This window comes from Pseudophryne corroboree (assembly GCF_028390025.1).
Source record: "Pseudophryne corroboree isolate aPseCor3 chromosome 3 unlocalized genomic scaffold, aPseCor3.hap2 SUPER_3_unloc_33, whole genome shotgun sequence".
In the NCBI taxonomy this organism is placed as follows: domain Eukaryota; kingdom Metazoa; phylum Chordata; class Amphibia; order Anura; family Myobatrachidae; genus Pseudophryne; species Pseudophryne corroboree.
The window spans coordinates 1-72,089 of record NW_026967523.1 but is presented as its reverse complement, the minus strand read 5'-3'; the positions used below and the strand labels follow the sequence as shown (position 1 = coordinate 72,089).

Below are 72,089 nucleotides of genomic sequence, written 5' to 3'. Positions count from 1 at the left end.
AATGAATTTGAGAGTCTTAAGACCACTGGCATGACCCATGAAATATAAAGAATGAGCCCACGTAAGTAATTTCATGCAAAATTTTGGTGCTACAGAAGTTCTCCCAGGAGGAGGTAGAGGAACAATACGAGTTGAAGCAAATGAAGCCGGATTCAGAATAAATTGTTTCTCAGAGGAATTGAGTGAATCATCCGTTTAAAAAGAATAAGAAAGTGCATCTGCTCTTCGATTGAAGGTTCCTTGGCAGTTAAAGAGTTTGAATGAGAACTGAGAGAAGAAAATAGCCCACCTGGCTTGCTATGGGTTTAAACAACGAGTTTAAACAATGGGTTTAAGCCATCATGGAAGGACTTGGAGAAGACGGGATGGGAGAAGATTCTGAATGATCAGGACTGGGGCTCAATGTTAGTTGATTAGGAAGAAGAAAAGGTCTCAAGTCAGTTTGAGAGGTTTCCTGTTGAGGACGAGGTTTAACTTTCTTATGAGATGATTCTCCAGCTCTGCCCATTCTTCAGCATAACATTACGGAGATTAGAGAACAAGGTCAGGAGGCCAGTAGCGACATAGATGAAGTTTAGAAGTGTTGAAATAGGGAGGCATCAGTGAGCACAGACCCACAGTGGCCATCGGTTACAGAAACATTGTGAGGTCAGTTGTTTATGGGTAATCGCAAGAAGGTGCCATCCTTGAGCGGTAAAGTAATTTATAGGAGCCAGCAACTGGAGCCTGCTACTGTCCTGGACACATGGACTGTTACACCGTAGCTATACTGATGCCCCAAGAGCTCGAATTGGATCTTGCGGGGATTGAGGGGAGCAGGAGGGGAAAAAAAACCTAGCAGCAGTCAAACAGTACAGAGGATGTTGTCAGCACAGTCTGCCACCAGAGGGAGTCGACAGAGCAGGAGTGGAGGCCAGGCATCAGACGCCAGGAGAGCAGCTCCACTCCGTGTCTCCCACCACGGTCACAGCTGATCCCCAGTCAGCCTCTCCACACGACTCCAACAGCACGGCTAGGCACAAGAGTGGACAGGGCGCACAGCCCTCGGTGAGTAGCAGCGCTACCTCGCTGTGGTCCGGTCCGCGGTGGGATCACTGCACAACTTTACTCGCGGCTTTGGATCTGGGTGTAGGCCGCAACCTGCAAAAGCCAAATTAATGGCTCCCCGGCTCCGCAACCTACAAAACACACAGAGGGGCAAGAAAGGGCCCGAAATAGCCCGTAGGACAGATGTAAAAGGCAGAAAGGACCTATATAAGCAGGAGATCCTTTATCCTGCTGCCTTTCCAGTCAGGCCACACCCCCCGTGACATCATTTATTGATGTTGAAAACAAAAGTAATGTAGATTTTCGCACCAATCTAAGACCTGCGACTCTACTTTGGGAGCCACCTCCCTTCTTTTTTTTAAACAGTCCCCAGCTGGACGAGGATAACTGGAATGCCATTTCTTGGAATTCTAACTTCCTACTGGGCGTAACCCAAAATTTCCATCAGCTGTTTTGGGATGTTTTAAACACAGTTGCCTTAGTTTTTAAAACAGGCTCTACTGCCTCTTCTAAGGAGAGAATGGCTTACATAGCACTAATTAGCTCAGGTATGTCCACTGAGCGGAGACCTTCCGAAGGATGCTGAGGTCCATATTAGTACCATGGGGATGTACCAAAGCTCCCAGAACGGGCGGGAGAGCGTGGAGGTTCCTGTAGAACCGCTTGACCAAACTTGAGGTCATCAGAGGCCAAAGTATCAAACTTGTAAAACTTAGCAAACGTGTTCGACCCAGACCTAGTATCTGCTCGGCAAGTTGCAGCGCCGAGACACCCCAGGCAGCCGCCCAGGAAGAACCCACTTTACGAGTAGAGAGGGCCTGAACAGATTTTGGACACGGCAATCCTGCCGTAGAATATGCATGCTGGATGGTGAACTTGATCCAACGAGAAATCCTCTGTTTAGAAGCAGGACACACAATTTTCTTGGGATCATACAGGACAAACAGAGAGTTCGATTTTCTGTGACGAGCAGTCCTCTTCACACAGATCTTCAAAGGCCTCACAACATCCAAGGCATTTGAAGCAATTGAGGAGTCAGTAGCCACTGGCACCACAATAGGTTGGTTGATATGAAAAGCCGACACAACCTTAGGAAGGAACTGTTGACGTTCCTGAGTTCCGCCCTATCTTCATGGAAGACCAAACACGGACTTTTACAGGACAAGGCCCCCAATTCCGACACACATAGCGCAGAAACTAAGGCCAACAAAGTGACAGCCTTCATTTGAGAAACTGGACCTCAACCTCCTGTAGAGGCTCAAATCAATCTGATTCCAGGAAATGCAACACCACGTCAAAATCTCAGGGTGCCGTCGGCGCCACAAAGAGAGGCTGGATGTGCAGAACCGCTTTCAAAATGGTCTGAACCTCAGGGAGGGCAGCCAATTGTTTCTAGAAGAAAATGTATAAAGCCGAAATCTGGACTATGAGGAATCCCAATCTCGGGCCCATATCCACACCTGCTTGCAAGAATAGGAGAAAACGCCCCAGTTCAAACTCCACCACAGGAAACTTCTTGGATTCATGCCAAGACACATACTTTTGCGATGGTAATGTTCAGACGTTACACCATACCTAGGAATAACAGAGCTCGGAATACCCTTCCGAGCTAAGATCAAGTGCTCAACCATGATGCCGTCAAACGTAGCCGTGGTAAGTCCTGATAGGCGAACGGCCCCTGTAGTAGAAGATCATCCTGAAGAGGCAGAGGTCTTGGATCTTCCAATAGCAGATCCGTGTACCAAGCCCCCTTTGGCCAGTCCGGAGCAAAGAGGACTGCCAGAACCCTTGTTCTTCTTACTAGCTGTAGAATTTGTGGAATGAGAGGAAGTGGAGGGAACACATACACAGATGGGAACACCCATGGTGTCACCACTGTGTCTACCGTCACTGCCTGCGGGTATCTCGACCTAGAACAGTACCTCCGCAGCTTCTTGTTGATGCGGGAGGCCATCATGTCTATGTGAGGAACCCCCCACCAACCGGTTACCTCCTCGAACACCTCCGGGTGGAGGCCCCATTCTCCTGGATGGAGATCGTGTTTGCTGAGGAAGTCTGCTTCCCATTTGTCCACTCCCGGAATGAAGATTGCAGACAATGTCATTGCGTGTCTTTCCGCCCAAAGGAGGATCCTTGACACCTCTGACATTGCAGCTCTGCACTTGTCGGTTTATGTAGGCCACCGTGGTCACATTGTCTGACTGCACCTGGACCATCCAATCCTGTAGAAGGCGTGCTGCTTGAAGAAGGCCATTGTACACGGCTCTTAGCTCCAGGATGTTTATTGGAAGAAGGGACTCCTGATTTGATCATCTTCCTTGGAAGGTTTCCCCTTGAGTGACTGCTCCCCAACCTCTAAGACTTGCATCCGTGGTTAGAAGGATCCAGTCCTGAACTCCGAACCGTCAGCCCTCCAGAAGGTGAGGCAGTTGAAGCCACCAGAGGAGTGAAATCCTTGTGACAGACGTATCCTCTTGTGCATGTGTAGGTGAGAGCCCGACCACTGGTCCAGGAGATCCAGTTGAAAGGGTCTTGCATGAAATCTCCCGTTATGCAGGAGGAGGCAACAATCTTTCCCAGAAGGTGGATGCATTGATGAACCGATACCCGGGTAGGCTTCAAGACATCCCAGACCATAGATTGTATCACCAACACGTTCTCCTCTGGGAGAAACACCCTTTTCACTTCCGTGTCGAGGATCAGCCCCAGGAAAGACAGCCTCGTTGTCGGTTCCAGATGAGATTTGGGAAGGTTGAGGATCCAACTGTACTCCCTGAGCAGCTGCATCAGGGGAGTACAGTTGGAGGACACCTTGATCAGGAGATCGTCAAGATATGGAATTATGTTCACCCCCTGCTTGCGGAGGAGAACCATCATCACCTTGGTGAAGACCCTCTGTGCTGTGGTGAGACCGAACAGCAGTGCTTGAAACTGGTAGTGATCGTCTAGCAGTGCAAACCGGAGAAAAGCTTGATGCGGCGACCAGATCAGAATGTGGAGGTACGCATCCTTGATATCCAGGGATACCAGGAATTCCCCCTCTTCCAGACCTGATATCACCGCCCTGAGAGACTCCATCTTGAACTTGAACTCCTTTAGAAAGGGGTTCAGCGATTTTAGGTTCAGAATGGGCCTGACTGAACTATCCGGCTTCGGTACCACAAAAAGGTTCGAATAGTAGTTCACACTCAAAATTACAGGACTTTATATGGGCTTTACCGACTCTGTGGAATGCCCTCCCACGCACAATAAGACTCGCCTCTAGTCTCCAAACCTTTAAACGTTCCCTGAAAACTCAACTCTTCAGACAAGCCTATCAAATTCCAGACCCACCCACATAACCTTCACTGCTTCCCTATCTAATTACATCCTCTCTGTACAGTATACATAACATCACATATCTTGTCTTTCTTTACTCTCACACCCTCCTGACACTTGGCCAACATTACGGGGTATCATCGTACAACGCATTAAGAACCTAGCAATCTGGTGGACCATTATGCAATAGATAGCATCTATCCTTGTGTATCTATGCCCATTTCGCTATAGATTGTAAGCTTGCGAGCAGGGCCTTCCTACCTCCATGTCTGTCTGTTTTTACCCAGTTTTGATTTATTAATGTTGCTCTAATTGTAAAGCGCAATGGAACATGCTGCGCTATATAAGACACTGTTAATAAATAAATAAAATAATAGTAGCCTTTGGTTTGCATGAGAGGAGGTACCGGTACAATGACCTGTGCCTCCACTAGCTTTCGGACAGCGTCTTGTAACACAAGATAATGCTGTCTGCCAACAGAGTCGGTGAGCCTGATTTGAAGAAACGATGAGGGGGGAGGTTCTGAAATTCCAGCTTGTATCCCTGGGATAAAATATTTAACACCCAGGGATCCAGGCCGGACGCAACCCAGACGTGACTGAAGTGTCTGAGTCTCGCACCTACCGGCCCCACCTCCCGGCTACGCGGTCCACAGTCATGCGGAGGACTTTGGTGCAGCAGATACCCGATTTTTTCCTGTGAACCAATAGCGGCAGGTTTCTTGGACTTAACCCGACCTCCTTTAAAAAAGGTATTGGACTTTCTAGACTTGTGAGGCCGAAAGGACTGCATAGCAGAAGAGGAAAAATACTTTCTGCACGGGCGCTGCGGAGGGAAGAAACGGAGACTTACCCGCCGTAGCCGTGGATATCCACGCATCCAGAGCTTCTCCAAAGAGAGCCTGACCTGTATAGGGTAGGGACTCCACACTTTTTCTGGACTCCGCGTCGGCCGACCACTGGCGTAGCCACAGACCCCGAGCTGAAACAGGCATGGAAGAAATTCCCGTAGCCATGGAACCCAGGTCTTTCATGGACTCTAACATAAAACCTGCTGAATCATGTATGTTGTATAAATACAATGCCACATCATCCTTATCCATCGTATCCAAATCCACAAGTAAGGTAGCCGACCACATTACTACAGCCTTGGCAATCCATGCACTAGCAATAGTGGGACGCAAGATGGCCCCTGCAGCAATGTACATTGATTTAAGCGTGTTATCAATCTTCCTATCAGCCGGCTCCTTTAAGGCGGTAGATCCTGGAACAGGTACAACCACCTGTTCTGAGAGTCTAGACACAGATGCGTCAACAATTGGCGGGTTTTCCTATTTTTTCCTATCCGCCTCAGGGAAAGGAAACACCACCAATAACCTTTTAGGGATCTGGAATTTTTTCTCAGGGTTTTCCCATGCTCTCTCAAATATAGCATTCAATTTCTTTGACGCAGGGAAGGTTAGCGAGGTCTTTTTATTGTCAGTGAAAAAAGCCTCCTCAACCTGCTCAGGTGTGGTATCAATAACATTCAACACATCACTGATAGCCTCTATCAACAGTTGCACCCCCTTTGCAAGAGATGCGGACCCCCGCAACGTATCCCCTTCACCGTCGGAATCAGACTTGGTATCCGTGTCATCTTGTGTGATCTGTGCAAGTGCAGGTTTATGGGGGTATATAGCGGAGCGTCCCGAGGTACCAGAACCTGGCCAAACTGTCACAGACCCCTGTAACACCTGGGATGCTGATTCAGTACTAGCAACCCTGTCAGAAATCTGAGAAATCCAAGATTTGATAGAGGAAAACCACTCTGGTTACTTTACCAGAATAAGTGCTAAACCAGGGCTATCCTGATTACTTGGAATGGGATCATCCTGGGAGGATAAATCATCTACAGCATATGACACAGTGTCCCTGGACATAGTGAAATGAGACCACCAAACACACCACACACACACACACACACACACACACACACACACACACAAATACACATACACGGGTCAGACAGAGTTTCCCCCCCAAGAATGGTAAGAGAGACACAGAGATTGGAGCCAACCCACACACACGCTATTTATAAAGGGAGACCCCCTGTCAGCGCTGACTGTGCTCCTCAATAAAACACACAGTCTAATTACAGCCCCCCCCCCCCTTCTACAACCCCCTGGTACCGCATACAGATAGCTGCAGCTGCTGTGGAGGGACCTGTTCTGTTTCCCAATGCTGTGCACACAGGAAAATGACGCTGGAACGCTGCCGGGTCCGCTCTGAGAAGCTCCGCCCCTTCAATGGCGCCGTCTTCCCACTCTTCTAGGATTATACTGGCCTGAAGTGATAATCGCTGGCTGAGATCCGCAGACCCCGCCAGACTTGGTGACCAGTGTGGGGGTAAGCGCTGGACCAGGGTGCCCCTCACAGAGCCGCACCATGTGCCGCTGAGCCTATTAATACCGTGCTCCCTCCCCATGCCGCCATCGTCACACCGGCCCCCCGCTTGCTGGGGCTGGGGGGGGGGGGGGGGGGGGGGGGGTTCGGTGACTCACTCACCACTACTTCAGCTCTGTGAGGAGTTGGCGGCGGCATGCTGCTGGGGTGAGCGGTCCCCTGTGGCGGAGAACGATCCGACCCCTCTGGAGCTCAGTGTCCAGTCAGCGGATATAGTGGGTCAGACCCCGTAGGGCGGACACTGCTCCTCACCTCAGTCCCACGCTGCATGCAGGCTGTTGCCAGCAGCCTCCCTGTAAAATAATAAACTCTAGATAAACATTTTCTAAGAAAGCTCTGTAGAGCTCCCCTAGCTGTGACCGGCTCCTCCGGGCACATTTTCTAAACTGAGTCTGGTAGGAGGGGCCTGGAGGGAGGAGCCAGCCCACACTGTTAAACTCTTAAAGTGCCAATGGCTCCCAGTTTATACCCCATAGTACTAATATGGACCCCAGCATCCTCTAGGACGTAAGAGAAAACCTGTGGACCCTGCCAGAGACAGATATATATATCTAAGAGGATAGAATTTGATTGGTGTTGTTACACTGTTTTGTTGGCAGGTTACTTGATACTTTTGTCCTCATTGGTTACTATAGGTCACGTGGATGAGGTTCTCTCCGTGTCCCCGGACGTAGCGTGTGTCAGATGACGTCACTTTGATGCACCGGAGTGCGCGACAGATGGCGACATGGATGGTTCCACCGGGTATATTAACGACACGGTACGTGCACATGGGTGTAGATGGTGACACTAAAACTACTGGATGATCACTGTGAATGTCTGAGGTATTGATATAATGTATAATTTGTAATATAATGCAAATTTGTTGAGATATTGTTTCTTTTTCAGATGGAACCATGGGTCGTGCACGTGATGCGACTGGCAAAAGGGAGCCATTGGTTGTGGCCGAGACCGGCATTTGTTTGTTGGTGATCTCTTGTAGACAGTGAGTAGTATCCATCTACAGTGGAAGAAGCATGGACACCAAGAATCTCAGCGGCAGAACATTGGCCGAAAGTAGATCATGACAAATCGGGACCACAGGCATTTAGGGCGCCTAGCAACCACCAATCATTCCAAACGCATCAGGAACTGCACCAACAGTACAATGCCGGACCCAGCCAAACAGCCCCACAGTCCCAGATCTGGTGAAATGGAGGGCCATGTGAGATGTGGTGGCATGTCAGACTGGTGCTCTGAAAACCAATCCAAGCCTTTCAGCCACTGTTCCGTCGCTGAGAGCATACCTAAAGTCTAACACTAATGTGATAGCTGTTTTTATGGTAATTATTTTGAGCAATAGAGTAAGACCTGCAGTATAGTGGGGTCACTTGTCAGGGGCTGCAGGCTTAAATGCACTGAGCAATACATGAACTAATACTCCACTGTTTATTATAGAAAGTTAAAATACTGAGTGCAAGACACATTTATGTATGTAGTAAGGCTACTGGGAGACCTTAGATTGAGCAATATTGGATCTGACAATTAAATTCCCTAAAGTCATAACCTCAGAACTGCACAGAGCAGGAACTATTATTCACAAGTAATTAGGAATGTGTTCATCATGAACAAGTCCACAATTACCGTCTGAAGGTTACACAATTATTTCAGGTCTACACAACTGATATTTGAGGATAAAGTCTTTAACAGAAAACACCCCTGAAGAAGTCACTATTGATGAAACGCGTTGGATGATACGCAATTTGTATTTAGAGTAAAATTGGAGTGGATAAGGACAAGCCCGCCCATGCAAGGGTGACAACAAGTGCAAAACGCTTGTCTTATGATTATACAGATATGTACTTGTCATAAGCTTTTAATCTGTTTTACTTGAAGTTCTAGATTCAAATTTCATTTTATTTCTGAATCTTATACGAACTGTATTTGGTGAGCTCAGGTCTACTGTATAGCAGGAAATATTTCATACCTGCATCATCTAACAAAATGCATATAAATTTGGCACTCCACAAAAAACAATACTAATTATATACATACATATATACACATTTACATATAATCACTAATAATAAACTTCTAATTTGTACTTTTAATAACATTATAGTGTTGTGTGTAATAACTCTCTACATGTGATATTTGTCATGGATAGCCTTGTGTTAGAAACACCCAACTGAGAACAGGGCTGATGGCGGAGGAGGGTGTAGGATAAGAGATTGCTGTAGTGACTGAGCAAGGAGAATATGTGACTTCTGTAATAAGTGTTTATTACTCACCTGTGCTGATATCTGTAGGGATCTCCTCCTCCTTACACTGCTGATCACCCCTCACATACATCTCTTCTTCTCCCTTTATATCTTCTGCCTTTATATCAGTCACATACGTCTCTTCTTCTCCCTCTATATCTTCTGCCTTTATATCAGTCACATACGTCTCTTCTTCTCCCTCTATATCTTCTGCCTTTATACCAGTCACATACGTCTCTTCTTCTCCCTCTATATCTTCTGCCTTTATATCAGTCACATACGTCTCTTCTTCTCCCTCTATATCTTCTGCCTTTATATCAGTCACATACGTCTCTTCTTTTCCCTCTATATCTTCTGCCTTTATATCAGTCACATACGTCTCTTCTTCTCCCTCTATATCTTCTGCCTTTATATCAGTCACATACGTCTCTTCTTCTCCCTCTATATCTTCTGCCTTTATATCAGTCACATACGTCTCTTCTTCTCCCTCTGTATCTTCTGCCTTTATACCAGTCACATACGTCTCTTCTTCTCCCTCTATATCTTCTGCCTTTATATCAGTCACGTACGTCTCTTCTTCTCCCTCTATATCTTCTGCCTTCATATCAGTCACATACATCTCTCCTTCTCCCTCTATATCTTCTGCCTTTATATCAGTCACATACGTCTCTTCTACTCCCTCTATATCTTCTGCCTTTATATCAGTCATATACGTCTCTTCTTCTCCCTCTGTATCTTCTGCCTTTATATCAGTCACATACGTCTCTTCTTCTCCCTCTATATCTTCTGCCTTTATATCAGTCACATACGTCTTTTCTTTTCCCTCTATATCTTCTGCCTTTATATCAGACAGACGTTCTTCCTAAATAACCCAAAAAATAGGATTTTAATACCTACCGGTAAATCCTTTTCTCTTAGTCCGTAGAGGATGCTGGGGTCACATCAAGAATCATGGGGTATAGACGGGATCCACAGGAGACATGGGCACTTTAAGACTTTCAAAGGGGTGTGAACGGGCTCCCCTCTCTATGCCCCTCCTCCAGACTCCAGTTATAGGAACTGTGCCCAGGGAGACGGACATTTAGAGGAAAAGGATTTATAGTTAAACTAAGGTGAGATACATACCAGCACACACCTCAAGCACGCCGTGCAACATGGCATTTAGCACAACGCAAGTCAACGGCATGAACATCATCAGCAAGAGGCTGACTATAAACGTAACACAACATGTGTGTAACCACAAATAATAACTGCAGATAAAGTACGCACGGGCGCCCAGCATCCTCTATGGACTAAGAGAAAAGGATTTACCGGTAGGTATTAAAATCCTATTTTCTCATACGTCCTAGAGGATGCTGGGGTCACATCAAGAACCATGGGGTTATACCAAAGCTCTAGAATGGGCGGGAGAGTGCGGATGAATCTGCAGCACCGAATAACCAAGCATGAGGTCATCATTAGCCAGGGTATCAAACGTGTAGAACTTCGCAAAGGTGTTTGAACCTTACTAAGCAGCTGCCCAGCAAAGTTGTAATGCCGAGACCCCCCGGGCAGCCCCCCAGGACGAGCCCACCTTTCTGGTAGAATGGGCCTTCAACGATTTCGGTAACGGCAATCCGGCCATAGAATGAGCCGGCTGAATTGTATGACAGATCCAGCGCGCAATAGTTTGCTTGGAAGCAGGAGCCCCAATTTTATTGTGAGCATACAGGACAAACAGAGCCTCTGTTTTCCTAATCTGCACCGTTCTGGCGACATAGATTTTCAAATCTCTTACTACATCGACAAACATCGATTCCAGCAAGGCGTCAGTAGCCACCGGCACCACAATAGGTTGGTTCAAGTGGAACGACGAAACCACTTTCGGCAGAAACTGCTGACGAGTCCTTAATTCTGCTCTATCTTCATGGAAGATCAAATAAGGGGTCTTGTGAGACAAGGCCACCAACTGCATGACCACTTTCCAAGTAAGACATTTTAACTCTACCTTCTGCAAAGGTTCAAACCAATGAGATTGAAGGAATTGCAACACCACGTTAAGATCCCACGGTGCCACAGGGTGCACAAAGGGAGGTTGGATGTGCAACACGCCTTTCACGAAGGTCTGAACTTCTGGAAGAGAGGCCAATTGTTTTTGGAAGAAAACCGTTAAAGCTGAAATTTGAACTTTCATTGAGCCCACTTTAGGCCCGCATACACACCGGCTTGTAGAAAATGGAGAAAACGTCCTAAATGAAATTGTTCCGTAGGAGCCTTCCTGGATTCACACCAAGACACATATTTTCTCCAAATATGGTGGTAATGTTTGATCGTTACTTCCTTCCTGGCCTGAATAAGAGTGGGGATAACTTCCTCGGGAATACCCTTCCGGGTTAGGATCCGGCGTTCAACCTCCAAGCCGTCAAACGAAGTCGCGGTAAGTCTTGGAACACGCACGGCCCCTGCTGTAACAGATCCTCCCTCAGAGGAAGAGGCCAGAGATCTCCTACGAGTAATTCCAGAAGATCCGGATACCAAACCTTTCTTGGCCAGTCTCGAACAATGAGGATCGCTTGAACCTTTGTTCTTCTTATGATCTTTATCACTTTTGGAATGAGTGGAAGCAGAGGAAACACGTACACCGACTGAAACACCCACAGTGTCACTAGGACATCCACTGCTATTGCTTGAGGGTCTCTTGACCTGGAACAATATCCTGAGGTTTCTTGTTGAGGCGAGACGCCATCATGTCTATTTGAGGAATTCCCCAAAGACTTGTCACTTCTGCAAAGACCTCCTGATGAAGACCCCACCCTCCTGGATGGAGATTGTGTCTGCTGAGGAAGTCTGCTTCCCAGTTATCCACTCCTGAAATAAAGATTGCTGACAGAGCGCTTGTATGCCTTTCCGCCCAACAGAGCACCTTTGTGGCCTCTGCTATTGCCGCTCTGCTCTTTGTTTCACCCTGGCAGTTTATGTACGCTACTGCTGTTATTTTGTCCGACTGAATCAAAACGGGCCGATTACGAAGATGTTCCTCTTGCAGAAGGCCGTTGTGAATGGCCCTTAACTCCAGAACGTTTATGTGTAGACACATTTCCTGGCTTGACCATCTTCCCTGGAAGCTTTCCCCTTGCGTGACTGCTCCCCAGCCTCGGAGACTCGCATCCGTGGTCACTAAGATCCAGTCCTGGATCCCGAACCTGCATCCCTCTAGGAAGTGAGAACTGTGCAGCCACCACAGGAGTGAGATTCTGGTCTTGGAAGACAGGTTTATCCATCGGTGCATGTGCAGATGGGACCCGGACCACTTGTCCAACAGGTCCCACTGAAACACTCTGGCATGGAATCTGCCAAACTGAATGGACTCGTAGGCCGCCACTATCTTTCCCAGCAGCCGAGTGCATTGATGGATGGACACTCTTGCTGGTTTCAGCAATTGTTTGACCAGACATTGAAGTTCCAGAGCCTTTTCCACTGGAAGAAAGACTCTCTGTAATTCTGTGTCCAGAATAATTCCCAAAAACTACAGCCGTCTCGTCGGAACCAACTGTGATTTTGGCAAGTTTAGGAGCCAACCATGTTGCTACAGAATTGTCAGGGAGAGGATAATGTTCTGCATCAACTGGTCCCTGGATCTCGCCTTTATCAGGAGATCGTCCAAGTACGGGATAATCGTGACTCCTTGGTTGTGTAGGAGAAGCATCATTTGGCCATTACTTTGGTCAAAACCCTCGGAGCCATGGACAGACCAAACGGCAACGTCTGAAATTGGTAATGACAATCCCGAACTGCAAACCTCAGGTAAGACTGATGTGGGGAATAAATGGGAACATGCAAGTAGGCATCCTTTAGGTCTACCGACACAATAAAATCCCCCTCCTCCAGACTGGAGATCACTGCCCGGAGAGATTCCATCTTGAATTTGAATTTTTTTAGGTAGAAATTTAGGGATTTGAGGTTCACGGTTGGTCTGACTGAGCCGTCTGGCTTCGGGACCACAAACAGGCTTGAACAAAAGTCTTTTTTGTATTGCGGCGCATACCACCTCCCTGTCTGGAAGAGAAGCTGGTAAGGCTGATTTGAAAAATCGGTGAGGGGAGACGTCTTGAAACTCCAGTTTGTACCCTTAGGACACTATTTCTAAAACCCATGGGTCCAGGGCCGAACGAGCCCAGAACTGACTGAAGAGCCTGAGACATGACCCCACCGGTGCGGACTCCCGCAGAGGAGTCCCAGCGTGATGCGGTGGACTTGGCAGAAGCCGGGAGGACTTCTGCTCCTGGGAACCGGCCATGGCCGGTGATCGTTTACCTTTTCCCTTTCCTCTCATAGCAAGGAAGGAAGACGCTCGGACCCTTCTGTATTTATTGGGCCGAAAGGACTGCATCTGATAGTGGTGTGCTTTCTTTTGTGGTGCAGGCACATAAGGTAAAAATGATGATTTACCCGCGGTAGCCGTAGATACCAAATCAGCGAAGCCGTCACCAAACAACACCACCATTATATGGTGGAGACTCCATAGCTTTCTTAGAGTCAGCATCAGCATTCCATTGATAAATCCACAATGTTCTCCTAGCTGAGACTGCCATGGCATTGGCTCGTGATCCCAAGAGGCCAATATCTCTCGCAGCTTCTTTTAGGTAGACTGCAGCGTCCCTGATATGACCTAGTCCTAGTGTCAAAAGAATGCTATTCCTATCTAGGGTATCCAATTCAGACGACAGGTTATCTGCCCATTTTTTGAAAGCACTACTCACCCACGCAGAAGCAATGGCTGGTCTGAGTAGCGTACCCGTGGTGACATAAATGGATTTCAATGTATTTTCCTGCCTACGATCCGCGGGATCCTTTAGGGCTGCCGTGTCAGGGGACGGGAGAGCCACCTTTTTGGACAGCCGTGACAGAGCTTTGTCCACAATGGGGGGTGACTCCCATTTTTCCCTATCCCCAGAGGGAAACGGATATGCCATTACAATCCTTTTGGGAATCTGAAACTTTTTGTCAGGACTTTCCCAAACCTTTTCACAAAGCGTGTTCAGTTCATGAGAGGGAGGAAACGTTACCACAGGTTTCTTTCCTTTATACATACAGACCCTAGTATCAGGAACAGCAGGGTCCTCAGTGATATGTAACACGTCTTTTATTGCCACAATCATGTACTGAATGCTCTTTGCCAGTTTTAGATCTAATCTGGCATCACTATAGTCGACACTTGAGTCAGTGTCCGTGTCGGTATCCGTGTTTGTCAGCTGGGCAAATGAACGTTTTTGTGACCCCGAGGGCGTCTGGACTTGAAACAACACATCCTCTATGGATTTCTTCCAAGCCTGGTTCTGGGACTCAGATTTATCCAATCTTTTATTTATCATTTAAAGCACTCAAAACATTCACTCCATCAGGTGTCGGCGGTGCCAACAGGGTCACTCCCACAGCCATTTGTGTCCCTAACATAGTCTCCTCCTGGGAAGAGCACTCCGCCTCAGACATGCCGACACACGTGCACCCACCACACGCAGATACACTGGGCCTATAGGGGACAGACCCACAGTAAAGCCTGTCAGAGAGACACAGAGGGAGATATTGCTAGCTCACATCCCAGCGCCCAAACCGGTCTGAAAATACTACAGAAAATGTCCCAGACCTGCAGCGCTTTTATAAATTACATACAATGCACCAAAATCACTGTGCCCGAACCTCCCCCCCCCATTTTGCACCCTGTTACTTGTACAGCATTGTGAGGAAGGACCAGCGTCTCTGCAGCCTGTGTAGAGAAAATGGCGCCGGGCTGGGTGCTGTGAGGGCTAAGCTCCGCCCCCGTAATGGCGCGCTTCAGACCTGCTCTTTTTAAACTTTTTTATACTGGCGGGGGTCCGGACAGTGCCCTGGCACTATGTCCGCTCTTGCCAGTCAGTTATTTTGAGGTTAAAATGCTGCCCAGGGCGCCCCCCCCCCCCCTGCACCCTGTAGTGCCTCTGAGTGTGGGAGCATGGCGCGCAGCGTGGCCGCTGTGCTGTACCTCAAAGCCGTCACTGAAGTCTTCTGATCTTCTTCTACTCACCTGTCTTCTGACTTCTGGCTCTGCAAGGGGGGTGACGGCGGGCTCTGGGAACGCGCATCTAGGCGTACCTAGCGATCAGACCCTCAGGAGCTAATGGTGTCCTGTAGCCAAAGAAGCAGAGCTTTGAAACTTACAGAAGTAGGTCTGACTTCTCTCCCGTAAGTCCCACGAAGCAGGGAGACTGTTGCCAGCAGCCTCCCTGAAAATAAAAAACCTAACATAAAGTGTTTTCAGAGAAACTCAGTAGAGCTCCTCAGTGTGCATCCAGTCTCACTGGGCACAGAATCTAACTGGAGTCTGGAGGAGGGGCATAGAGGGAGGAGCCAGTTCACACCCCTTTTAAAGTCTTAAAGTGCCCATGTTTCCTGTGGATACCGTCTATACCCCATGGTTCTTGATGTGACCCCAGCATCCTCTAGGACGTATGAGAAAATAATACAATGGCATTTGCATAGTGTTAGATTAAACTGAGGTGAAACAGTATAATATCAGTGTATAAAACACACAGCTGCTCTAAAGATCATATAGTGACAGTCACTTTGGTATATTGGGGAGACCCTAAATCCCACCTACCTGATCCTCCTGTGGGATCCTGTGATTCTCCTCTGTACAATCCTGGGAATACAGAGGACGGGGACATCTCTCTGGGGTATCTCTGTTACTGGGCCCATCTGTAGGAGACACACAGTGACTGAGTACAGTGTATATATGTGATTATCAGATGATGTGTGTATATAGGGGGTCCCCATACCTGCTCTCCCCTGTACAATACATGACAGTCTCCTCTTACCCAGTGATGTGAGGGGCCGGTGATTCTCCATCATCACGTCCTTGTACAGACCCCTGTGTTCCTCTATATACTCCCCCTCCTGCATGGAGACATAGACAGTGACATCCTGACACCTTATAGACACCCAACACACACAGTGATACAGTCATTACCCAGACACATCCCCTGGTGTTACTTTATAATGCCCCATTCCCAGCAGTCACCTCTCCAGTCATCACCCAGACACATTCCCTGGTGTTACTGTATAATGCCCCATTCCCAGCAGTCACCTCTCCAGTCATCACCCAGACACATTCCCTGGTGTTACTGTATAATGTCCCATTCCCAGCAGTCACCTCTCCAGTCATCACCCAGACACGTCCCCTGGTGTTACTGTATAATGTCCCATTCCCAGAAGTCACCTCTCCAGTCATCACCCAGACACATCCCCTGGTGTTACTGTATAATGTCCCATTCCCAGCAGCCACCTCTCCAGTCATCACCTAGACACAGCCCCTGGTGTTACTGTATAATGTCCCATTCCCAGCAGCCACCTCTCCAGTCATCACCCAGACACATCCCCTGGTGTTACTGTATAATGTCCCATTCCCAGCAGTCACCTCTCCAGTCATCACCCAGACACATCCCCTGGTGTTACTGTATAATGTCCCATTCCCAGCAGTCACCTCTCCAGTCATCACCCAGACACATCCCCCGGTGTTACTGTATAATGTCCCATTCCCAGCAGTCACCTCTCCAGTCATCACCCAGACACGTCCCCTGGTGTTACTGTATAATGTCCCATTCCCAGCAGTCACCTCTCCAGTCATCACCCAGACACATCCCCTGGTGTTACTGTATAATGTCCCATTCCCAGCAGTCACCTCTCCAGTCATCACCCAGACACATCCCCTGGTGTTACTGTATAATGTCCCATTCCCAGCAGTCACATTTCCAGTCATCACCCAGACACGTCCCCTGGTGTTACTGTATAATGCCCCATTCCCAGCAGTCACCTCTCCAGTCATCACCCAGACACGTCCCCTGGTGTTACTGTATAATGTCCCATTCCCAGCAGCCACCTCTCCAGTCATCACCCAGACACATCCCCTGGTGTTACCGTATAATGCCCCATTCCCAGCAGTCACCTCTCCAGTCATCACCCATACACAGCCCCTGGTGTTACTGTATAATGTCCCATTCCCAGCAGTCACCTCTCCAGTCATCACCCAGACACATCCCCTGGTGTTACTGTATAATGTCCCATTCCCAGCAGTCACCTCTCCAGTCATCACCCAGACACATCCCCTGGTGTTACTGTATAATCCCCCATTCCCAGCAGTCACCTCTCCAGTCATCACCCAGACACGTTCCCTGGTGTTACTGTATAATGCCCCATTCCCAGCAGTCACCTCTCCAGTCATCACCCAGACACGTCCCCTGGTGTTACTGTGTAATGTCCCATTCCCGGCAGTCACCTCTCCAGTCATCACCCAGACACGTCCCCTGGTGTTACTGTATAATGCCCCATTCCCAGCAGTCACCTCTCCAGTCATCACCCAGACACATCCCCCGTGTTACTGTATAATGTCCCACTCCCAGCAGTCACCTCTGCAGTCATCACCCGGACACAACCCCTTGTGTTACTATATTGCCCCATTCCCAGCAGTCACCTCTCCAGTCATCACCCAGACACATGCCCTGGTGTTACTGTATAATGCCCCATTCCCAGCAGTCACCTCTCCAGTCATCACCCAGACACATCCCCTGGTGTTACTGTATAATGTCCCATTCCCAGCAGTCACCTCTCCAGTCATCACCCAGACACATCCCCTGGTGTTACTGTATAATGTCCCATTCCCAGCAGTCACCTCTCCAGTCATCACCCAGACACATCCCCTGGTGTTACTGTATAATGTCCCATTCCCAGCAGTCACCTCTCCAGTCATCACCAAGACACATCCCCTGGTGTTACTGTATAATGTCCCATTCCCAGCAGTCACCTCTCCAGTCATCACCAAGACACATCCCCTGGTGTTACTGTATAATGTCCCATTCCCAGCAGTCACCTCTCCAGTCATCACCCAGACACTTTCCCTGGTATTACTGTATAATGCCCCATTCCCAGCAGTCACCTCTCCAGTCATCACCCAGACACATCCCCTGGTGTTACTGTATAATGTCCCATTCCCAGCAGTCACCTCTCCAGTCATCACCAAGACACATCCCCTGGTGTTACTGTATAATGTCCCATTCCCAGCAGTCACCTCTCCAGTCGTCACCCAGACACATCCCCTGGTGTTACTGTATAATGTCCCATTCCCAGCAGTCACCTCTCCAGTCATCACCCAGACACGTCCCCTGGTGTAACTGTATAATGTCCCATTCCCGGCAGTCACCTCTGCTTGCGTGGCATTAAGAAGTGTGTTATCAGAACAGTTAAATAAACAATTGAACAAACATTGAGCAACATTAAGGAAAGGTAACTTACTTAAACCACTTAACCCAAAATGATCTCACAAACGACCACAGCATGTTCATCAAACTACTGTTTCTTATTTCAATTCATGGAATTCTCACCAAAATTAACACATTCTACACTCACCCTCTGTACACATTACAGCTTCTATTCTCCACTCCCCTCTTCTAAACACTCATGAGCTTTATACTTACTTCTCTGCAAGTACTTTAACAACCACAATTGGCCACCAGAATTAACACTCGCAAACATCCACCAATATTTATCTCACTCTTCTGCTTTTATTAGCTGGTGCCATATCACCAAATCCAGGCCCCAGCCACCTGTCTCTCTCACACTCAGCTATTTCAAAACAACATACAAATCCATCTAACCTCATAAATATCACCTGTCTCCCATCCCCCTACAAGTTACTAAAATGTGGCTTATGGAACGCACGCTCTGTTTGTAACAAATTATCATCCAAACATGATCTCTTCATATCTCACAACTTTAATCTGCTGGCTATAACAGAAACCTGGCTCACACAATCAGACACGGCCTCCCCTGCAGCACTGTCACACAGTGGTTTCCACTTCACACACTCCCCCAGGCCTGGTAATAGTAAAGGTGGTGGGGTTGGAATCTTACTGTCCCAATTTTCCACATACACTTTTCTACCTCAGGTTCCATCACTCGCATTCACATCATTTGAAGTTCACTCTATCAGGATTCCCCCCTCCCCCTTCTCCCTGCGTGTTGAAGCTATCTATTGCCCTCCTGGGCAACTCGAGCAACAATTTCTAGAAGATTTTTCTGCCTGGCTCCCTCACTTCCTCCAAACTCCTCTCTCTAACCTCCTCTCTTGGCCTCACCCAATGGTCTGACATCGCTACACACCAGAAGGGCCACTGCCTTGATCTTGTATTCACCGGGCTCTGCTCAGTTTCTGAATTCATTAACCCTCCTTTCCCTCTCTCTGATCACAACCTGATCACCTTCACAATCTCTTCTATTACTCTAAATTCTATGACACTAAAACCTAGCAAGCCTCCTCTAACACGCAGAAATACTAACAATATACATTTTCAACAACTTTCCACTTCTCTGCAACAACTTCTCTCATCAATCTCTACATTTACCACATCTGACACTGCTGTATCCCACCTGCACAAGACCCCAGAGAGAGTGCCCTTGATGAAGTGGCTCCACCTACCCATCACACTCCACGTAGGCTTAGATGTCAACCGTGGCACTCTAAATCAACAAGACACCTACAAAAACTGTCATGTAAAGTAGAATGTCAGTGGCGAAAATCTCAGAATCCAAGTGACTTCCTCATATATAAGACCACCTACCACTCATATCATCAGGCTCTGGTCACTGCCAAAGAAACATACTTCTAATCTCTCATCTCTTCTCATGCCACCAACCCCAAGTGACTTTCTAATACATATAAATCACTTCTTTACCCTCCCTCACCTCCCCCACTAGCTACTATCAGTGCATAAGAACTTGCCTCCTACTTCAAGGATAAGAATGATAAAATCTGAGATGAAATGGTATGCTCTTCCTCAGCCAGTGACCTGCTCAATTCCCTACCTGAACCCTCTGGCACTTTCTCTTCATTTGATCCTACAAGTGAAGATGAAGTATCAACACTCTTTCCATCCTCCTACTCCACTACCTCTCCTCTTGATCCTATACCCTTACAAGTCAGTAAAACTTTGTCTCCTGTGCTTATCCCAACCTTAACTAAAATCTGTAATCTCTCTCTCTCTCTACTGGTATCTTTCCCTCTCTGTTTAAGCATGCAGTGATTACTCCCATTCTAAAAAAACACAACTCTGACCCAAACACACTCTCTAACTACCGTCCCATTTCTCAGCTACCAGGTCCCTCCAAGCTACTTGAGAGACTTGCCTACACTTGCCTCACACACATTCTTAACTCCCACAACTTATTGGACCCACTTCAGTTAGGCTTTCATGCCCAACACTCCACAGAGACGGCACTGACCAAAGTAGTGAATGATCTAGTCACTGCTAGATCTAAAGACCACTACACACTACTCATTCTTCTAGATCTCTCTGCTGCTTATGACTCTGTTGACCACTCTCTTCTCATACAAATACTACAATCTCTAGGTCTTCAGGACACAGCCCTCTCCTGGTTCTCATCCTACCTATCTAATCGCTCTTTCAGTGTTCACTTCTCTGATTCTATCTCTTCTTCTCTACCTCTACCAGTTGGAGCACCGCAAGGCTCAGTCTTGGGTCCTCTGCTGTTCTCAGTCTGTACCTCATCTCATCGCTGGGTGATCATATCATACAACCCATTAAGAACCTAGCAAGCTGGTGGACCATTATGCAACAGGTAGCATCTATCCTTGTGTACTAATGCCTATTTCCCCATAGATTGTAAGCATGCGAGCTGGGCCTTCCTACCTCTATGTCTGTCTGTTTTTACCCAGTTTGTTCCATTACTGCTGTTCTAATTGTAAAACGCAACGGAATATGCTGCGCTATATAAGAAACTGCTAATAAATAATAAATACAACACAGGCCGCTCCCCCTGTATACTATGACAGCACAGAAAGCTACCCCTGTATATTATGACAACACATGCCGCTCCCCCTGTATACTATGACAGCCCAGGAAGCTACCCCTGCATATTATGACAACACAGGAAGCTCCTTTGTATACTATGACAGCACAGGATACTACCCCTGTATATTATGACAACACAGGCCGCTCCCTCTGTATATTATGACAACACAGGCCGCTCCTCTGTATACTATGACAGCACAGGATACTACCCCTGTATATTATAGCAACACAGGCAGCTCCCTTTGTATACTATGACAGCACAGGATGCTACCCCTGTATATTATGACAACACAGGCCACTCCTTCTGTATAGAAAGCCAATAAATGCTGCTCACCCTATATAATAATAGTAGCAAGACACCACAGGCTGCTCCCCCTGTATACTATGACAGCACAGGCCACTCCCCCTGTATACAATGACGGCACAGGATGCTACAACTGTATACTATGACAATACAGGCTGCTCCTCCTGTATACTATGACAGCACAGGATGCTACCCCTGTATATTATGAAAACACAGGCCTCTCCCCCTTTATACTATGACAGCACAGGCCACTCCCCCTGTATACAATGACGGCACAGGATGCTACAACTGTATACTATGACAATACAGGCTGCTCCTCCTGTATACTATAACAGCACAGGATGCTACCCCTGTATACTATGACAGCACAGGCCACTCCTTCTGTATAGAAAGCCAATACATGCTGCTCACCCTATATAATAATAGTAGCAAGACACCACAGGCTGCTCCCCCTGTATACTATGACAGCACAGGCCGCTCCCCATGTATACAATGACGGCACAGGATGCTACCCCTGTATACTATGACAATACAGGCCGCTCCTTCTGTATAGAAAGCCAATACATGCTGCTCACCCTATATAATAATAGTAACAAGACACCACAGGCCCCACCGCCTGTCTATTATGACAACACAGGTCGCTCCTCCTGTATACTATGAAAGTACAGGACGCTGCCCCTGTATATAAAGTCACTACCCCTGTATACAATGACGGCACAGGATGCTACCCCTGTATATTATGACAACACAGGCCGCTCCACCTGTATACTATGACAGCAGATGATGCTACCCCTGTATATTATGTAAACACAGGCCACTCCCCCTGTATACTATAACAGCACATGATGCTACCCCTGTATATTATGTTAATACAGACCGCTCCCCCTGTAGACTATGACAACACAGGCTGCTAACCTTGTATATTTTAGCAACACAGGCCGCTCCCCCTGTATACTATGACAGCACAGGCCGCTCCCCCTGTATACTATGACAGCACAGGCCGCTCCCCCTGTATACGACGGCACAGGATGCTACCCCTGTATATTATGACTATACAGGCCGCTCCTCCTGTATACTATGACAGCACAGGATGACAACACAGGCCGCTCCTCCTGTATACTATGACAGCACAGGATGACAACACAGGCCGCTCCCCCTGTATACTATGACAGCACAGGATGCTACCCCTGTATACAATGACAGCACAGGCCACTCCTTCTGTATAGAAAGCCAATACATGCTGCTCACCCAATATAATAACAGTAACAAGACACCACAGGCTGCTCCCCCTGTATACTATGACAGCACAGGCCGCTCCCCCTGTATACGACGGCACAGGATGCTACCCCTGTATATTATGACAATACAGGCCGCTCCTCCTGTATACTATGACAGCACAGGATGACAACACAGGCCGCTCCTCCTGTATACTATGACAGCACAGTAGTGTTCACTCTAGGATTTTTTTAGGGCAGGGTGCTGAGCATTGTAGAGGGCACATTTTTATTTTGAAGGGCACATTTTTGATGTGACTCTTTGCGCACAAAGCACAGCGCATATGTTTATAGTTTTTGTACATACATTTTGCCCAGTAAATCATATACCCATGCATACATATAAGACACCTAACATATGTACTGAGAAACATTCTGTATATGTCCAGTCTTCTTGAAAGATCGGCTGTAGCATATACATAAGTAGATAATTATAAATGTCTTTTCCAGTGCTGAAGTAGTTAATAATCCGTATGTGTTATAAAACAGAAAAGTTAAACCATGAGTTAAAATATATAGGAAACAAATAAGTCTGTTCTACTATGGAAATACTGTAAGCAGTACATGCTCACTGCTTACCCTGTTCTTTCCCTCTTTATCAGAGTGCTGTGTTATTTACAGTGCCTCCTCTGCCATCCAGTTGGCTAAGGATAGAAATTGTGTTCCAATTTCAGAGGTGGGAAAGGAGTAGACGACAACATTGTAACCTGCGCTCTGCCTGCTGCATTCTGTATACAAGGGGGCGATTTATGTTCCTGCAGGGTGCACTGAAAAAGGGCAGGGTGCTTTTTCACATTTCAAAAATGGGCAGGGTGCAGCACCCTGCTGAAACAGCCTAGAAGGAACACTAGCACAGGATGCTACCCCTGTATATTATGACAATACAGGCCGCTCCCCCTGTATACTATGACAGTACAGGATGCTATCCCTGTATGTTATGACAACACAGGCCACTCCCCCTGTATACTAGGACAGCACAGGATGCTAATATAGAAAGCCAATACATGCCGCTCACCCTATATAATAATAATAAGACACCACAGACCCCTCCACCTGTATATTATGACAACACAGGTCGCTCCACCTGTATACTATGACAGTACAGGCCGCTACCCCTGTATATTATGACAACACATGCTGCTCCCCTGAATATTAATACAGCTCCCCTGAATATTAATACAACACAGGCCGCTCCCCCTGTATAGTACAATGCCAAAGGACACAACACCTGTAATGTTCCATTTATGGAAATACAGTAACGGACGGGTCAGTGCCACCTGTATTACGGTAATGGCAGGGTCTGCTCCACCCGTATTACGGCAACGGTGTGGTCTGCGCCATCTGTATTACGATAGCGGCGGGGTCTGCGTCACCTGTATTACGGTAACGGCGGGCTCTGCGCCACCTGTATTACGGTAACGGCGGGCTCTGCGCCACCCGTATTACGGTAACGGCGGGATTTGCGCCACCTGTATTACGGTAAAGCTGGGGTCTGCGCCACCTGTGTTACGGTAACGCCGGGGTCTTTAACTCCAGGGTCTGCGCCGCTTGTATTACGATAATGTCGGGGTCTGCGCCACCTATATTACGGTAACGGCGGGGTCTGCGCCGCCTGTATTACGGTAACGGCGGGGTCTGCGCCACCTGTATTATGGTAATGCCGGGGTCTTTAACTCCAGGGTCTGCCCCACCTGTATTACGGTAACGGCGGGGTCTGCGCCACTGTATTACGGTAACGGCGGGGCCTGCGCCACCTGTATTACGGCAACGGTGTGGTCTGCGCCATCTGTATTACGATAGCGGCGGGGTCTGCGCCACCTGTATTACGGTAACGGCGGGATCTGTGCCATCTGTATTACGGTAACGGCAGGGACTGCGCCACCTGTATTACGGTAATGGTGGGGTCTGCGCCCCCTGTATTACGGTAAAGGCGGGCTCTGCGCCACCTGTATTACGGTAACGGCGGGCTCTGCGCCACCTGTATTACGGTAACGGCGGGATTTGCGCCACCTGTATTACGGTAAAGCTGGGGTCTGCGCCACCTGTGTTACGGTAACGCCGGGGTCTTTAACTCCAGAGTCTGCGCCGCTTGTATTACGATGTCGGGGTCTGCGCCACCTATATTACGGTAACGGCGGGGTCTGCGCCGCCTGTATTACGGTAACGGCGGGGTCTGCGCTACCTGTATTACGGTAACGGCGGGGTCTGCGCCACCTTTATTACGGTAACGCTGGGGGTCTGCGCCACCTGTATTACGGTAATGGCGGGATCTGCACCCCCTGTATTACGGTAACGGCGGGGTCTGCGCCACCTGTGTTACGGTAACGGCGGGGTCTGCGCCTCCTGTATGACGGGAACGGCGGGGTCTGCGCCTCCTGTATTACAGTAATAGGACACTAGAGTGTCAGCCACCTATACAGGGATAATGCAGCACCAGAGGCTGCTCCAGCTGCACTATAACAAGGCACCAGAGGCTGCTCCCCCTGTAGTACAGAACCTGACACCAGAGCTGCTCAGCCTATAGAATAATAATAATAATATCATTACCTGCTGCCAGACACAGCAATGGCTGCTCTCTGCTCCTGCTGCCTTGTGGGAATGATAGAAGGAAGGCGGAGCTCAGACCAGGGGAAAATGGCCGCCGCTCCTGACGTCACTACACGGCCAGGGAACCTATTGCTGCTGCCGGACTGGTCTACAAGAAAATGGCCGCCGGCCTCCTGCACTGAGGACTTTTATGGTTTTAGTATTTACTGGGGGAGGAGCTGCGGGCGGGGTGTAGGAGGGGAGGGGCCAGTAACAAGGAAGCTGCCTTTGCCAATCATGCCCTACTTCCTGCCTGTGCGGTCCACCTTACTTCCGAAAATGCGTTCCACATGCAGGAAGTGAGTTTTCATCGACTGCTGCAGCCTCCCAGTGTCCGTGGAGATCAGGTAATGGCGTCTTACTATACAGGGGGAGCAGCCTGTGGTGTCCTGTTATTATTATTATTGTTATACAGGAGGAGCAGCCTTTGGTGTCCTGTTATTGTTATTATTATTATTATTATTATACAGGGGGAGCAGCCTGTGGTGTCCTGTTATTATAATTTTTTACAGAGGGAGCGGCCTGTGGTGTCCTGTTTTTATTATTATACAGTGGGAGCGGCATTTGGTGTCCTGTTATTATTATATAGGGGGAGCGACTTGTAGTGTCCTATTATATTTTTTCTGGTGGAGCAGCCTATTGTGTGATTTTATTATTAATATAAAGGGAGAGCAGAATGGGGTGTGCTGTTGTTATTAGTGTTATACAGAGTGAGCAGGTTTTTGTGTACAGTTATTATTATACAGGGACAGCATCTTGTGCTGTCCTGGTATTATTATTATACATTGGGAGTGATGGTGATGTCCTACAATACAGGAGGAATGGTCTGTGGTGTCCTGCTTTTAAATACATCTGTCATTATCTTTATACTGGGGTGCAGCCTTTAGTGTCGTTATTATTATTACTACAGGTTGAGTATCCCATATCCAAATATTCAGAAATACAGACTTTTTTGAGTGAGAGTGAGATAGTGAAACCTTTGTTTTTTGATGGCTCAATGTACACAAACTTTGTTCAATGCACAAAGTTATAAAAAAATATTGGCTAAAATGACCTTCCGGTTGTGTGTATAAGGTGTATATGTAACATAAATGCATTCTGTGCTTAGACTTGGGTCCCATCACCATGATATCTCATTATAGTATGCAATTATTCCAAAATACGGAATAATCCGATGTCCAAAATACCTCTGGTCCCAAGCATTTTGGATAAGGGATACTGTGGGGATTGAAAATATTGCTCAAAATCTAGGATGTATTAGAGCAGAGACCGTAATATCCCTGGCATGTGTAACAGATGATAATTGGAGCAGTATGAAGAGAATGTATATCACACTCCTGGGAGTGTCACTATGACATCACTTATATCTACAGTAATAATACAGGGACATGACTGGGGAGGTGAGGGGATCTGGGAGTATCACAGTGACGTCACTTAATCTATAGTAATAATACAGGGACATGACTGGGGAGGTGAGGGCATCTGGGAATATCACAGTGACATCACATATCTATAATAATACAGGGACATGACTGGGGAGGTGAGGGAATCTAGGAGCATCATAGTGACATCACTTATCTCTATAGTAATAATACAGATGCATGACTGGGGAGGTAAGGGGATCTGAAAGCGTCACATTTACATCACTTATATCTATAGTAATAATACAGGTATATGACTGGGAAGGTGATGGGATCTGGGACCATCACAGTGACATCACTTATAGCTAAAGCTATAGTTATAGTACAGGTACATGACTGGGGAGGTGAAGGGATCTGGGAGTGTTACTATGACATCACTTATATCTATAGTTATAATACAGAGCTATCACTGGGGAGGTGAGGGGATCTGTGAGCATCACAGTGACATCACTTATATCTCTAGTAATAATACAGGGACGTGACTGGGGAAGTGAGGGGATCTGGGAGTATTTGCAGCGATATTGATGTCTCCCCCATTTCGCAGGGTTACACAGTAATGAAGAAGATCTCTGGTGAGTGTGAGATACCCAGCAGCCATCATCGTGTGTCAGGCGGACTAAGCAGGACCCACAGCCCCATCACAGATCCTGGAACTCACCAACAAGATCATTCAGCTGCTGACAGGAGAGGTGGCTGCTGGGAATGGGACATTATACAGTAACACCAGGGGACGTGTCTGGGTGATGACTGGAGAGGTGACTGCTGGGAATGGGGCATTATACAGTAACACCAGGGGAGGTGTCTGGGTGATGACTGGAGAGGTGACTGCTGGGAATGGGACATTATACAGTAACACCGGGGGAAGTGTCTGGGTGATGACTGGAGAGGTGACTGCTGGGAATGGGACATTATACAGTATCACCAGGGGAAGTGTCTGGGTGATGACTGGAGAGGTGACTGCTGGGAATGGGACATTATACAGTAACACCAGGGGATGTGTCTGGGTGATGACTGGAGAGGTGACTGCTGGGAATGGGACATTATACAGTAACACCAGGGCACGTGTCTGGGTGATGACTGGAGAGGTGACTGCTGGGAATGGGACATTATACAGTAACACAAGGGGACATGTCTGGGTGATGACTGGAGAGGTGACTGCTGGGAATGGGACATTATACAGTAACACCAGGGGACGTGTCTGGGTGATGACTGGAGAGGTGACTGCTGGTAATGGGGCATTATACAGTAACACCAGGGGATGTGTCTGGGTGATGACTGGAGAGGTGACTGCTCGGAATGGGGCATTATACAGTAACACAAGGGGATGTGTCTGGGTGATGACTGGAGAGGTGACTGCTGGGAATGGGACATTATACAGTAACACCGGGGGAAGTGTCTGGGTGATGACTGGAGAGGTGACTGCTGGGAATGGGACATTATACAGTATCACCAGGGGAAGTGTCTGGGTGATGACTGGAGAGGTGACTGCTGGGAATGGGACATTATACAGTAACACCAGGGGACGTGTCTGGGCGATGACTGGAGATGTGACTACTGGGTATTGGACATTATACAGTAACACTAGGGGATGTGTCTGGGTGATGACTGGAGAGGTGACTGCTGTGAATGGGACATTATACAGTAACACCAGGGGACGTGTCTGGGGGATGACTGGAGAGGTGACTGCTGGGAATGGGACATTATACAGTAACAACGGGGGACGTGTGTGGGTGATGACTGGAGAGGTGACTGCTGGGAATGGGGCATTATACAGTAACACCAGGGGACGTGTCTGGGTGATGACTGGAGAGGTGACTGCTGGGAATGGGACATTATACAGTAACACCAGGGGATGTGTCTGGGTGATGACTGGAGAGGTGACTGCTGAGAATGGGACATTATACAGTAACACCAGGGGACGTGTCTGGGTGATGGCTGGAGAGGTGACTTCTGGGAATGGGGCATTATACAGTAACACCAGGGGATGTGTCTGGTGATGACTGGAGAGGTGACTGCTGAGAATGGGACATTATACAGTAACACCAGGGGACGTGTCTGGGTGATGGCTGGAGAGGTGACTGCTGGGAATGGGGCATTATACAGTAACACCAGGGGACGTGTCTCGGTGGTGACTGGAGAGGTGACTGCTTGGAATGGGGCATTAAACAGTAACACCAGGGGATGTGTCTGGTGATAACTGGAGAGGTGACTGCTGGGAAAGGGAAATTATACAGTAACACCAGGGGACGTGTCTGGGTGATGACTGGAGAGGTGACTGCTGGGAATGGGACATTATACAGTAACACCAGGGGATGTGTCTGGGTGATGACTGGAGAGGTGACTGCTGGGAATGGGACATTATACAGTAACACCAGGGGATGTGTCTGGGTGATGACTAGAGAGGTGACTGCTGGGAATGGGGCATTATACAGTAACACCAGGGGAGGTGTCTGGGTGATGACTGGAGAGGTGACTGCTGGGAATGGGACATTATACAGTAACATCAGGGGATGTGTCTGGGTGATGACTGGAGAGGTGACTGCTGGGAATGGGGCATTATACAGTAACACCAGGGGAGGTGTCTGGGTGATGACTGGAGAGGTGACTGCTGGGAATGGGACATTATACAGTAACACCAGGGGATGTGTCTGGGTGATGACTAGAGAGGTGACTGCTGGGAATGGGGCATTATACAGTAACACCAGGGGAGGTGTCTGGGTGATGACTGGAGAGGTGACTGCTGGGAATGGGACATTATACAGTAACACCAGGGGATGTGTCTGGGTGATGACTGGAGAGGTGACTGCTGGGAATGGGGCATTATACAGTAACACCAGGGGACGTGTCTGGGTGATGACTGGAGAGGTGACTGCTGGGAATGGGACATTATACAGTAACACCGGGGGATGTGTCTGGGTGATGACTGGAGAGGTGACTGCTGGGAATGGGACATTATACAGTAACTCCAGGGGATGTGTCTGGGTGATGACTGTATCACTGTGTGTGTCAGGTTACTATAAGGTGTCAGGATGTCACTGTCTATGTCTCCATGCAGGAGGGGGAGTATATAGAGGAACACAGGGGTCTGTACATGGACGTGATGATGGAGAATCACCGGCCCCTCACATCACTGGGTAAGAGGAGACTGTCATGTATTGTACAGGGGAGAGCAGGTATAGGGGCCCCTATATACACACATCACCTGATAATCACATATATACACTGTACTCAGTCACTGTGTGTCTCCTACAGATGGGCCCAGTAACAGAGATACCCCAGAGAGATGTCCCCGTCCTCTGTATTCCCAGGATTGTACAGAGGAGAATCACAGGACCGCACAGGACGATCAGGTAGGTGGGATTTAGGGTCTCACCCATATACCAAAGTGACTGTCCCTCTGATCTGTAAAGAAGCTGTGTGTGTATTATGCACTGATGTTATACTTTCTCCTGCAGGGTCCACAGGTTATCCATCGTATAACTTTGGGACATGAGGTAGCGACAGCTGATTGGCACCAACGATCAAAGCTTTTGGCCTTCTAGAATGCAATGGGCCTATATCCTATTCTATCTCCTATATCCCCGCCTCCTGGCTCAGGCAAATCAGTTTTTTGTTTGGTGCGGCAGGAGCCAGACCATGGTCAGAGGGCTTCTGTTTTTTTATTTTTAGAGTCTTACTCTTTTTTGAGTGATTCGCACCTTAGAAAGAGTCGCTCCAACAATTCCCGCTGGGTCGCAAAAACGCTTACCCATGAGTACATTGCTGTTTCGGAGGGCGTCTGTGTAGGATGTACGAGCAAGTCCAGCAGACATTACCAGGCTGTGGCCGGAGCACAGGGAAAAGGTAAGGCATCGGTTCTGTTAAGCGGGAAACGCAAGACACAGCCGCACTGTTTTGGGAGGAGACTACCAAACAGTCTCTGATGCGGCTGCCACCCTGCGTGCACCAGCGCTAGGCCTCAGGTATTATAGGCTCCAGGAGTAGTATGAGGCCGGGATCCCTGGGGTTGATGTCAGCAGTGGGGAGTAAGACGCTCCCCCGGTTCATGACCAGTTTCCTCCGAGTTTCCCACCATGAATTGATTTCCCGCTTCCGTCTGAGACGCTGTGTATCTAAAGGACCCAGTCGCAGCTTAGGCGGCTGTGTGACTTGTGTGTCGGTGTTCATTTGGGCGTCTGTTCACTGTAGGTCACTAATAGCGTCTAGATCCACTCAGCGTTCACTAACGTATTGATCAATCCTGGAAGCGGGGTGACGTCTCCCTGTATCCCACTCTCCTGAGCCAGGTGATACAGCACTGAGTCTCTATCTACCTTTGAGTACGAATATTTGGATACTGTAAGTGCTTGATGCATATGAGTCTGTAAACTATTGCTGCTGTTTCTTTCGCTGTACGAGAATACGTTTAAAGTCCTATATAAGGTAATGCAGTAATGTTTCTCCTATATACTTGAAATGTATCTGTAGTTGATTATGTGCTCATATTGCTTACTATACCAATGTATAACCTGTGACTGATTGCTGACTTTACTATACTTCTGTCAGTTTTCTGTGTATTTCAATCCTCAATGCTGGTGCAAAGCAGGGAGGGATCGGATTGTATGTCACTTTAATAAGTTTTAAAGTGATTTCAGTCACAAATTGTGTAGATAACACCGTACAGATGTGTGATTTGTTTATCATGTCTAAAAGAGGCAAGTGTGAGGAGGATACACTCTCCACAGCAGCACCAACACTAATTTCATGTTTGTCTTGTAAAGCTGTGTTAACCTCTCAGGATTTGGTTCAAAATGGATTATGTGCAAATTGTTTTAGCTCTCACCAAAGCTTCTTAAATAATCCAAGGCAGGCACAGGTTGAAATGGAACCCCCATGTGCTACGTTTGCACAGTCATTACCCAGTATAGCTGAGAGGATAATGCCATCTCCCATACCAGGGATAGGTTATCCTATTAACCCTTACATGCAACATTCCACCTGGGGTTTAGCATATCAGTACAGGTATTTGCAGCCTTTCAACAAAAACAGGCTGAAAGGCTGATGGAAAGTAAATCACATAGACATGAAACAACATCTTCACAGTCTACACATGTTTCAGATGGGGATACTTCGGAGTATGAGAACTCATCGCACTCCGGGTCTGCATACAGAGATGAGGATAAAGGTCAGTGGACAAACCTGAGCTAATTAGTGCTATGAAGGCCTTTCTATCCTTAGAAGAAGCAGCAGAGCCTTTGTTAAAATCCAAGGCACCTGGGGGGCGTGGCCTAACGGGACATGGAGTAGCAGCTCGGCGTGAGTGCTCTCCACTCCCGTATATCCGTTTGAACATCCTGTGTGGACCCCCCGAGCCCAAAATACATTGGCGGACAGGGGAAGGTCTGAGGCAGCAGGGAGACCGTTGTGAGCCGCCGGACGGGCGCGGACCGCGGAGACCCGGAGCGCCGAAGTTTCCCCTCTCTGGCCTCCCTCTGCACCTAAAATGGCGCCGTGACTTCCGGTCCCGGCTCTCTGGCGCGGCCCCTGGAGAATGCGCTGTGCTGGAGCTGACTATACGGGGAACGCATGAGTGACTCTGCCGGAGCCTGCAATACTCCTCTCTGCTACTGGGTGCTGTACTACCCGCGTCCCCCCCTCACATGGGGGAATAAGGTACCTGGCTGCTGGTCCCTGTACACCATTCTCCTTGCTCCCTCCAGTGCTGCAGTAAACTGAGACACCCTCAACCCCCCCTCATATCTTCTGTGCCACTTGAGGGCTAAATAGTCCTGGACTGGGTAGCCCATATATTACAGGGGTCGGGTACCCTCCTCGGAGGTCTCCCCCTGCATGCTTCTGAGGAAAGGCACTGATCTGCTGTATATGGTGGTCTGAGGAGCTGAGACTGTGTCCTGTTGCTTACAGTGTGTGCATATTTCGCTGTTATTCTGAACCACATAACCTCTGGGTTGCTGATTGATACTCCCTGATCTAATGATTCTGCACTACTATAAGATATCTACAAAATGGTGAAGAATCATCATAAATCGACTGCGTCCCGGCTCGCACAATACTCGCATACCCCCAGAGGGCGCGCGGCGGCGGATGGGGGTGGAGACGCCCCGACACCGGGGTCCCCCAGCCACTCGACATCCTCTGGCGATGCCTCGGATGATGTGCTGCATAAAGTGTTGGAAGCCCTGGCGGCTAGCGAATCCCGTCTCTCTGACAAGATAGGCCAAGTACAAGCCGACCTGACCATAATCCACCACGATATCCAAAAGATTAGAGAGCGGGTCGGTGAGGTCGAGACACGAACATCCACGCTAGAGGATAAACTCCCCCCGCTTAGCTCCCGTGTCAACGCCATGGATGGTCAGCTGTCCGATATTAAAAGCAAGATGCTTGACATGGAAGGCAGACTGAGAAGGAATAACATCCGTTTTGTGGGGCTCCCGGAAAAAGAGGAGGGCAGCTCCCCTGAGCAGTTCGTGGAATCTTGGCTGAAAAATTCTCTTGGAGCTGAATCCTTCACGCCATTCTTCACGGTGGAACGAGCCCACAGAATTCCTTTCAGGCCGTTGCCGCCGGGTGCGCCGCCGCGCACACTCATAGCGAAATTCCTCCACTATCGAGATCGGGATGCAGTCCTATCCTTGGCACGCACCAAGGGGCCTCTGATGTGGAATGGCTCCAAAATTTCAGTGTTTCCGGACTTTGCGCTGGAGGTACAAAAGGAGTGCGCACAATTTGTTCCGATTAAAAGACGCCTCAGGGAACTTAATCTACAATATGCAATGCTGTTTCCCTCTAGGCTGAGGGTAGTGGCGGATGGAGAATCAAGATTTTTTGCTACACCTCGGGACGCTGCCCTGTGGTTGGATTGATGGGCCCCGGCCAGACGGGCGCTTGCTCCTGATCCTTAATGTGTGATGTAAAGTCCTATGTCTAGGCTGGTACTTCTTACTGTTATCCATATCACAGTGCATTACTCGGCTAGCACCGCATTGCTCCTGCCAAGTTTACTTTCTGATTTTGTTGATGTCTCTGTTTAGGGCTCGGGGTGGGATCTCCTCACCTTTTCTAGCTAAGGGAGGGGGACCTACGCTTTTTGTCTTTGGGCCATTTTCACTCATTGCCCTCACATGTTAGGCTAAGTTTTGTTTTTTGTTTTTCTTCTCTTTGTTGTAAGGGAACAGGTTAATGGGGGAAGGTATGCCTCAGTTCGGGAGGGTATACAGGGTGGGGGGGGGCAGGATGGGAGGGAACGTATTTTGTTGTTTGTTTTCTTTTTTTCATTTCTTGTATGTGTTGCAGACGCTATGGGATTATTGATTTTTACTACTGCATCTAGTTCTGAAGTAGAGGGTCTGGCGGGAATACGCGGGACCGACCGCATACTATGTTGTGTCCTGACTTATGGCCTCTAACCAACTCAAATTAATATCCTGGAACGTCCGGGGGCTAAACGATAAGGTCAAGCGTTCACTAGTGCTTCGACATGTGAAACAATATGCTGCAGATGTTATATGCCTCATGGAGACCCACTTAGTGGGGGCAAAAGTCCTTGCTCTTAAGAAACCATGGGTGGGATGGGCTTATCACTCCACCCACACGACACATTCACGGGGTGTGTCGATCCTAGTTAGAAGGTCGGTCCCGTTTGTTCTTGATCAGGTCCAACTGGACCAATGGGGCAGATATGTCTTTATAAAATGTAAAGTTTATGCTATGTCTGTACTTATCCTGGCTGTTTATATACCGCCCCCTTATTCTCCGGCGGTTCTCAGAAAGGCAGCTGAGTTTATAGCGATGTATCCGAATGTTGCAATAGTCTGTCTTGGAGACTTTAATAATGTCCTCGACCATGCTCTAGATCGAACCAGAAGGCCCCCTGATGCTCCGGTGACGCGGAGGAGGGACTTTGCGCTACTGGTAGACAGTCTGGGCTTGGTTGATGCATGGAGGGCTCGTCATCCAGGTACACGACAATATACATGTTTTTCTCCTACCTACTTATCCTTTTCTAGGATAGATCTGGCCCTCACCTCTAGGGGCCTGCTGCCGCGGGTGATAGATGTTCACTATGCTACTAGGGGCATATCAGACCATTCCCCGGTAATCCTTAGTCTAGATATGGGAGATGTTAGGGGGGCGCGGTTTTGGAGGTTTAATCCCTTTTGGTTGACCCAGATGGGCACCGGTGCGGAGCTGGAGGAGATGTGGGAGGCCTTTTTGCGGGAAAATCAGGGCTCGGTGGCTGATACAACACTATGGGATGCCTTTAAGGCACATGTCCGTGGCACCCTGATCAAGAGAGTGGCAGCTTTGAAATCTGGCTATGCCCGGGATGAGCGTAACCTTGAGGCGGGTTGTAGGAGGCTGAAGCTGCAGTATATGACTGATGGTCTGGATACTACGAGGGAGAGGTGGCTGCTTGCGCAGGCTGAGTGGCGTGAATGTCTGGCTGAGAAGGCTAAATACCGCCTACTCTATGCTCAACACACGTATTACGCAACGGGCGATAGGGCTGGTAGCTTCATGGCAGTGTTGGCGGGTGCAGATAGAGCATCTAACACGATGTCTGTAATTTGTACCAATGACAAAACTACTCATTCTAACACACCTGATATTGTGGGGGACTTTGTAGATTACTATAGACGACTGTACAGCTCTAGGCTTACCCACTCCGAGACCGAAATAGAGGCGTATTTGGCTGATATTTCATTACCCAGGCTGTCCCAAGACGCCACAGCTTTTCTGGACTCCCCCTTGACACTGACTGAGGTGGAATCAGCGATTAACTCATTTCCTGGAGGGAAAACCCCGGGCCTTGACGGAGTCCCCCTGGAACTTTATAAAAAGCACTTACCCTTTTATGGCCCTAAACTCCTTACTCTATATAATACGCTGTTTGTACAGGGTCGGCTGCCTGACTCTATGGCTGAGGCCCTAATTATAGTCCTCCTTAAGCCAGATAAGGACCCAACACGGGTCGAATCTTACCGCCCAATCTCCTTGTTAACAACGGACGTTAAGATTTTAGCTAAAATTCTAGCAACAAGGCTCAGTGAGGTGATACTACAATTGATACACGAAGATCAATCAGGGTTCATGCCGGGCCGGTCCACTTTACCTAATTTACGTAGACTTTACACGCAGCTCCAAGCCCCTCGCGAGGGGTCCTGCTCCTCAGCTATAGTATCCCTGGATGCAGCTAAGGCATTTGATTCTGTGGAGTGGGGCTTCTTGTGTGGGACGCTGGACAGATTTGGGTTCGGACCTATTTTTAAAAAGTGGGTCCAGTTACTTTACTCTGCACCCCGGGCTAGGGTATCAGTTAATGGCCATATATCCTCATCTTTCTCCCTACAGAGAGGGACAAGGCAGGGCTGTCCTCTGTCTCCGATCTTATTTGCTCTGGCAATAGAGCCTCTGGCCGGCATTGTTAGATCTTCCCCGCGGGTGGCGGGCCTCCGGTTGGGTGGCAGGACAGACAAAATTGCTCTTTATGCAGACGACATATTGTTGTTCGTACCTGACTATTCTGCTAATATGCCTCATATTCTGGAAATTATTGACACTTTTGGGGGATTCTCTGGTCTGTCCATTAATTGGGACAAGTCCTGTGTCCTTCCGCTAAGAGGCCCCTGTCCTGTCTGCCCCCCCGGGGGCCTGCCGCTTCGCTGGGTGGACTCCTTCAAATAGGAGTATGGGTTACTAACCAGTCCACGCAATTTATTGAGCTGAATATACACCCACAAATAGACTATCTGCGGTCTCGTATCAGGGTGTGGAGTAAACTACCACTTACAGTTACGGGCAGGATAAATCTAATTAAAATGGTTGTATTACCTAAAATGCTATATGTCCTCCAACATTCCCCCGTCTACCTCCCCCAGAAACTATTTGGTATCATAGATGGTATCTTGTCTTCACTGGTCTGGTCTAACCGTAGAGCTAGGATTGGACTGGATACCTTAACCAGGTCCCGGGACTCGGGTGGGCTGGCTCTCCCGAAACTCAGATTTTATTACTTAGCAGCTCAGCTGTTCCACCTGATTCCTTGGGTATCTGTTCCGTCCAGGGACCTATTAATCTCTAACGTCTTACTAGCGCTTAACATAAATTTGACACCCCTTCAGCTCCTACTTAGTGATAATGTAGCACTCCTAAAGATGCCGCTGGTCAAACAAGCGATTATGGTTTGGAGACAGATACACTCCATGTTAGAAGGAGAGGGATGGGATCCTGACACCCCACTGATGCACACTCGGGCTCTCACACACTTCACATCCCTACATGTAGGTTCGGTGTGGGGACGCTGGGGGGTTTTCTCCATTAATCACTTATATTCCTCGGGTACATTCATTTCCTTTGGACAAATGCAAACTGAGTTCAATATACCCGCATCCTATTATTACAGATATATTCAGCTTCGCCACGCTTGCGCGTCCCAGTTTGGGGCTGCTCCGCCTCTCCTTCGGAAGTCTCCGGCCCACCTGCTCCTGACCGATGGTCTGGGAGCGGGGTCTATCTCCGCTCTCTACTCCGCTCTGCTCGGTGCCCATCATTCTAGCAGACTCTTGCACCTTAAAGCCAAATGGGAGGTGGATGTGGGTCCGATCTCCCTGGAAATATGGGAGGAAGCCCTGGGGGCTGCGCGCGCAGCTACCACATCGGCCCGTTTTCAACAGATACACCTGTTTATACTACACAGAGTCTACATCACTCCCAGACGGCTTGTCAATATGGGGGGACGGAGCGACTCTAGATGCCCGAAGTGTGCCTCTCTTGACGGTACCTTCTGGCATCTATTATGGACCTGCCCGGTTGTGCAGGACTTTTGGCGGGAGGTGATACAGATTATAGCCGCTACGGGAATCCCCCTGGATGTGTTTATTCCCCTTGTGTGTACCCTCGGGGTCATAGACGAGGAGATAATGGATGCCCATTCCAGAAGATATACTCTTAACCTATGTGCTCTGGCAAAGGTACTGATAGCACGCTCATGTATGGCGGCTGCCGGCCCCGATGTTAATAAATGGATACCACTAGTGAATTCGGTTGCGTCCCACGAAAAATTTGTTTACATATCTAGGAAAGCCCCGGCAAAATATTACAAGATATGGGATAGGTGGCTATCGTCACCATGGTACCAATATACCCAGGCCTCTCCCCACTGATAACCTGTGATGTTCTTTTGATCAATTTATATAATACTACTGTATGACCTGATGTGATGTACAAAGGATGCTTAGTACGGTTATAATATAGTTGTCTGCAACTCTCGTTATATGCTTATGTTGCTATGTCGCTCTCTACAATAACTATTGTACCCAAAAAAAAGAATACACAGAGCACATGATATGGTTTTTCTTTCTTTTTATTTTTGTATTGTTAATGTTACGTTAAGTTTGTATGACAGAAAATCAAATAAAAATTTATTGAATTAAAAAAAAAATCAAAAAAAAAATCCAAGGCACCTGTGTTTAAACGTCCCAAAACAGGACCGAATTTCCTGGGTCAGAGCAGAGGACGGAAATTATGCAAGAGGCTTGGGTAACACCCAGTAAGAAGTTTAGAATTCCAAAGAAAAGGAATTCCCATTATCCTCTTCCAGGTGGGGACTGTTTAAAAAGAGAGGTGGCTCCCAAAGTTGATACACGTCGTTAAACTGGTGCGAAAATCTACATTACCTCTGCCTTCAACATCATTAAATGATGTAATGGATAGGAAAATAGATGGGGTTTTTTAAAACCATTTTCTTCCTGTCTGAGGCAGTCATAAGACCAGCCATGGCTTCAGCCTGGATGGCAAAAGCAGTGGCGGCCTGGGCTGATGCATTGGAGGATGATCTCTCATTGGCATCTAGAGAGCAAAAATCCCATATTGCACATATTAAACAGGCGGCTATGTTTATGGAAGAAGCAGCCTTGGACATGGGTACTATAGCCTCTCAAGCATCAGCCTCAGCAGTAGCAGCTCGCAGAGCGGTCTGGCTACGTACATGGGAAGCTGTCTCAGAGTCCAAGGAGGTTCTAGAGTCTTTGCCTGCCTTTTTCTGGAGATATTCTTTTTGGTAAAGAATTAAACATTATTTTGTAGTCAGAGGCATACTCCAAGAAAGTGAAGTTTCCTTCCACACACAAATCAAAACCTAGGTTTCCAGCTTTTCAGGCCTTTTGGACTCAAGGAAAGGGTTATGGCAAACAGTCCCAATCTGACAAGTCTGGGAAAACTAAAAAGCTTTGGGCTACCAGAGCCAGAAGATAAGCCATCAGCCTGATGGTGCGGGCCTCCACCTGGGGGGACCCCAGGGTGGGAGGAAGACTTCTTAATTTTGCACATGTCTGGCAACAGTCTGACACAGATGCCTGGGTGCAAGAAGCGGTATCTCATGGTTATGCATTTGCTTTCAAGAAACACCCTCCACAAAGGTTTTTTTGTACCAGCCCGTCTTCATTGGAAACGAAGACCAGGGCTATTTCAGGAGTTGCTTCAGTCAGGAGTGATAATTCCAGTTCCCCTGCACAACGAGGACAAGGTTTTTATTTCAACCTGTTTCTAGTTCAGAAACAGAAACTTGAGATTGACCATACTCAATCTCAAGGTGCTGAACAAGTACGTTTGGGTGCTTCGGTTTCATGTGGAGACTTTACGTTCCATTATTTTGGCCATGGAGCTGGAGGATTTGATGGTATCTCTAGATATCCAGGATGATTACCTGCATGTTCCTATAGCACTGTCCTATCAGTGCTATCTCAGGTTTGCTACCCTCCAGCAATACTTTCAGTTTCAGGCCCTACCATTTGGACTGGCCACAGCTCCCAGAGTATTCAGCAAAATTATGGTGGTAATGGCAGCTTATCTCCGTCGACAAGGGATAAGGCGTTTTCCATACCTCTACGACCTATTAATCCTGGCACAATCTGAGGAATTGCTTCAGTGTCATCTGCAACAGACTATAGCTTGTTGACAGAGACACGGTTGGCTCATAAATTGGGCAAAGTCGTCCCTGGTTCCGTCACAGCGAATGACTCACTTGGGGGCTGTGTTGGATTCGGGTCTTTAAAGAATAATTTTACCTCTGAACAAAACGTACAAAATTCAGTAAAGGATTCAGGAGCTACTACACAGTCAAAGGGTATCCACTCACGCAGCAATGCGTGTGATGGGTTTGATGGTGTTGAGATTCGACATGGTGGAGTATGCTCAGTTCCACTCGAGGCCTCTTCAATGTCTGATCCTTTCCAAATGGAATGGTTTTCATCAGACAATAAAAACTCAGACTATGGTCCTTCCTCTGGAATTAAGGAGGTCATTAGCCTGGTGGCTACAGACAACCCATCTGGACAAAGGGAGACCCTTTTGGATATCATATCGGGAAATTCTGACAACAGATGCCCTTAAGGGTTGGGGAGCAGTGTCAGGAAGAAGTTGCTTCCAAGGACAGTGGACCAAGAAAGACAATTGCCTGACAATAAATATATTGGAACTTCGGGCCATTTATATGGCACTCATTCAAGGGAAACCAGTTAAAATCCGCTCGGACAATGCAACAATAGTAGCGTATCTCAATCATCAAGGAGGAAGTCGTAGCCAAAAAGCAGTGAAGGATGTAAGCCGCACGTTAAGGTGGGCAGAACTTCATCATCCAGCCTTGTCTGCAGTGTTTCTTCCGGGAGTCCTAAACTGGGAAGCAGATTTTCTCAGTCGACACGCCATTCATGCAAATGAATGGGCCTTACACACCGAGGTGTTCCAGATTCTGGTAGACAAGTGGATGTTACCGGAGATGGATCTCATGGCATCCCGTCAGAAGAATAAAGTTCAGGCATACTGGTCAAGAACAAAGGATCCCAGGACGACCTTTGTGGATGTCAGTGAAATGGGAATTTTGTCTGGCCAATGTGTTTTCACCAATCGCCCTGTTACCTAGGGTGATGCGATAGGCAAAACAGGGAAAGGGCACCGTGATACTAATAGCTCCGGCTTGGCACAGAAGACATTGGTACACAGATCTGCAGAGGATGTTGATGGATGCTCCATTTCTACTCCCTCAACATCCAGATCTGCTGTCTCAGGGTCCTTTTTTTTCACAAACATGTGGATCGACAGTCTTTGACGGCGTGGCTCTTGAGACTTCCATTATGAAAGCAAGAGGATTCTCACAACAGGTAATTCAAACAATGCTTAGAGCAAGGAACCCTTCCTCAGCTCGCATTTATCACCGAATATGGCAAGCCTATATTCAGGTGTGCAGTGACCGGAAATTTGACCCTTGGTCTTTCAGAGTTTCCTGAGTCCTAACATTCCTTCAGGCAGGAATGGACAAAGGACCACATGTGGCTTCCTTGAAAGTGCAGGTGTCAGCATTGACTGTATGGTTCCAAAAGAAAATTACTAACCTACAGGATGTTTGCACTTTCTTCCAGGAAACGCTTCACATCCAACCTCCCTGCAGTGCCTTGAGATATAAGTTTAGTCCTAAAGGCACTTCAAGTTGCTCCATTTGAACCACTAAAGCAGGTGGATCTTAAATGGTTGACAGCTAAAGCTCTCTTTCTACTGGTTGTTGCTTCAGCTAGAAGAGTGTCAGATACGGGCATTATTATGTCGTCCTCCATTTCTGATTTTTCATCCAGATAAGCGGTTCTTAGAACCAAATCTTGTTATCTTGCTATAGTGGTGTCTAAATTCCATCTTAACAAAGAAATTGTTGTCCCGGCCTTCCAAGGGACGGACTTTTCTGCGGAAGATGCATCATTGTACATAGTTCGTGCCTTAAGGATCTACGTGGATCATATCAGTGCCATCAGAAAGACAGACACTCTCTTTGTTCCCTACAGATTTTATAAGAGAGGATGGCCTGCTGACAAGCAGACACTGGCGAGGTGGCTTCGGATGACTATTTCAGAAGCATATTCTCAAGCTGAACTCCCTATTCCCGCTAATATCTCTGCTCACTCTACTCATAAGGTAGGTCCGTCATGGGCAACACAACGTGGTGCTTCACCTAAACAGATATGTAAGGCAGCCACATGGTCTTCCATTAACACATTCATTAGACATTATACCTTTAATACCGCAGAACGCTGAATTCAGGCAAAAGATTCTCCTGTCCAATCAGGAGCGTCCCACCCACTAAATTTGCTTTGGGACATCCCAATGTTATCCTGTGGATAACCCTTGGACCCTGCAGGAGAAATAATAGTTATGGTAGACTTACCATTTGATAACTCTATTTCTCCTTAGTCCACATTATCCACAGGGATCCCACCCTGATGCACATGATTTGAGGATCCTTTCACCTACTAACATCTTCCATCTTGTACGGAAGGGTGTGCATGTGTGTTCTTCTCGCCTGATTAGGTCTCTTTATGATGCTTCTTCCTTGAGCTTTGGAAAACAACTGATTTACCTGAGCCATGAGGCGGGGATTTAGGGGACTGGCCTGTTGCATTCTGGGAGGCCGAAAGCTTTTGATCGTTGGTGCCAATCCGCTGACGCTACCTCATATCCAAATGTATATCCTGTGGATACTGTGGACTTAGGAGAAATAGAGTTATCAACGGTAAGTCTACCATAACTATTTTTCACCTCAGTTTAAACTGACTGTATGCAAATATCATTTCTCTGACGTCCTAGTGGATGCTGGGAACTCCGGAAGGACCATGGGGAATAGCGGCTCCGCAGGAGACTGGGCACAAAAGTAAAGCTTTAGGACTACCTGGTGTGCATTGGCTCCTCCCCGTATGACCCTCCTCCAAGCCTCAGTTAGATTTTTGTGCCCGACCGAGCAGGGTGCAATCTAGGGGGCTCTCCTGAGCTTCTTAGAAAAAGTTAGTTTTAGGTTTCTTATTTTCAGTGAGACCTTCTGGCAACAGGCTCACTGCATCAAGGGACTAAGGGGAGAAGAAGCGAACCTGCCTGCTTGCAGCCAGCTTGGGCTGCTTAGGCTACTGGACACCATTAGCTCCAGAGGGACCGAACACAGGCCCAGCCTCGGAGTCCGGTCCCAGAGCCGCGCCGCTGGCCCCCTTACAGAGCCAGAAGCAAGAAGAGGTCCGGAAAATCGGCGGCAGAAGACATCAGTCTTCAACAAGGTAGCGCACAGCACTGCAGCTGTGCGCCATTGCTCCTCAGGCACACTTCACACTCCGGTCACTGAGGGTGCAGGGCGCTAGGAGGGGGCGCCCTGAGCAGCAATATAAACACCTTGGCTGGCGAAAATACACCACATATAACCCCCAGGGCTATGTGGATGTATTTTAACCCCTGCCAGAATACAGCAAAAAGCGGGAGAAAAGTCCGCCGAGAAGGGGGCGGAGCCTATTTCCTCAGCACACTGGCGCCATTTTCCATCACAGCTCCGCTGGAAGGACGTCTCCCTGACTCTCCCCTGCAGTCCTGCACTACAGAAAAGGCTAAAAAAGAGAGGGGGGCACTAATTTGGCGCAGTTTGATAAGATCAGCAGCTATAAGGGGAAAACACATTATATAGTGGTATCCCTCTGTATATATAGCGCTCTGGTGTGTGCTGGCATACTCTCCCTCTGTCTCCCCAAAGGGCTAGTGGGGTCCTGTCCTCTATCAGAGCATTCCCTGTGTGTGTGCGGTGTGTCGGTACGATTGTGTCAACATGTTTGAGGAGGAAAATGATGTGGAGGCGGAGCAATTGCCTGTAATAGAGATGTCACCCCCTAGGGAGTCGACACCTGAGTGGATGGGCTTATGGAAGGAATTACGTGACAGTGTCAGTTCTTTACAAAAGACAGTTGACGACATGAGACAGCCGGCTACTCAGCTTGTGCCTATCCAGGCGTCTCAAAGGCCATCAGGGGCTCTAAAACGCCCGTTACCTCAGATGGCAGACACAGATGCTGACACGGATACTGACTCCAGTGTCGACGATGAAGAGACGAATGTGACTTCCAGTAGAGCCACACGTTACATGATTGAGGCAATGAAAAATGTTTTGCATATTTCTGATAATACAAGTACCACTAAAAAGGGTATTATGTTTGGTGAGAAAAAAAACTGCCTGTAGATTTTCCTGCATCTGAGGAATTAAATGAAGTGTGTGATGAGGCGTGGGTTTCCCCCGATAAAAAACTGATAATTCCTAAAAGGTTATTAGCATCATACCCCTTCCCGCCAGAGGATAGGGCACGTTGGGAAACACCCCCTAGGGTGGATAAAGCGTTCACACGCTTGTCTAAACAGGTGGCACTACCATCTCCTGATTCGGCCGCCCTTAAGGAACCTACTGACAGAAAGCAGGAGAATATCCTAAAATGTATATACACTCACACGGGAGTTATACTGCGACCAGCAATCGTCTCAGCCTGGATGTGCAGTGCTGGGGTGGCTTGGTCGGATTCCCTGATGGACAATATTGATACCCTAGACAGGGACAGTATATTACTGACTATAGAGCATTTAAAAGATGCATTTCTATATATGCGTGATGCACAGAGGGATATCTGCCGACTGGCATCAAGTATAAGTGCGTTGTCCATTTCTGCCAGAAGAGGGTTATGGACACGACAGTGGTCAGGTGATGCGGATTCCAAAAGGCATATGGAAGTATTGCCTTATAAAGGGGAGGAGTTATTTGGGGTAGGTCTATCAGACCTGGTAGCCACGGCAACTGCTGGGAAATCCACATTTTTACCCCAGGTAGCCTCTCAACATAAGAAGACGCCGTATTATCAGGCGCAGTCCTTTCGGCCCCATAAGGGCAAGCGGGCAAAAGGCTCCTCTTTTCTGCCCCGTGGCAGAGGGAGAGGAAAAAGGCTGCAGCAAACAGCCAGTTCCCAGGAACAAAAGCCCTCTCCCGCCTCTGCCAAGTCCTCAGCATGACGCTGGGGCTTTACAAGCGGACTCGGGCACGGTGGGGGCCCGTCTCAAGACTTTCAGCGCGCAGTGGGCTCACTCGCAAGTGGACCCCTGGATCCTTCAGGTGGTATCTCAGGGGTACAAATTGGAATTCGAGACGTCTCCCCCTCGCCGTTTCCTAAAGTCTGCTTTACCGACGTCTCCCTCCGACAGGGAGGCGGTATTGGAAGCCATTCACAAGCTGTATTCCCAGCAGGTGATAATCAAGGTACCCCTCCTGCAACAGGGAAAGGGGTATTATTCCACGCTGTTTGTAGTACCGAAGCCGGACGGCTCGGTGAGACCGATTTTAAATCTAAAATCCTTGAACACTTACATACAGAGGTTCAAATTCAAGATGGAGTCACTCAGAGCAGTGATTGCGAACCTGGAAGAAGGGGATTATATGGTGTCTCTGGACATCAAGGATGCTTACCTCCATGTCCCAATTTACCCTTCTCACCAAGGGTACCTCAGGTTTGTGGTACAGAACTGTCACTATCAGTTTCAGACGCTGCCGTTTGGATTGTCCACGGCACCCCGGGTCTTTACCAAGGTAATGGCCGAAATGATGATACTCCTTCGAAGGAAGGGAGTTTTAGTTATCCCTTACTTGGACGATCTCCTGATAAGGGCAAGATCCAGGGAACAGTTGGAAGTCGGGGTAGCACTATCTCAGGTAGTGTTGCGGCAGCACGGTTGGATTCTCAATATTCCAAAATCGCAGCTGATCCCGACGACACGTCTTCTATTCCTAGGGATGATCCTGGACACAGTCCAGAAAAAGGTGTTTCTCCCGGAGGAGAAAGCCAGGGAGTTATCCGAACTAGTCAGAAACCTCCTAAAACCAGGCCAAGTGTCAGTGCATCAATGCACAAAGGTCCTGGGAAAAATGGTGGCTTCCTACGAAGCAATCCCATTCGGCAGATTCCACGCAAGAACTTTCCAGTGGGATCTGCTAGACAAATGGTCCGAGTCGCATCTTCAGATGCATCAGCGGATAACCTTGTCACCAAAGACAAGGGTGTCTCTCCTGTGGTGGTTGCAGAGTGCTCATCTTCTAGAGGGCCGCAGATTCGGCATTCAGGACTGGGTCCTGGTGACCACGAATGCCAGCCTGCGAGGCTGGGGAGCAGTCACACAGGGAAGAAATTTCCAGGGCTTGTGGTCAAGCCTGGAACATCACTTCACATAAATATCCTGGAGCTAAGGGCCATTTACAATGCTCTAAGCCTAGCAAGACCTCTGCTTCAAGGTCAGCCGGTGTTGATCCAGTTAGACAACATCACGGCAGTCGCCCACGTAAACAGACAGGGCGGCACAAGAAGCCGGAGGGCAATGGCAGAAGCTGCAAGGATTCTTCGCTGGGCGGAAAATCATGTGATAGCACTGTCAGCAGTGTTCATTCCGGGAGTGGACAACTGGGAAGCAGACTTCCTCAGCAGGCAGGACCTCCACCCGGGAGAGTGGGGACTTTATCCAGAAGTCTTCCACATGATTGTAAACCGTTGGGAAAAACCAAAGGTGGACATGATGGCGTCCCGCCTCAACAAAAAACTGGACAGGTATTGCGCCAGGTCAAGGGACCCTCAGGCAATAGCTGTGGACGCTCTGGTAACGCCATGGGTGTACCAGTCAGTGTATGTGTTCCCTCCTCTGCCTCTCATACCCAAGGTACTGAGAATTATAAGACGGAGAGGAGTAAGAACTATACTCGTGGCTCCGGATTGGCCAAGAAGGACTTGGTACCCGGAACTTCAAGAGATGCTCACAGAGGACCCGTGGCCTCTGCCTCTAAGAAGGGACCTGCTCCAGCAAGGACCCTGTCTGTTCCAAGACTTACCGCGGCTGCGTTTGACGGCATGGCTTTTGAACGCCGGATCCTGAAGGAAAAAGGCATTCCGGAGGAAGTCATCCCTACCCTGATCAAAGCCAGGAAGGATGTAACCGCACAGCATTATCACCGCATTTGGCGAAAATATGTTGCGTGGTGCGAGGCCAGGAAGGCCCCAACAGAGGAATTTCAACTGGGTTGATTCCTGCATTTCCTGCAAACAGGAGTGTCTATGGGCCTCAAATTGGGGTCCATTAAGGTTCAAATTTGGGCCCTGTCGATTTTCTTCCAGAAAGAACTGGCTTCAGTTCCTGAAGTACAGATGTTTGTCAAGGGAGTGCTGCATATACAGCCTCCTTTTGTGCCTCCAGTGGCACCTTGGGATCTCAATGTAGTTTTGGGGTTCCTCAAATCACATTGGTTTGAACCGCTTAAATCTGTGGATTTAAAATATCTCACATGGAAAGTGGCCATGCTGTTGGCCCTGGCTTCAGCCAGGCGCGTGTCAGAATTGGCGGCTTTATCCTGCAAAAGCCCCTATCTGATTTTCCATTCGGACAGGGTGGAATTGAGGACTCGTCCTCCGTTTCTCCCTAAGGTGGTGTCAGCGTTTCACCTGAACCAACCTATTGTGGTGCCTGCGGCTACTAGGGACTTGGAGGACTCCAAGTTGCTAGACGTTGTCAGGGCCCTGAAAATATATGTTTCCAGGACGGCTGGAGTCAGAAAATCTGACTCGCTGTTTGTCCTGTATGCACCCAACAAGCTGGGTGCTCCTGCTTCTAAGCAGACTATTGCTCGTTGGATTTGTAGTACAATTCAGCTTGCACATTCTGTGGCAGGCCTGCCACAGCCAAAATCTGTAAATGCCCATTCCACAAGGAAGGTGGGCTCATCTTGGGCGGCTGCCCGAGGGGTCTCGGCTTTACAACTTTGCCGAGCAGCTACTTGGTCAGGGGCAAACACGTTTGCTAAATTCTACAAATTTGATACCCTTGCTGAGGAGGACCTGGAGTTCTCTCATTCGGTGCTGCAGAGTCATCCGCACTCTCCCGCCCGTTTGGGAGCTTTGGTATAATCCCCATGGTCCTTACGGAGTTCCCAGCATCCACTAGGACGTCAAAGAAAATAAGAATTTACTTACCGATAATTCTATTTCTCGTAGTCCGTAGTGGATGCTGGGCGCCCATCCCAAGTGCGGATTGTCTGCAATACTTGTACATAGTTATTGTTAACTAATCGGGTTATTGTTGTTGTGAGCCATCTTTACAGAGGCTCCTCTGTTATCATGCTGTTAACTGGGTTCAGATCACAAGTGGTACGGTGTGATTGGTGTGGCTGGTATGAGTCTTACCCGGGATTCATGAATCCTTCCTTATTGTGTATGCTCGTCTGGGCACAGTATCCTAACTGAGGCTTGGTGGAGGGTCATAGGGGGAGGAGCCAGTGCACACCAGGTAGTCCTAAAGCTTTACTTTTGTGCCCAGTCTCCTGCGGAGCCGCTATTCCCCATGGTCCTTACGGAGTTCCCAGCATCCACTACGGACTACGAGAAATAGAATTATCGGTAAGTAAATTCTTATTTTTAGTGGTGTTTTTTTTTGTGTTTTAGGTAGAACGTCTGTCTGATATTAAATCAGAAGACATAGAAGGAGGAGAAGTGACTGATATAAAGAAAGAAGATATAGAGGGAGAAGAAGAGGTGTATGTGACTGATATAAAGGCAGAAGATATAGAGGGAGAAGAAGAGACGTATGTGACTGATATAAAGGCAGAAGATATAGAGGAAGAAGAAGAGACGTATGTGACTGATATAAAGGCAGAAGATATAGAGGGAGAAGAAGAGACGTATGTGACTGGTATAAAGGTAGAAGATATAGAGGAAGAAGAAGAGACGTATGTGACTGATATAAAGGCAGAAGATATAGAGGGAGAAGAAGAGACGTATGTGACTGATATAAAGGCAGAAGATACAGAGGGAGAAGAAGAGACGTATGTGACTGATATGAAGGCAGAAGATATAGAGGGAGAAGAAGAGACATATGTGACTGATATAAAGGCAGAAGATATAGAGGGAGAAGAAGAGACGTATGTGACTGATATAATGGCAGAAGATAATGAGGGAGAAGAAGAGACGTATGTGACTGATATAAAGGCAGAAGAGACATATGTGACTGATATAAAGGCAGAAGATATAGAGGGAGAAGAAGAGACGTATGTGAGGGGTGATCAGCAGTGTAAGGAGGAGGAAATCCCTACAGATATCAGCACAGGTAAGTAATAAACACTTATTACAGAAAAGAGTCGCATATTCTCCTTGCTCAGTCACTACAGCAATCTCTTATACTACACCCTCCTCTGTCAGTACAAACTAATGCTGAATATTTATTTTTCCAGCGTGGAGTCAGGAGCCATCAGCCCCTATTATACTCCTGCTCTCCTCCTCACATCATGTCACTGTGTGTTACCAGTCCAGAGATCTGACCAGTCTCCTCCCCACACTCTCTGGTGTATCTCATACATCAGGAGCCATGAGCCTCTATTATTCTCCTCCTCTCCCCCTCACATCATGTCACTGTGTGGTACCTATGTTTTCTCCTGCAGGGTCCACAGTAGTATCCACAGGATATACATTGGGATATGAGGTATCGTCAGCGGATTGGCACCAATGATCAAAAGCTTTCGGCCTCCCAGAATGCAACAGGCCAGTCTCCTATATCCCCGCCTCCTGACTCGGACAATTCAGTTTTTTTGTTGGTAAGACAGGAGCCGGACCACGATCTTTAGGCTGCTGATTTTGACAGTCATAAGCTTGTTTAATTTATTTTTGTAGTCTTAGGTTTTTTGAGCAAGTTTTCTAAAAAGCGTCTTACACCCCACCTTAGAAAGAGTCGCTTCAACAACTACTTGCTGGGTCACGACAACACTTACCCACGGGTACAGTGCTGTTTTGGTGGTTGTCTGTGTAGGATGTACTACCAAGTCCAGCTGACGTTACCAGGCTGTGGCCGGAGCACGGGAAGAAGGTAAGGCGTTAATTCTGCCTAACGGAGGAGACGTGAGATACAGACGCACTGTTTTCGAGATGGAGACTACTGATGCGGCTGCCACCTTGGGTGCACCAGTGCTAGGCCACAGGGATCATAAGGCAGGCACAGGTTCAAATTGAACCCCCATGGGCTTCTTTTGCACAGACATTATCCAGTATTACTGAGCGGATAATGCCAGCTCGTATACCAGGGATAGGTTACCCTATTAACTCTTACATGCAACATTCCCCCTGGGTTTTATCACATTCAGTCCAGGAATCTGCAGCCTTTCAAGAAAAACATGCTGAAAGGCCTGTGGAAAGTAAATCACACAGACATGAAACTACATCTTCAAAGTCTACACATGTTTCAGATGGGGACACTTCGGAGGATGAGGATTCCTCACATTCTGGGTCTGCATAGAGACACGAGGATGAAGGTCCCAGCTCAGTGGATATACCTGAGCTAATTAGTGCTGTGAAAGCCATTCTATCCTTATAGGAGGCAGCAGAGCCCTTTGTTAAAATCCAAGGCTCCTGTGTGTAAACATCCCAAAACAGTCAGAACTGAATTTCTGGGGTCAGAACAGCTGACGGAGATTATGCAAGAGGCTTGGGTCACACCCAGTAAGAAGTTTAGAATTCCAAAGAAATTAAATTCTCATTATCCTCCTTCAGCTGGGGACTGTTTAAAAAGGGAGTGGCTCCCAAAGTAGATATGCACGTCATTAGATTGGTGCGAAAATCTACATTACCTCTGCCTTCAACATCATTAAATTATGTTACTGAAAAATAGACGTTTTTTAAAAAAACATTCTCCTTGTCTGGGGCAATTGTAAGACCAGCCATGGCTTCAGCCTGGATGGCAATAGCAGTAACAGCTTGGGCTGATGCATTGGAGGGTAATCTCTCATTGGCATCTAGAGAGCAAAAATCCCATATTGCACATATTAAACAGGCGGCTATGTTTATGGAAGAAGCAGCCTTGGACATGGGTACTATTGCCTCTCAAGCATAAGCCTCAGCAGTAGCAGCTGGAGTTCAAGAAGGTTCTGTTGCTCTTTACTGGAGATATTCTTTTTGGTAAAGAATTTTGGAGTCGGAAGAAGACTCTAAGAAAGTGAAGTTTCCTTCTACTTACAAGTCTAAACCTAATTTTTCTGTTCTTTCGGACCCAAGGAAAGGCAAAAGGAAAAGGTTACGGAAAACCGTCCCATTCAGACAAGTCTGCAAAGACTTAAAAGCACTGGGCTACCAGAAGGACCCCAGGGTGGGAGGCAGACTTCATCATTTTGCACAGATCTGGCAGCAGTCCACCACAGATGCCTGGGTGCAAGAAGCGGTATCTCACGGTTATGCGTTTGCCTTCAAGAAACACTCTCCACAAAGGTTCTTTTGTACCAGCCCGTCTTCAGTAGAAATAAAGGCCAGGGCCTTACAAGAGGCAGTTCAGAGGTTGCTTCAGTCAGGAGTGATAATTCCAGTTCCTCCTGCTCAACAAGGACAAGGTTTCTATTCAAAATAGTTTCTAGTTCAGAAGCCAAATGTGTCGTTCCGGCCCATACTCAATCTCAAGGTGCTGAACAAGTACATTGGGTGCCTCCATTTCATATGGAGACTCTACATTTGGTCCATTATTATGGCCAAGGAGCTGGAGGATTTTATGTTATCCTTGGATATTCCGGATGCTTACCTGCATGTTCCTATAGCACAGTCCTATCAGTTCTATCTCAGGTTTGCTATCCTCCAGCAAACTTTTTAGGTTCAGGCCCTACCATTTGGAATGGCCAAGAGTTTTCACCAAAAATATGGTGGTAATGGCGGCTTATCTCCGTCGACAGGGGATAAGGAATTTTCAATCCCTCAACGATTAATTAATTCTGGTGCAATCTCAGGAATTGCTTCAGTGTCATCTGCAACAGACGATAGCTTGTTTACAGAGACATGGTTGCTCATAAATTGAGCAACGTCGTCCCTGGTTCCGTCACAACGGATGACGTTTCTTGGGGGCTGTATTGGATTTCAGTCTTTCAAGAGTAATTTTACCTCTGAACAAAATATCTACGATACAGTTGAGGATTAAGGAGCTGCTACACAGTCAAAGGGTATCCATTCACGCAGCTATGCGTGTGATGGGATATATGGTGTCGAAATTCGACATGGTAGAGTGTGCTCAATTAGACTCGAGGCCTCTTCAACGTCTGATCCTTTCCAAATGAAATGGGTTACATCAGACAATAAAAACTCAGACTATGGTTCTTCCTCTGGGAGTATGGAGGTCATAAGCCCGGTGGCTACAGACATCCCATCTGGACAAAGGGAGATCCTATTGGATCTCAGATTGGGAGGTTATGACAACGGATGCCAGTCTTCAGGGCTGGGGAGCAGTGTCAGAAAATGGTTGCTTCCAAGGGATGTGGACCAAGGAAGAAAGTTGCCTGCCGACAAATATATTGGAACTTTGGGCCGTATATATGGCACTCACTCAGGCATAGGACATTCTTCAGGGGAAATCTGTTCAAATTCATTCGGACAATGCAACGGCAGTAGCGTACCTCAGTCATCAAGGAGGATTGCGCAATGAAGGAGTTAAGCCACACATTAAGAAGGGCAGAACTTCATCATCCAGCGTTGTCTGCAGTATTTGTTCCAGGAGTCCTAAACTGTGAAGCAGGTTTTCTCAGTCGACACGCTATTCATGCAAGCGAATGGGCTTAACACACCGAGGTCTTCCAGAGTCTGGTAGACAAGTGGGGGCTGCCGGAGATAGACCTCATTGCCTCTCGGCAGAATTTCATAGTACCCGCATATGGGTCAAGAACAAAGGATCCCAAAGCGATCTTCGTGGATGCTCTGTAAGATGGGACTTTCAGCTAGCCTATGTGTTGCCCAGGGTGATTCGGAAGGTCAAACAAGGGAAGGTCACCGTGATTCTAATTGCTCAGGCATGGCCCAGAAGGCACCAGTACAGACAGTGGACACTCCATGGCTACTGCATCAACGTCCAGATCTACTGTCGTAGGGTCCTTGTTATCACAAGCCTCTGGATTGGCTGTCTTTGACTGCGTGGCTCTTGAGACGTACATCCTTAAAGCTAGAGGATTTTCTCAATATGTAATTCACACAATGCTTAGAGCAAGGAAATCAACTTCTGCTTGTATTTATTACCGTGTGTGGCAAGCATATATCCAATAGTACAGTGGCAAGAAGCTGGACCCCAGGTCTTATAGAATTTCTAGGGTCTTAGCATTCCTTCAAGCAGGAATGGATAAAGGTCTCCGTGTGGCCTCCTTGAGAGTACACGTGTCAGTATTAACGGTTTGGTTTCAAAAGAAAATTGCCAACCTGCAGGGTGTTAGCACTCTTGTCCAGGGAGTGCTTCACATCCAACCGCCTTTTGTTCCTCCTACAGCTCCTTGGGATCTAGATATAGTCCTAAAGGTGCTTCAAGTTGCTCAATTTGAACCACTGAAGCAAGTGGATCTTAAATGGTTGACAGCTAAGGCTCTCTTTTTGTTAGCTTTTGCCTCAGCTAGAAGAGTGTCAGAATTAGGGGCATTGTTATGTCGCCCTCCTTTTCTGATCTTTCACCAAGAGAGAGTGGTTCTCAGAACCAAATCTGGTTATCTTCCTATGGTGTGGTCTAAGTTCCACCTTAACGAAGAAATTGTAGCGCCGGCTTCCCAAGGGACAGATCTTTCAGTGGGAGATGCATCATTGGATTTAGTCTGGGCTTTAAGGATCTACGTGGATCATACCAGGGCCATCAGAAAGACATATACTCTTTGTGCTCTATGGATTCTACAAAAGAGGATGTCCTGTGGACAAGCAAACGCTGGTGAGGTGGCATCGAATGACTGTCTCGGAAGCTTACTCTCGTGCTGATCTCCCTATTCTGGCTAATGTCTCTGCTCATTCTACTCGTAAGGTACTGTAGGTCCATCTTGGGCTGCACACGGTGATGTCTCAGCTGAACAGATATGTAAGGCAGCCACATGGTCTTCCATCAACACATTCATTAGACATTATACCTTTAATACCTTTGCCTCTCAGGATGCTGCATTCGGGCGAAGGATTCTCCTGTCCAGTCAGGAGCGTCCCCTCCACTAAATTTGCTTTGGGACATCCCAATATATTTCTCTTATGTCCTAGAGGATACTGGGGTCCATTTAGTACCATGGAGTATAGACGGGTCCACTAGGAGCCATGGGCACTTTAAGAAGTTTGACTGTGTGTGCTGGCTCCTCCCTATATGCCCCTCCTACCAGACTAAGTTTAGAAAATGTGCCCGGAGGAGCCGGTCATGCTTATGCTCCTGAAGAGTTTTCTGCATTTACTTTATCTGTTTGTTATTTTGAGGCAGGACTGGTTGGCACCAGCCTGCCTGCTTCGTGGGACTTAGGGGGCAACGGCCCAACCTCTGGAAGAGTTATTGGTCTTGTTCCCCGCTGACAGGACACTGAGCTCCTTAGGGAACTGTTCGTAAGCCCCGCCATTGCAAGCGTTCATTCCCGCAGCACGCCGCCACCCCTAACAGAGCCAGAAGACTGAAGAGTGGTGAGTACTAAGCCAGCGACCCGGCTAGCGGGTTGCCGGCCATTATGGCAGCACGAGGGTATGGAGTCGCACGGCTTCAAACTGAGGCGGATTGTGTCTCCAGACTCGGTACACAGTGCGGATGCACCGCTTATAAGGGTATGAACCGAGTCTCAGTACACTGTACACAGTACCCACACTGGCAAACACAGAATTAAAATGGCTCTGACTTTAAGCACTAAAATACCTTAGCCAGTATAAAAAAAGCGGGAAGAATGCGCGCCATAGAGGGGCGGGGCTTCACTATGAGAGGATCCAGCAGCTCACCAGCGCCATTTTCCCTCTGCAGTGGACACAGACGCTGACTAGAAAGGGATGTGCAGCTCCTCCGGAGAGACTCCAGATTACCTCAGCAGCACCAGGGGGTCATAGCAGGGGGGGACGATTATTAGTCCCTAATCTAGCTACTTAGTCTGCAACCCGGCTAAGCTTGGCATTAGTTATAAGGGTGCTGTGTGCTGGCTCCATCTTATCTGTGTCTCCCTGGAAGGGCTCTTTGTGGGTTAAGTGTGCTTTAACCTGTTCCTGTGTGTGTGTGTGTGTGTGTGTGTGTGTGTGTACTGTCACATTTATATTATGTCAGGTAAAGAGTGTGTTTCATGTACGGCAGAGTGTTCCTCTTCCCCAGGGGGCTCATTACCGTGTACTCGGGGCAGTGCACCTTCCCAGAATAGCGGGGCTGAACCAGCATGGCTGGAATCCATTAAAGAAATGATGTCAAATATTTCTACATTTTCTCGCAATGAGAAAGAGACGCAATACTTGAGACAGTCTGTGGATGAGTTTATGAGTAGAGACTCAGTCCCCAAACCATTTCTCACGTTCTCACTCTCATCTGGCTGACGGCAGTACTGTTCAGGGCATTGCCCTCCTCGGTGTACAATTTGCTGCCACAACAGACAGCAGAAGTATCTCTCTCTCTCTCTCTCTCATCTGGCTGACTGCGGTACGGATTAGGGTCATTCTGTCCCCTTCAGCGTACAATTTGCGGTCACAACAGAGAGTAGTAGCGAGTTTTTTCCTTCTTTATATCTCTTTTTCTTCTACATAATGGTATATTCCTATACTAGCTAATAGCTTCAAGAATTTATTCCAATATACAGGACTCTTGAGCTCCAACAAACTCTGCATTGACTTAAATATTATCAAAAATGAAGTGAAAATTGAGTGAGATCTAATACCCTATGTGAGGATACGGATTCTCAGATAACTCAGGTAAACAGTTTAGTAAAGTGGCAAATGCCTTTTATTGTAAAAATACACACACAGTACACAAAACAGTAACTATTACATGCCAGGATGGTATCTTACTTACTAAGTCCCCACAGTAGTTTAGAATTACAGTCTCCTGATGTCACATGCCAGCAGTGGTTCTGAGTCCCCAAGTCTGGGATACCAGCTCACACAGTGCCCTTTATCACTGATGGCACCGCAATGCCTAGTCAGTGTCTCCACTACAGAGGTACATCCACTCTCTCTGTCCTTCTGTGTAGATCTCACCCTCAGTGCACGTCCAGTAGCCTCTTGAAACCAGCAGATCCCAACGATGCTTCTAGGCCTCAGCACACTGGCAGCACTCTCTTACCAGTAGCTTTCAGAAGCCAAACACATCACTCCTCTCAGGCCAGGAACTTCTGTGCACTCCCCCTGACCTTCTGTCCAGAACTCACTCTCACCAGAAGAGCTCACTCTTGTTATACCCTCCCCTGTCTGTTCATCACACAAGCTGGTCAGTCAGGAGGTTACAGAGGAGACGAGGTGTCTGGGCTCCTGCACACAATAGGGTGTATGTGATCAGATTACCTGCAGGCTCCATACATAACCTGTTTACTACTGAACCTACTCATCCTAATCACATCTGATTGTACAGCTAGGGAACTTACATTACAATGAATTGTTTACCATGTTAAATAACACTCTGGCACAGACTTATTCCTGTTAATAATTACACACATTGAACACAGTATAAACAAATAAACCGCATAGTCCAAATATAACATATAAAATATAACTGTACAATATAATAACACAACACAATACAATCATATATATATATATATATATATACACATCTTCATATGCATTCTGTACAAAACATCAGGCTAGACATATTATTCCCTGATAAACACATATAACAGAGGGATAATGTTTCACAATAATATGTGATGTCCATTTCTATTGGGAATCCAGGCAGTATGCTGTATAGGTGATAACACAGTTCTGTCCTGTCTCTTTACACTTACGCACTGAATCCAGAAACAGGCTGGCAAAAAGTACTCCTCAAGAGCCAGCTGCAGCTGCATCCGTTACACCCTACATTTATAAGGAGAAGGTGCATAGAACTTTCTAGATGCCAATTACTTGAATCCTCATCGTTACCACCATAATTGGACACCTTTTTGTTATTTTAGGAAATTCAGTTCCTTTGTGTGAATGGAAGTAAAATAATATAATTTTTGAATAACATGTGTGATTAATGTACACTATACATGTAAGAATACTTGAATTCTCCAGACGCGACACATATTTGGTCTATTAAAACATAATATATAATATTCTAGGATTGAGCATCCTGAATTATATTTTCACCACTATCTTGATCCTTCTAAATCACCAGGTAAATCAAGATTTTAATAATTAGACCTATGGTCAGTATTTTAGTTTAGAAAACAGAATAAACGTTAAGTTTTAAAGTACTCACCAGAACAAAAAAATTCTGTATTTTAAGTTATTCTTTTTCCATAATTGATTTCTAAGAGTGCTCCCAAAAGGGTCTTTTTTTGTCTTTTTCTTCTAATAATCTGTAGCTTGATCTACAAAAAATATTTGGGAGCACCACCAATAATTTACTTCTGTGAATTCAGCAATCAGCAGTGATTATATTGGTTTTTGAATATTTCTAATTATATGTATTTATGTATTTAGTTGGTGCGGAACTGTACATCTTCAATAAGAGGAAGAGCTGCCTGAGGATATATCTGACACTGCCAGACAATACCTGTCTCACATTACCACCGCCGTCTGTTACATTCTGGAGTACTGGCAGCCAAGGCATCGACTACGTCTGTTCTGGGTCCCCATATTCTGTGGTTGAGGTCATGGAAGGTGGACATAGACTCCAAAAAGACCTTCACTGGGGACATTTTGTTTGGTGAAGACCTGAATAAAATTGTGTCTGAATTAGCAGCTGCTAAGACTGCTTTTCTCCCAAATACTAATCCTTCTGCACTTTCATCCTCAAGGGAAAGCGCAAAAGTTCAGGCATACCCGAGACAATCTCGTGCTCACAAAACCACAAATCCCAAGGCCAAACAATCCTGGGATGCCCGTCAGCCTGCTTCAGAACACGACAAGCCTGCTGCATGATGAGGCGGGACTCCCCCTGGGGGATACTAGGGTGGGAGTCAGACTTCTACAGTTAACCCAGGTCTGGTTTAAGACCACTTCAGACGCATGGGATCCGTTAAAGGCGCAAGCTTTTCAAACAAGTGTCAGTTCTCTCCCGAGTGCAGGAGTGGTCGTGCCAATACCTCAGCACCAGAGAGGTAGAGGTTATTATTCCACCCTGTTTCTAGTTCCAAAACCAAATGGGTCATTCTGGCTTATACTCAACCTCAAATCTCTGAACAAGTTTGTGAGAGTGCCCAGATTTCGTGTGGAAACACTGCGCTCAATTTTACTGGCTATGGAACCCGGAGGATGCATACCTGCATATACCTATTGCCAAGTCACACCAGCAGTTTCTGCGGTTTGCTATTGGCAACCTACAGTATCAGTTCAAGGCTCTGCTATTTGGACTTGCTAAGGCTCCTCAGATCTTCACCAAGGTCATGGCCGTAATGACGGCACCTCTCCGTCGCCAGGGAGTCAGGATCCTGCCGTATCAGGACGACCTGCTGATCCTGGCACCCACAATGTCCTCCTCAGTCATCTGCAACTAATGGTAGGCTTCCTACAAGCCCACAAGAGGCTCATCAACTGGAAGAAATCCTTGCGGGTCCCAGCTCAGAGCATGGCGCACCTAGGGGCACTTCTGGATACACACAGTCAATGGCGGTTTCTGTCTACAGAATAGGTCTTGAAGCTTCAGGACAGTATAATGCTTTCGTCATCGCCCCGGAGTGTCGATACACTCGGCAATGTAAGTACTTGGCCTGATGGTGATGGCATTCGACATGGTAGAGTACGCTCAATTTAATTCCCGCCCACTACAGGAGTTAATCCTTTCCAAATGGGACGCCCGACCTCATCGGATCAGATCTTAGATGACTGCGTTAACTCCGGAGGTTCGTTTGTCGCTGACCTGGTGGCTACAGGATCAACGATTAAGCAAGGGCCGTCCCTTCTGGATCTCCAACTGTGTTATGCTGACAACAGATTCCAGTCTGAGAGGATGGGGTGCGGTGTTGGAGCAACACTCGTTTCAGGGTTGCTGGACCAAGGAGGAATAACTCCTCCAAATAAATATTCTGGTGTTGAAGGCGGTGTTCAATGCACTATCTCTCGCCCTGTCTCTGGTACAGAACAGGCCTGTTCAAGAAGGGTCAGATAACGCCACCACAGTGGTATACATAAACCATCAAGGCGGCACTCAAAGCCACATGGCAATGATAGAAGTGCCAAAAATGCTTTGATGGGCGGAACGCCATCTGCGAGCCATATCGGCAGTGTTCATTCCAGGTGTCCAAAACTGGGAAGCAGAATTCCCCAGTCGCCAGGACGTACATGCCGGTGTGTGGAATCTTCATCCGGAAGTCTTTCAACTCCTAGTGGACAGATGGTGCCTACTGGACGTAGACCTCATGGTATCTCGACACAATCACAAGGTACCGATTTTCGGATCAAGTACCAGGGATCCTCAATCAGCATTCATGGATGCACTGGCTATTCCATGGAACTTTCGGCTGCCCTATGTGTTCCCTCTGGTGTCACTCCTGTCCAGGATACTACGGAGGTTCAAACAAGAAGGAGGAATACTACTTCTAGTCGCTCCAGCGTGGCCTCGAAGGTATTGGTTCTCAGACAAGCAGGGTCTCTCAACAAAGAGACCCCTTCTACTTCCGCAGTGTCTGGACCTTGTCCTACAGGGCCCCAGACCTGGCTAGACTGGCTTTGACGGCGTGGCTTTTGAAGCTTCACTACTGAGGGCCAAATTATTTTCCGAGGCAGTTATTCAGACTATGCTGAAAGCCTTTAAACCGGCATCTGCCCAGATTTATTGCAGAGTCTGGAATTCTTACTTCACCTGGTGTGCTGACAAGAATTATGAGACATGTCAATTCAGAACGTCCAGAATCCTGGCTATTCTGCAACGAGGCCTTGACCTAGGTCTTTGTCTGGCCACCCTCAAGGGTCACATCTCTGCCTTTTCGGTATGGTTTCAGAGGAAAATTGCATCATACCTAACTTTCATATTTTCACTCAGGGCGTACTTAGAAGACAGCTTTCCCATGTTCCTCCTGTGGCTCCATGGGATTTGACTGTTGTACTAAAGGTCCTGCAAGAGTCTCCATTTGAACCTTTTGAGTTGACGGACCTTAAATAGCTCACGGCCAAGGTCCTGTTTTTGCTGGCTATTGCCTCTGCAAGAAGGGTATCGGTCTTAGGGTGGACGACAGGACATAGTGCCTATTTGATTTTTCACAGTGACCGGCAGTTCTCCAAACTAGACCGGGTTATTTGCCTAAGGTGGTGTTATCTTTTGACCTTAACCAAGAGATTGTGGTTCCAGCCTTTATCTCTTCAGATTTGTCTTCCAAAGACCGTTCTTTGGATGTGGTAAGGGCTCTCTGTATTTATGTGGAAAGGACTGCCTCTATCAGGAGGTCAGATTCCGTTTTTGTACTGTTTGGTTTCCACAAACGTGGCTGGCCTGCGAATAAGCAAACTTTGGCAGATGGATTAGAATGGTGATTGCACAAGCTTATGTGCAGGTTGGACTTCCAGGTCCTGCTGCTACTAAAGCCCATTCTACTTGGTCTGTTGGACCCTCTTGGGCAGCTCGCCGTGGCGCGTCCACAGAACAATTGTGCAAGGCGGCTACATGATTCTCAGTGAACATGTTTCTTAGGTTCTATGCGTTTGATACTTCCGCCTCCCTTCCGTTTTTGGACGCCAGGTTCTCATGCCAGCTAAGGTGTGTCCCCTCCCTCGAGGAACTGCTTTAGGACATCCTCAATGTTTCCCTGTAGAACACAGTGTATTCTGCTGCAGAAAAGGAGATTTATGGTAGACTTCCTATGGTTAAATCTCTTTCTGCGAGGTACACTGGGTTCCACGGGGCACCCACCACAACACACTTATCTTCTTTGGGTTTGTGTGGCATTACCGTACACACATCATCCTTATTACTATTGAGAGAATAGAGGTAAAACACTGATGATTGAGGTGTAAAAGTGGATTATAACCTAGCAGATGATGATGATGATGATTGCAGTGTATCATATGGTGTATTGCATGTAAAGTACCTTGTTCCAAACCTACTCTGCTGTAGCAATATACCTTATATAAGGGTGAGTAACACATGTACAGGCTTACCAGCGTATGTGCGCACACATAAAGGAATGCTACCTTAGCAATGCTTCCAGGAGTAACGTTAGGAGACTTTTCTCTGATCCATCAGCTCATATGACTGATGTTATTGTTCATCTAGAATCTCCAATTCATACGATATGTTCCCCCTCCATTGTTTTACATTGGTGCTGACATAGGATTTGGCGAGTGACTACATCTCCATTTATACTTCATGGTTAGTTACCAGTACAAGAGAGAGATATATCTAAGTCTTATTATAATATTACATTTGTTATTGTGAGTGTTCTCAGGAGGGTGGACACAATGATACTCTGAGACACAATATTATAAAGCCTTCATTAAAAGTTATGTTTTATTATACAGACACATTTACAATTAAGTGTCCCAGAAAGTCGTCTTCTCCTATTGTTTACAATATTAATATTGTTACAGAAAATGTCACATTTCCATAATGTATTTTATTTCCAGCAGATGGACACACAAGCAGGAATATCTCAGAAGGACATCTAATGTTATCCCCAGATTGTGACATAAAAGATAATGACAGTATACAGGATTCTCCAGGAGATAACCCCATTACCCCAATTATACATCCAGCTCTATCAGCTGATCCCCCTGATCCTGGAAAATGTTCTCCTGATCACTCTGATATTGGTGCATCTGTTACAGCTCTGAGAGTAAATACAGAGTTTCCGTGTTCTATAGATGCCAAATATGTTACACAGAACACAAAGATTATTACCCATCATCCAGCTAAGGCAGGTGAGAGGCCACTGATATGTTCTGAGTGTGGGAAATGTTTTACAGACAAATCAGGTCTTATTACACATCAGAGAAATCACACAGGTGTGAAGCCATTTTCATGTTCTGAGTGTGGGAAATGTTTTGCATATAAATCAGGTCTTATTACACATCAGAGAAATCACACAGGTGTGAAGCCATTTTCATGTTCTGAGTGTGGGAAATGTTTTGCATTCAAATCAGATCTTCTTAGACATCAGAGAAGTCACACAGGTGAGAAGCCATTTTCTTGCTCTGAGTGCGGGAAATGTTTTGCCCGGAAATCACAACTTGTTACACATCAGCGAAGTCACACAGGTGAGAATCCATTTTCATGTTCTGAGTGTGGGAAATGTTTTACATGCAACTCATATCTTGTTATACATAAGAGAAGTCACACAGGTGAGAGGCCATTTCCATGTTCTGAGTGTGAGAAAGGTTTTGCACGGAAATCACATCTTCTTACACATCAGAGAAGTCACACAGGTGAGAATCCATTTTCTTGCTCTGAGTGTGGTAAATGTTTTGTAAGTAATTCACATCTTGTTATACATCAGAGAGGTCACACAGGTGAGAAGCCATTTTCTTGCTCTGAGTGTGCGAAATGTTTTGCACGGAAACCAGATCTTACTACACATCAGCGAACTCACACAGGTGAGAAGCCATTTCCATGTTCTGAGTGTGGGAAATGTTTTGCACTCAAATCAGATCTTATTAAACATGAGAGAAGTCACACAGGTGAGAAGCCATTTTCTTGCTTTGAGTGTGGGAAATGTTTTACACAGAAATCACAACTTGTTAGACATCAGCGAAGTCACACAGGTGAGAAACCATTTCTATGTTCTGAGTGTGGGAAATGTTTTGCACACAAATCAGTTCTTATTAAACATGAGAGAAGCCACACAAGTGAGAACTCATTTCCATGTTCTGAATGTGGGAAATGTTTTCCATACAAATCATCTCTTGTTATACATGAAAAGTCACACATGTGACTTCTCTCATGTCTTGCTCTGAGTGGGGAAAATGTATTACACACAAATCACATCTTGTTACACATCAGCGAAGTCACACAGGTGAGAAGCCATTTCCATGTTGTTAGTGTGGGAAATGTTTTACACAGAAATCACATCTTGTTACACATGAGAGAAGTTACACACATGAGAGGCCATTTCCATACTCTGAGAAATAAATCAGCTCTTGTTGCACACAATAGACATCACTCAGGTGAGAAACCATTTTAATCTTCTGGAGTATACTTATCACTGCCATGCGTTGTTCTTCAAGGTTCTTATCCTATCTCCTATGCATTTTGCAATATACATGCTACCGCAGGGTGAAACAGACTAAAAAGGAATTTTCAGGCGCAAATATGAATATATAAAAATGACTATGGGGTAAATTTACTAAGGTGGGAGATTTTTAGAACTGGTGATGTTGCCCATGGCAACCAATCAGATTCTACTTACCATTTATCTAGCTGCTTCTAGCAGATAATAGATATAATTTGATTGGTTGCTATGGGCAACATCACCAGTTCTAAAAATCTCCCACCTTAGTAAATTTACCCCTATATCTCTAGATTATTTTAGTAGCAGCAATTAGCCCAGTCGTGTCTGTGTGAACACTGATTTTCAACGTAGCAGCTCAATGGTCCAATTCAGTGGATCTCTAGCTTCCCATGTATGCAAAAGAAATGAATGGGGCTATTGCGCTGATTTACATTACTGTTACCAAGCAATACATTCTAGCTGGATGAAGATGCAACACTTTAAGGTGAAAAATGAATATCGCGATTTTTTTTTCCCACATAAAAAATTATTTTAAACACAATGGTCACACGTAAATATAAAAACAAGCAAATAGAATGACATTTAGAAGCAGCCAATGGAAAAGTGCGGTATATCTGATGAATTGCGTGTATCCTGTCTGGATGTGATCACCTCTCGGCTCTCTCTCTCCTGAGCCGGAGGTGTTTGAATAGCGGCTCTGTTCCTCTGCTATATGACGGGCCCGTCACTTACTTAGTTTGCGGCAAGCCAGTGTAGTCTCACCATAGGCGGTGCTGCTGGAATGCAGAGGTGATGATTTCCTTTTGGTGGTCCACGTCTCATGCTGGAGGGGTCACTTGCCTCTAATAGTATAGGTGTGGATGCCTCTGGACGTCCTCAGACTGAGCTGGATGATTAGGAATAAACCTCAACCGGTTTCGCACCTCAGGGTGCTTTCTGAAAGAGTCTTGCTTAAACATAATTCATTAGATATACGGTACTTTTACATTGGGTGCTTCTACATGTGATTCTATTTACTTGTTTTTATATACAGGTTGAGTATCCCATATCCAAATATTCTGACACACGGAATATTCCGAAATACGGACTTTTTTGAGTGAGAGCGAGATAGTGAAATCTTTGTTTTCTGTGGCTCAATGTACTCACACTTTGTTTAATACACAAATTTATTAAAAATATTGTATTAAATGACCTTCAGGCTGTGTGTGTAAGGAGTATATGAAACATAAATGATTTGTGTGAATGTACACACACTTTGTTTCATGCACAAAGTTATTAAAACTATTGTATTAAATTACCTTCAGGCTGTGTGTATAAGGTGTATATGAAACATAAATGTATTCTGTGCTTAGATTTAGGTCCCATCACCATGGTATTTCATTATGGTATGCAATTATTCCAAAATACGGAAAAATCCCATATCCAAAATACCTCTGGTCCCAAGCATTTTGGATAAGGTATACTCAACCTGTATATATATGTGTGTGACCATTGTGTTGAAAATAATTTTTTTATGTGGAAAACAAAAAATTTAAAAATCAAGATATTGATTGTTCATCTTAAAATGTTGCATCTTCATTCAGCCAGAATTTATTGATTGGTAACAGGAATTTAAATCGGCACAATAGCCGCATCAATTTCTTTTGATATAATCAGCTGTCATGTCCTAATCTACCACTGCTATGCAGATGACCTGTCTCTTGCTCTGGGTACTGAGAACCCAGTACCAATCCTAAATGGTTGCTGAGCTCCAGGTGTTGGTGATGCCAGTTGCTGGCAATAGTGGAGAAGACAGGGTGGCTGGCAGTATTGGTGGTGGCAGTAGTGGGGGAGACAGGGCGGGCGGCAGTGTGGGGAGACAGGGCAGTAGTGGGGGGAGACAGCGCGGGTGGCAGTAGTGGGGGGAGACAGCGCGGGTGGCAGTAGTGGGGGGAGACAGCGCGGGTGGCAGTAGTGGGGGGAGACAGCGCGGGTGGCAGTAGTGGGGGGAGACAGCGTGGGTGGCAGTAGTGGGGGAGAGACAAGGTGGATGGCAGTAGTAGGAGAAGACAGGGTAGGTGGCTGTAGTTGGGGGACACAGGGTGGAACGCCGCAGTGCAGTACCAGGGGCTGCTGGAGGTAGTAAAGAGGTGTATGGGTCCCACACAGAACCAGTTGATAATTAGAGTTAATTATTATGCTTCCTTATTTCTAATGAATCCCTCGGGGATGCAACCGCAATGTGTGTGTCCGCGCAGCCACTGTGCATTTTGCCACCCATGGCAAACTGTGATGCCGGCCACTATGAATGACCCCCATAGGCTGTTGTGCAGGGGGTAAAGTATTTTTTAAGTTTAAAATATAGACAACAATATGTGTATTAAAGATATGAAATAAAATCGTTGAAAAACAAATGATTTCCGGTGTGATTTTGGCTGAGTCCGATTTTAACAGCTCATCTAAATAGTTGGATGATATTACGGGGGATGTAGGGGTCTCTCTGTGTAAATAGTTTTATCATTTGTTGGTTTTATATAAATTATGTCTGTTCAAATGTTGTTTATTTTACTTATAGGTGAATTAGTTTTTTTGGATTTAAAAAAATAACTTACCTGACCCTTTCCTGGAAATGTCCATGTATGAAGGTATGGGAGATACCTGCTGAAGTCCCTCCTACTTACATTTGGGAGGTACGGTTGTTTTGGGGGAATTAGCAGCAAATATGAACTGATACATTGGCTCCATAACGTCTCGCTGACACTCTGATTTTTGCAAAAATATGTTACACAAAATGACATTTGCATTAACAACTATTAATTAGGCAAGAAAAACACAACACAATTTAAAAAAAAAAATCTTTAGATACAAAAAATTAAAGAAATTCACCAATTCTTGTCTGGACTCATTGACTCTATCAGGAGAACAAGAGACATTTTAGCAAGGACTATGCCACCAGTAACCAATAGAGCAGGGCTGGCCAAACCAGTCTTTGAGATCTACCAACAGTACACATTTTCCAGACCACCTAGCTGGTGCACAGGTGTAGTCATTACTAATTAAGATGTGCTGCATTCATTCCTAACTGACAATTCTACAGATCTCCAGGAGGCCTGGAAAACATGAACTGTTGGTAGATCTCGAGGACCGGTTTGGCCAGCCCTGCAGTAGAGGAACCAGGCGTATCCCACAGAATATCAGTGCTGCCTCCATACATGGGGGAGAGAAGATAAAGAGCAGATTTCTGAACAGTGCTTTAAGGAGGAACACAAGAAGTGCATAGATCACAATGATCAGAAGTCTGGAACAATGAGGTCAAGAAACCAACACTGTGGTACTAATGACCTCAATACAGATCATTTGGAGCAAGAGACTAGGGTAAGGGCAGCAACAATTTTTTTAAACACAACTGAAAATCCTGTTTGAAAAAAACTAATTATTAATGAAAAAATCGAGAACCGTCCAGTACAGAGGACTGTGTACTCAGCATGTCTAAGACTGTGTACACATGGTGCGATGCACCGCACAGCCGGACATTGACTACTAGACGCCAATATAGTCAATGTTGGGCTTCCTGCACAGTCTACTATTCCTTGCGATGCCAATCCCGCACATCGGCACCACAAGGACTATACACACGGTGCGATATGCACTATATTTTCTTTTACGATTTTGACTATATGGTGAAAATCAAAAGAAATATCGCACCGTGTGTACACAGCTAAAGTACGTACCACTAGACGACGCACTGGAATGGGAGGAGGGGATGGGCTGTGTGGGTCCCGGCAGAAAACAGCTAATTTGTTGGGGGTTTCCCTGCGCATACTGCATGGGTTGGTGATGTAGGGTAGGTGGGTGGGGGCACATTTGGGAGACAGCACCTGACAGGAGGCGTTATCTCACATGTGAAGGGATGGAAAGGTCTGAGTTAATGTGAATGGGGTGTGCTGCAGTTATAGGGAATGTCCTCTCCCCTTTATAAATACTTGGGATAAGGTTGGTTTATTATCCTCCCTGCGCTATCGCCCCTCGGTGTCTGATGCCGGTAGTCTGGCTTATTAAAGCCTTTGTTGTGTAATGAATGACATCTGCCAATGAAATGCAATATCCTGAACCGGTTCTGGAACCTTTACTTATGATGATATGAAATGGAGTAGGCATACATATACAGTGCATTAATGCAGAAATCACTATTGTATGAATCAAATATATAAAGTACCGTGGTGTAAAATCATTCAGTTCATGTGAAAGTTCCGTGCACTCAGCATCTAATGCGGAGATGAATGAGATATCCAATGATCACTATCGGTGGTAGAGACCGGAGACCCGTGTCTCTACAGTGGCTACAAGTCTGTGTAGTCTTGAGCGCTACCGTTGCGGCCATTCGTCTCAGACGGTTGGTCTTGTTCCAGACTTCCCCGCCAGCTTGCGTCCTGCACCTGGCTTGTCGTTGCCTGTCCCCAATATCCCTCATGGACTACGAGAAAAGGATTTACCGGTAGGTATTTAAAATCTTATTTTCTCTTGCATCCTAGAGGATGCTGGGGTCCATATTAGTACCATGGGGTATAGACAGGTCCACTAAGAGCCACTGGCACTTTAAGAGTTTAATAGTGTAGGCTGGCTCCTCCCTCTATGCCTCTCCTACCAGACTCAGTTTAGAAAATGTGCCCGGAGGAGCCGGTCACAGCTAGGGGAGCTCCATAGGAGTTTTTCTAGTTTTTTTTCTTCTTAGAGTTAGGCACAGGGAGGCTGCTGGCAACAGCCTCCCTGCTTCGTGGGACTTAGAGGGGCAGTAGTGTCCAACCCTGAGAGGTTAATGGCCACTATCTCTATTGACAGGACACTGAGCTCCTAAGGGTGATGATCGTTAGCCGCCCGAGACAACCGCTCACTCCCGCAGCATGCCGCCACCCCCTAATGGAGCCAGAAGTTTCCAGTGGCGAGTGAGTCACCAGCTCCCCGGACAAGAGGGAAGCTGGTGTGAATGGCGGCTACAGCGTAGGAGCGCAGTACTAACCACTCCGGAGAGCTCAGCGGTACACAGTGTGGCACTGAGGGGCGCACTGATCCAGCGCAGATACCCTTCACTGGTCATCAAGGCTATCAGGGACCTCGGTAACGCTGCTAGCAGAATCCTCAGGCCAGTATAATCCTTTGAAAGTGCGGGAAGAGGCGCCATTTCCAGGTGGCGGGGCTTCTCCTCAGAGTGGACCCAGCAGCGTTTAGCGCCATTTTTCTCCCTGCAGATGTAGCTCCAGAGACGCTGACAGTCCCTCCACACGACTCCAGCTATCCTGTGCGGTACCAAGGGGTTGCAGAAGGGGGGGAGGCTGTGTATTGCTGTGTAGTCTATGAAGGGTACACAGTCAGCGCCAGGTGGGATATACTGCCTAAATAAGCGCTGTGTGCTCTGGCTCCAACCTCTGTGCTTCTCTGAACGATTTTGGGGGGGAACTGTGTCTGACATTTTTACTGTGTGAGTGTGGGTGTATGCTTGCTCACTGACCCATGTCCGGCATATCTTATGCTGCAGAGGATGCTTCTACAGAGGAGTCCATTCCATGTACCCAGGAATATAATGTATTGTCTCAGATTCCTGTTTCTGAGCCAGAATGGCTGACTTCTATTAAGGGAATGATCTCTCAGATCTCTACAAGAGAAGACCATACTGAGACTGAAACTAAAGGAGTCTATGGCAGTTTGGTCCGTTTCCGTTTCCAACCCTTCTAAATTCCCTAGCGTATACCCAAAGAAACGTGCGCTTGCTCAGATTATGCAAGATGACACAGATACCGACTCTGACACAGCAGACAGTGATGGGATGTGCTGAGGAGGGCGGCATCCCTTGCAAAAGGGGTGCAGCTGATGATTGAGGCCATTACAACTTCCCTGTGTCCAAAGTTAAATCCTGGGAAAACCCAGAGAAGAAATTCCAGATCCCCAAAAGGGTACTGGTTGCTTTTCCCTTCCCTGAAGAGGATAGGAAAAGTTTGGAGACCCCACCCAAAGTTGACGCCTCTGTTTCCAGACTGTCAAAAAAGGTGGTTTTACCTGTCCCGGGTTCTACTGCATTGAAAGAACCGGCTGATCATAAGATTGACACTACGCTCAAATCCATATACACTGCTTCAGGGGGCATTAAGGCCTACTATTGCCTGTGCATGGATCTCTAAAGCTATAGTAAAGTGTTCAGGCATGGTACTAGAGGGCTTAGATACAATGGATAGAAGTGAACTGTTTTTACGCAACATACAGGATTCTGCGGGGTTCATGGTGGAATCCATGAAGGATCTGGGTACGCTGAATGCAAGGTTATCTTCCATGTCTGTCTCAGCTCGCGGGGGGCTCTGGCTACGCCAATGGTCTGCCGACGCGGAATCCAGGAGAAGTGTGGAGAACCTACCCTACACAGGTCAGGCTCTATTTGTGGAAGTGTTGGATGCATGGATTTCCACGGCAACCGCGGGTAAGTCCCCTTTTCTTCGCTCAGCTCCGCCTTCTATGAAGAAACCATTTCTTCATAGCACCGAGGGTCTTCACCAAGGTGATAGCAGAGAAGATGGTTCTCCGCAGACAGGGAGTGAACATAATTTCATATCTGGATGATCTGTTGATAAAGGCATCGTCCAGGGAGAAGTTGTTACAGTCCATTACTCTCACGACTCATTTGCTCAGGGAACACGGTTGGATCCTGAACCTTCCAAAGTCACATTTGGAGCTGACAAGGAGATTGTCTTTCCTGGGGATGATCCTCGACACGGAAGTGCAAATGGTGTTTCTACCAGTGGAGAAAGCGTTGGTGATACAGTCAATGGTCTGGGATGTCATGAAGCCTGCCAGGGTATCAGTTTATTAGTGCATGCACCTTCTGGGGAAGATAGTTGCCTCTTACGAGGCTCTACAGTATGGAAGATTTCATGCTCGGTCATTCCAACTGGATTTCCTAGACAAGTGGTCGGGATCTCACCTACACATGCACCAGAGGATACGTCTTTCGCCGAAAGCAAGGATTTCACTCCTCTGGTGTCTGCAACTGCCTCACCTTCTGGAGGGCCGCAGGTTTGAGGTTCAGAACTGGATCCTTCTAACCATGGATACAAGTCTCAGGGGTTGGGGCGCAGTCACCCAAGGGGAAACCTCCCAAGGAAGGTGGTCAAGTCAGGAATCCTTTCTTCCAATAAACATCCTAGAACTAAGAGCCGTGTACAATGGTCTTTTACAAGCAGCACCACTTCTGCAAGATCAGGCCATTCAGGTACAGTCGGACAATGTAAATGACAGTGGCCTACATAAACCAACAGGGCGGAACGAAGAGCAGAGCTGCAATGTCAGAGGTGACAAGAATCTTCCTCTGGGCAGAAAGGCACGCAGTGGCGCTGTCAGCGATCTTCATTCTGGGAGTGGACAACTGAGAAGCAGACTTCCTCAGCAGGCACGATCTCCATCCAGGTGTAGGGGGCCTCCATCCGGAGGTGTTCACAGAGGTGACCAGTCGTTGTGGTGTGCTTTAAATAGATATGATGGCCTCGCGTCTCAACAAGAAACTTCGGAGGTACTGTTCCAGTTCGAGAGACCCACAGGCAGTGGCGGTGGATGCCCTGGTAACGCCGTGGGTGTTCAAGACAGCGTATGTGTTCCCTCCACTTCCACTCATTCCAAGAATTCTAAAGCTTGTAAGAAGAACAAGAGTTCAGGCGATCCTCATTGCTCCGGACTGGAAAAGGAGGGCTTGTTACGCGGATCTGCTGGATCTACTACTGAAAAAGTCCTCTTCGGGAGGATCTTCTGCAACAGAGGCCGTTCACTTATCAAGACTTACCACGGCTACGTTTGACGGCATGCAGGTTGAGCGGCAGATTTTAGCTTGGAAGGGTATTCCGAACGAGGTTATTCCTACCCTGATACAGGCTAGGAAAGGAGTAACGTCTAAACATTACCATCGAATTTGGAAAAGGTATGTGTCTTGGTGTGAATACAAGAAATTTCTTGCGGTGGAGTTTCAACTTGGATGGTTTCTCCTCTTCCTGCAAGCAGGTGTGGATATGGGCCTGCGGTTGGGATCCATAAAGGTCCAGATTTCGACTTTATCCATTTTCTTCCAGAAAAAAATTGGCTGCCCTTCCTGAGGTTCAGACCTTTTTGAAAGGGGTTCTGCATATCCAGCCTCCCTTTGTGGTACCAACGGCACCCTGGGATCTTGACGTGGTGTTGCATTTCCTGCAATCGGATTGGTTTGACCCTTTATAGGAGGCTGAGGTCAAGTTTCTCAAGTGGAAGGCTGTCACATTGTTGGCCTTGGCTTCTGCGCGTAGTGTGTCAGAATTGGGGGCTTTGTCCTGTAAAAGCCCCTACTTAATCTTCCATGAAGATAGAGTGGAGCTCAGGACGCGTCAACAGTTCCTTCCTAACGTTGTGTCGGCTTTTCATATCAAACAACCTATTGTGGTGCCAGTGGCTACGGACTCCTCAATTGCTTCAAAGTCCTTGGATGTTGTGCAGGCTTTGAAGATCTATGTGAAGAGGACTGCTCGTCACAGAAAATTGGACTCTCTGTTTGTCCTTTATGATCCCAAGAAAATTAGGTGTCCTGCTTCTAAGCAGACGATTTCTCGCTGGATTAGGTTCACTATCTCGCATGCATATTCTACGGCAGGATTGCCGTTCCCAAAATCTGTACAGGCCCACTCTACTCATAACGTGGGTTCTTCCTGGGCGGCTGCCCGGGGTGTCATGGCTTTGCAGCTTTGCCGTGCTGCTACTTGGTCGGGGTCAAACACATTTGCTAAGTTCTACAAGATCAATACTTTGGCCTCTGAGGACCTCAAGTTTGGTCAATCAGTTCTGCAGGAGCCTTCGCGCTCTCCCTCCCATTCTGGGAGCTTTGGTACATTCCCATGGTACTAATGTGGACCCGAGCATCCTCTAGGACGTAAGAGAAAATAGGATTTTAATTACCTACCCGTAAATCCTTTTCTAGTAGTCCGAAGAGGATGCTGGGCGCCCACCCAGCGCTTCGTTATCCTGCAGGGGTTACTTGGTTCAGTACTGCTTTGTTACTAGTTAAGTACTGCATTTTTTTTACTGGGTTCAGTAATGTTTAAGCTGTTGCTGAGTTTTCAGGCTAGTTAGCTTGGATTTGCCTTGTTTGTGTGAGCTGGTGTGAATCTCGCCACTATCTGTGTAATATCCTCGAAGTTGTCCGTCTCCTTGGGCACAGTTTCTAGACTGAGTCTGGTAGGAGGGAAATAAAGGGAGGAGCCACTATTAAATTGTTAAAGTGCCAGTGGCTCCTAGTGGACCCGTCTTTACCCTATGGTACTAATGTGGACCCCAGCAACCTCTACGGACTGCGAGAAAAGGATATACCGGTAGGTAATTAAAATCCTATTTTCTTGCTTGAACTTCCATAGTACCCTGGGCAGGAGTGACACTGGAGGGAACACGTATGGCAGCTGAAAGTTCCATGGAATTGCCAGTGCGTCCACAAGCGCTGCTTGAGGATCCCTTGATCTGAAGACCGAAACCTTGTGATTGTGTCAAGACGCCATCAGGTCCACATCTTGTAGGCCCCACTTGTCTACTAGGAGTTGAAAGACCTCTGGATGAAGACTCCACTCTCCAGCATGAACATCCTGACAACTGAGGAAATCCGCTTTTGTTGAGGACTCTGGGAATGA

At 47.2% G+C, this 72,089-nt stretch overlaps 1 protein-coding gene across 2 annotated transcripts; it reads left to right on the top strand.

Annotated features, from left to right (window-relative positions):
* The first annotated feature begins 25,355 nt into the window (after positions 1-25,355).
* Positions 25,356-62,553, top strand: LOC134984068 (oocyte zinc finger protein XlCOF22-like). Of its 2 annotated transcripts, none has more exons than XM_063949708.1 (6): positions 25,356-25,436; positions 27,055-27,199; positions 29,566-29,644; positions 29,763-29,864; positions 47,823-48,479; positions 60,836-62,553. In XM_063949708.1, exons 3-6 carry the CDS (start codon positions 29,602-29,604, stop codon positions 62,134-62,136), a joined length of 2,103 nt encoding a protein of 700 aa, XP_063805778.1. In that variant the 5' UTR covers positions 25,356-25,436; positions 27,055-27,199; positions 29,566-29,601; the 3' UTR covers positions 62,137-62,553. The 2 variants fall into 2 exon arrangements, with proteins under 2 accessions (XP_063805778.1, XP_063805777.1); XM_063949707.1 differs by having other exon boundaries at positions 60,833-62,553.
* Positions 62,554-72,089: the final 9,536 nt, after the last annotated feature.

Bases quoted from the DNA above. Each gene is read 5' to 3' on its own strand.
- LOC134984068 (XM_063949707.1), top strand. From the start codon at position 29,602: ATGGACGTGATGATGGAGAATCACCGGCCCCTCACATCACTGG. The intron at 29,645-29,762 runs GTAAGAGGAGAC...TGTCTCCTACAG, and splicing joins CCGGCCCCTCACATCACTGG to ATGGGCCCAGTAACAGAGAT. The intron at 48,480-60,832 runs GTAAGTAATAAA...TTTTATTTCCAG, and splicing joins CCCTACAGATATCAGCACAG to CAGATGGACACACAAGCAGG.